We start from the raw sequence: 71,880 nt of genomic DNA on the forward strand, positions 1-71,880 counted from the left end.
TAATACTACACACTAAACAAAGCTAATACTACAGAGTAAACACAACTAATACTACAGAATAAATAGAGCTAATACTACAGAGTAAACACAACTAATACTACAGAATAAATAGAGCTAATACTACAGAGTAAACACAGCTAATACTGCAGAGTAAACAAAGCTAATACTACAGACTAAACAAAGCTAAATACTACAGAGTAAACACAGCGAATAGTACAGAATAAATAGAGCTAATACTACAGAGTAAACACAGCTAACACTACAGAATAAATACAGCTAATACTACAGAGTAAACACAGCTAACACTACAGAATAAATACAGCTAATACTACCGAATAAACACAGCTAATACTACAGAGTAAACAAAGCTAATACTACAGAGTAAACACAGCTAATACTACAGAATAAATACAGCTAATACTACAGAATAAACACAGCTAATACTACAGAAAAAAATACAGCTAATACTACAGAGTAAACACAGCTAATACTACAGAGTAAACACAGCTAATACTACAGAGTAAACACAGCTAATACTACAGAATAAATACAGTTAATACTACAGAGTAAATACAGCTAATACTACAGAGTAAACAGAGCTAATACTACAGAATAAATAGACCTAATACTACAGAGTAAACAAAGCTAATACTACAGAGTAAACACAGCTAACACTACAGAGTAAACAGAGCTAATACTACAGAATAAATAGACCTAATGCTACAGAATAAATACAACTAATATTACAGAATAAATACAGCTAATACTATAGAATAAATACAGGTAATACTACAGAATAAACACAGCTAATACTACAGAGTAAACACAGCTAATACTACAGAATAAATACAGCTAATACTACAGAATAAATAGAGCTAATACTACAGAATAACACAGCTAATACTACAGAGTAAACACAGCTAATACTGCAGAATAAATGCAGCTAATATTACAGAATACCTAGAGCCAATACTACAGAGTAAACAAAGCTAATACTACAAAGTAAACACAGCTAATACTACAGAATAAATACAGCTAATACTACAGAGTAAACACAACAAACAATACAGAATAAACACAACTAATACTACAGAATAAATACAGCTAATACTACAGAATAAATACAGGTAATACTACAGAGTAAACACAGCTAATACTGCAGAGTAAACACAGCTAATACTACAGAGTAAACACAGCTAATACTACAGAATAAATACAGTTAATACTACAGAGTAAACACAGCTAATACTACAGAATAAACACAGCTAATACTACAGAAAAAATACAGCTAATACTACAGAGTAAACACAGCTAATACTACAGAATAAATACAGCTAATACTACAGAGTAAACACAACAAACAATACAGAATAAACACAACTAATACTACAGAATAAATACAGCTAATACTACAGAATAAATACAGGGAATACTACAGAGTAAACACAGCTAATACTGCAGAGTAAACAGAGCCAATACTACATACTAAATAGAGCTAATAATACAGAGCAAACAAAGCTAGTACTACAGAGTAAACACAGCTAACACTACAGAATAAATAGAGCTAATACTACAGACTAAACACAGCTAATACTACAGAATAAATACAACTAATACTACAGAATAAATACAGCTAATACTACAGAATAAATACAGGAAATACTACAGAGTAAACACAGCTAATAGTACAGAATAAATACAGCTAATACTACAGAATAAATACAGCTAATACTACAGAGTAAACAAAGCTAATACTACAGAATAAATAGAGCTAATACTACAGAGTAAACACAGCTAATACTGCAGAGTAAACAAAGCTAATACTACACACTAAACTAAGCTAATACTACAGAGTAAACACAACTAATACTACAGAATAAATAGAGCTAATACTACAGAGTAAACACAACTAATACTACAGAATAAATAGAGCTAATACTACAGAGTAAACACAGCTAATACTGCAGAGTAAACAAAGCTAATACTACAGACTAAACAAAGCTAAATACTACAGAGTAAACACAGCGAATAGTACAGAATAAATAGAGCTAATACTACAGAGTAAACACAGCTAACACTACAGAATAAATACAGCTAATACTACAGAGTAAACACAGCTAACACTACAGAATAAATACAGCTAATACTACCGAATAAACACAGCTAATACTACAGAGTAAACACAGCTAATACTACAGAGTAAACACAGCTAATACTACAGAATAAATACAGCTAATACTACAGAAAAAAATACAGCTAATACTACAGAGTAAACACAGCTAATACTATAGAGTAAACACAGCTAATACTACAGAGTAAACACAGCTAATACTACAGAATAAATACAGTTAATACTACAGAGTAAACACAGCTAATACTACAGAGTAAACAGAGCTAATACTACAGAATAAATAGACCTAATACTACAGAGTAAACAAAGCTAATACTACAGAGTAAACACAGCTAACACTACAGAGTAAACAGAGCTAATACTACAGAATAAATAGACCTAATGCTACAGAATAAATACAACTAATATTACAGAATAAATACAGCTAATACTACAGAATAAATACAGGTAATACTACAGAATAAACACAGCTAATACTACAGAGTAAACACAGCTAATACTACAGAATAAATACAGCTAATACTTCAGAATAAATAGAGCTAATACTACAGAATAACACAGCTAATACTACAGAGTAAACACAACTAATACTACAGAATAAATAGAGCTAATACTACAGAGTAAACACAACTAATACTACAGAATAAATAGAGCTAATACTACAGAGTAAACACAACTAATACTACAGAATAAATAGAGCTAATACTACAGAATAAACACAGCTAATACTGCAGAGTAAACAAAGCTAATACTACAGACTAAACAAAGCTAAATACTACAGAGTAAACACAGCGAATAGTACAGAATAAATAGAGCTAATACTACAGAGTAAACACAGCTAACACTACAGAATAAATACAGCTAATACTACAGAGTAAACACAGCTAACACTACAGAATAAATACAGCTAATACTACCGAATAAACACAGCTAATACTACAGAGTAAACAAAGCTAATACTACAGAGTAAACACAGCTAATACTACAGAATAAATACAGCTAATACTACAGAATAAACACAGCTAATACTACAGAAAAAAATACAGCTAATACTACAGAGTAAACACAGCTAATACTACAGAGTAAACACAGCTAATACTACAGAGTAAACACAGCTAATACTACAGAATAAATACAGTTAATACTACAGAGTAAACACAGCTAATACTACAGAGTAAACAGAGCTAATACTACAGAATAAATAGACCTAATACTACAGAGTAAACAAAGCTAATACTACAGAGTAAACACAGCTAACACTACAGAGTAAACAGAGCTAATACTACAGAATAAATAGACCTAATGCTACAAAATAAATACAACTAATATTACAGAATAAATACAGCTAATACTACAGAATAAATACAGCTAATACTACAGAATAAATACAGCTAATACTACAGAACAAATACAGCTAATACTACAGAATAAATAGAGCTAATACTACAGAATAACACAGCTAATACTACAGAGTAAACACAGCTAATACTGCAGAATAAATGCAGCTAATATTACAGAATACCTAGAGCCAATACTACAGAGTAAACAAAGCTAATACTACAAAGTAAACACAGCTAATACTACAGAATAAATATAGCTAATACTACAGAATACATACAGCTAATAATACAGAATAAACACAGCTAATACTACTGATTGAATACAGCTAATACTACAGAATAAATAGAGCTAATACTACAGAGTAAACAAAGCTAATACTACAGAGTTAACACAACTAGTACTACAGAATAATTACAGCTAATACTACAGAATAAATACAGCTAATAATACAGAGTAAACACAGCTAATACTACAGAATAAACACAGCTAATACTACAGAGTAAACACAGCTAATACTACAGAATAAACACCGCTAATACTACAGAGTAAACACAGCTAATACTGCACAGCTAATACTACAGAGTAAACACAGCTAATACTACAGAATAAATACAGCTAATACTACAGAGTAAACACAACAAACAATACAGAATAAACACAACTAATACTACAGAATAAATACAGCTAATACTACAGAATAAATACAGGTAATACTACAGAGTAAACACAGCTAATACTGAAGAGTAAACAGAGCCAATACTACATACTAAATAGAGCTAATACTACAGAGCAAACAAAGCTAGTACTACAGAGTAAACACAGCTAACACTACAGAATAAATAGAGCTAATACTACAGACTAAACACAGCTAATACTACAGAATAAATACAACTAATACTACAGAATAAATACAGCTAATACTACAGAATAAATACAGGAAATACTACAGAGTAAACACAGCTAATAGTACAGAGTAAACAGAGCTAATACTACAGAATAAATACAGCTAATACTACAGAGTAAACAAAGCTAATACTACAGAATAAATAGAGCTAATACTACAGAGTAAACACAGCTAATACTGCAGAGTAAACAAAGCTAATACTACACACTAAACAAAGCTAATACTACAGAGTAAACACAACTAATACTACAGAATAAATAGAGCTAATACTACAGAGTAAACACAACTAATACTACAGAATAAATAGAGCTAATACTACAGAGTAAACACAGCTAATACTGCAGAGTAAACAAAGCTAATACTACAGACTAAACAAAGCTAAATACTACAGAGTAAACACAGCGAATAGTACAGAATAAATAGAGCTAATACTACAGAGTAAACACAGCTAACACTACAGAATAAATACAGCTAATACTACAGAGTAAACACAGCTAACACTACAGAATAAATACAGCTAATACTACAGAATAAACACAGCTAATACTACAGAGTAAACAAAGCTAATACTACAGAGTAAACACAGCTAATACTACAGAATAAATACAGCTAATACTACAGAATAAACACAGCTAATACTACAGAAAAAAATACAGCTAATACTACAGAGTAAACACAGCTAATACTACAGAGTAAACACAGCTAATACTACAGAGTAAACACAGCTAATACTACAGAATAAATACAGTTAATACTACAGAGTAAACACAGCTAATACTACAGAGTAAACAGAGCTAATACTACAGAATAAATAGACCTAATACTACAGAGTAAACAAAGCTAATACTACAGAGTAAACACAGCTAACACTACAGAGTAAACAGAGCTAATACTACAGAATAAATAGACCTAATGCTACAGAATAAATACAACTAATATTACAGAATAAATACAGCTAATACTATAGAATAAATACAGGTAATACTACAGAATAAACACAGCTAATACTACAGAGTAAACACAGCTAATACTACAGAATAAATACAGCTAATACTACAGAATAAATAGAGCTAATACTACAGAATAACACAGCTAATACTACAGAGTAAACACAGCTAATACTGCAGAATAAATGCAGCTAATATTACAGAATACCTAGAGCCAATACTACAGAGTAAACAAAGCTAATACTACAAAGTAAACACAGCTAATACTACAGAATAAATACAGCTAATACTACAGAGTAAACACAACAAACAATACAGAATAAACACAACTAATACTACAGAATAAATACAGCTAATACTACAGAATAAATACAGGTAATACTACAGAGTAAACACAGCTAATACTGCAGAGTAAACAGAGCCAATACTACATACTAAATAGAGCTAATACTACAGAGCAAACAAAGCTAGTACTACAGAGTAAACACAGCTAACACTACATAATTAATAGAGCTAATACTACAGACTAAACACAGCTAATACTACAGAATAAATACAACTAATACTACAGAATAAATACAGCTAATACTACAGAATGAATACAGGAAATACTACAGAGTAAACACAGCTAATAGTACAGAGTAAACAGAGCTAATACTACAGAATAAATACAGCTAATACTACAGAGTAAACAAAGCTAATACTACAGAATAAATAGAGCTAATACTACAGAGTAAACAGAGCTAATACTACAGAGTTAACACAACTAGTACTACAGAATAATTACAGCTAATACTACAGAATAAATACAGCTAATAATACAGAGTAAACACAGCTAATACTACAGAATAAACACAGCTAATACTACAGAGTAAACACAGCTAATACTACAGAATAAACACAGCTAATACTACAGAGTAAACACAGCTAATACTGCACAGCTAATACTACAGAGAAAACACAGCTAATACTGCAGAATAAATAGAGCTAATACTACAGAATAAACACAGCTAATACTACAGAGTAAACACAGCTAATACTACAGAATAAACACAGCTAATACTACTGATTGAATACAGCTAATACTACAGAATAAATAGAGCTAATACTACAGAGTAAACAAAGCTAATACTACAGAGTAAACAAAACTAGTACTACAGAATAATTACAGCTAATAGTACAGAATAAATACAGCTAATAATACAGAGTAAACACAGCTAATACTACAGAATAAACACAGCTAATACTACAGAGTAAACACAGATAATGCTACAGAGTAAACACAGCTAATACTGCACAGCTAATACTACAGAGTAAACACAGCTAATACTGCAGAATAAATACAGCTAATGCTACAGAATAAATAGAGCTAATACTACAGAGTAAACACAGCTAATACTACAGAATAAACACAGCTAATACTACGGATTAAATACAGCTAATACTACAGAATAAATAGAGCTAATACTACAGAATAAATAGAGCTAATACTACAGAATAAACACAGCTAATACTACAGAGTAAACACAGCTAATACTACAGAACAAATACAGCTAATACTACAGAATAAATAGAGCTAATACTACAGAATAAACACAGCTAATACTACAGAGTAAACACAGCTAATACTGCAGAATAAATGCAGCTAATATTACAGAATACCTAGAGCCAATACTACAGATTAAACACAGCTAATACTACAGAGTAAACACAGCTAATACTACAGAATAAACACCGCTAATACTACAGAGTAAACACAGCTAATACTGCACAGCTAATACTACAGAGTAAACACAGCTAATACTACAGAATAAATACAGCTAATACTACAAAGTAAACACAGCTAATACTACAGAATAAATACAGCTACTTCTACAGAATACATACAGCTAATAATACAGAATAAACACAGCTAATACTACTGATTGAATACAGCTAATACTACAGAATAAATAGAGCTAATACTACAGAGTAAACAAAGCTAATACTACAGAGTAAACACAACTAATACTACAGAATAATTACAGCTAATACTACAGAATAAATACAGCTAATACTGCAGAATAAACACAGCTAATAATACAGAGTAAGCACAGCTAATTATACAGAATAAATACAGCTAATACTACAGAATAAACACAGCTAATACTACAGAGTAAACACAGCTAATACTGCACAGCTAATACTGCAGAGTAAACACAGCTAATACTGCAGAATAAATACAGCTAATACTACAGAATAAATAGGGCTAATACTACAGAGTAAATACAGCTAATACTACAGAATAAATACAGCTAATACTACAGAATAAATACAGCTAATACTACAGAACAAATACAGCTAATAATACAGGATAAACACAGCTAATACTACTGATTAAATACAGCTAATACTACAGAATAAATAGAGCTAATACTACAGAGTAAACAAAGCTAATACTACAGAATAAACACAACTAATACTACAGAATAAATACAGCTAATACTTCAGAATAAATACAGCTAATAATACAGAATAAACACAGCTAATACTACAGAGTAAAAACAGCTAATACTACAGAGTAAACACAGCTAATAATACAGAGTAAGCACAGCTAATTATACAGTATAAATACAGCTAATACTACAGAATAAACACAGCTAATACTACAGAATACATACAGCTAATACTACAGAATAAATACATCTAATACTACAGAATAAATACAGCTAATACTACAGAATAAACACAGCTAATACTACAGAATAAATACAGCTAATACTACAGAATAAAAAAGGTAATACTACATAATAAATACAGCTAATACTACAGAATAAACACAGCTAATACTACAGAATAAGCACAGCTAATACTACAGAAGACACACAGCTAATACTGCAGAGTAATCACAGCTAATACTACAGAATGAATAATACTACATACTACAGAATAAACACAGCTAATACTACAGAATAAACACAGCTAATACTACAGAATAAATACAGCTAATACTACAGAATAAACACAGCTAATACTACAGAATGAATAATACTACATACTACAGAATAAACACAGCTAATACTACAGAATAAACACAGCTAATACTACAGAATAAATACAGCTAATACTACAGAATAAATACAGCTAATAATACAGAATAAACACAGCTAATACTACAGAGTAAACACAGCTAATACTACAGAGTAAACACAGCTAATACTACAGAATAAACACAGCTAATACTACAGAGTAAACACAGTGTCACGATTGGCCCCTCCCAGTCCTGTCCAGCTGTTCATGTTTTGGTTTAGCCCATGTGCATTTGTTTAGGCTTAGCCCCCTCGTTTCATGACTCCGCCCCTGATTGTCTCCACTTGTTTTCCACCTGTCTCTGTTTTCCCTGTATATTTAAGCCGTATGTTTGTCCTTTGTTTTCGCTGGTCTTTGTTTGATCGTCCTGTCTGTTTGATTGTATTGGTCTCTGTTGTTAGCTTTGTTTGTTATATACTGTGTTGTTGGTTCTGTTGGTTCTGTTGCATTCTGCTGTTTGTCTGGCTTTTTTAACCTGGACCGTCTTGACCATGAACCTGGATTTGCCCTTGATAAATCCGCTTATCTCAGCGTATGCGTCCGCCTCCTCACTCCATGTTACACACTAATACTAATATTCTCGCTCCATGTTACTACACACTAATACTACAGAGTAAACACAGCTAATATTACAGAGTAAACAGAGGTAATACTGCAGGGTAAACATGACAAATACTACAGAATAAACACAGCTAATACTACAGAGTAAACACGGCTAATACTATTGAATAATCACAGATAATACTACAGAATAAACACAAATAATACTACAGAATGAAAACAACTAATACTGCACAGTAAACGTATTATATACTACAGAGTAAACACATATAATACTACTGAGTAAACACAACAAATACTGCGAGTAGACACAGCAAATTCTACAGAATAAACACAACTAATACTACAGAATAAACATAGATAATACTACAGAATAAACACTGCTAATACTACAGACTAAGCACAATGAAAATTATAGAATAAACACAGCCAATTTGTTTGTGTGTGTGTGTGTTGTGTAGTGGGTCAGGGCTGAGTGTGTGTGTGTGTGTGTGTGTGTTTGTGTGTGTGTGTGTGTAGTGGGTTAGGCCTGCATATGTGTGTGTGCTCTGTAGTGGGTCAGGGCTGAGTGTGTGTGTGTGTGTGTGTGTGCTGTGTAGTTGGTCAGGGCTGTGTGTGTGTGTTATGTAAGTGAGTTAGGGCTGAGTGTGTGTGTGTGTTTGTGTAGTGGGTCATGGCTGAGTGTGTGTGTGTGCTGTGTAGTGGGTCAGGGCTACATATGTGTGTGTGTGTGTGTGTGTGTGTGTGTGTGTGTGTGTGTGTTTTGTACTGGGTCAAGTCTCTGTGTGTGTGTGTGTGTGTGTGTGTGTGTGTGTATTGTGTAGTGGGTGAGGGCTGTGTGTGTGTGTTGTGTAGTGGGTCAGGGCTGAGTGGGTGTGTGTGTGTGTGTGTTTGCTGTGTAGTGGGTCAGGGCTAAATGTGTGCTGTGTGTTATCTAGTGGGTCAGGGCTGAGTTTGTGTGTGTGTGTGTGTGTGTGTGTGTGTGTGTGTGTGTTGTGTAGTGGGTCAGGGCTGAGTGTGTGTGTGTGTGTGCTGTGTAGTGGGTCATGCCTGCATATGTGTGTGTGCTGTATAGTGGGTCAGAGCTGTGTGTGTGTGTGTGTGTGTGTGTGTGTGTGTGTGTGTGTGTGTGTGTGTGTGTGTGTGTGTATGTTGTGTAGTGGGTCAGGGCTGAGTGTGTGCTGTGCAGTAGGTCAGGGCAGAGTGTGTGTGTGTGTGTGTGTGTGTGTGTGTGTGTGTGTGTGTGTGTGTGTGTGTGTGTGTGTGTGTGTGTGTTGTGTCGTGGGTCAGGGCTGAGTGTGTGTGTGTGTGTGTGTGTACGTTTGTGTGTGTGCATGCTGTGTCATGGATCACTGTTGAATGTGTATGTATGTTTCTCTGACAGTGACCAACTGGTACGGATTTTACACAATGAGAGGAAAAACAGAAATCCTGTATGTGTGTGTAAGTGTGTGTGTGCAGGAATGGAGAGAATGTGCGGGAGGATCCCACAGACTGACTACATGAATAAGTCATTTATATCAGCAAACTTTCCCCAAAGACACACACACACACACACACACACACACACACACACTCATAATGTATGGCCTCGCAAGATGCGGACATCCTGCTGGCAAAAATAAATCACGTGAACCCCCAGTACCCCCGCAACTAGGGGAAAGTAACAGCCACCCTGTGTGTTTCTGTGTGTGTGCGTGTGTTTGTGTGTGTGTGTCTGTGTGTTTGTGTGTCTGTGTGTGTGTCTGTGTGTGTGTGTACAGCAGTATTGTGTTTTGTAGGATATGTCAGCACATTGTGCTTTTAGTCAAATATTGTTTTTCAGTTTTTTCATCTGCAACACACTTATGTTAAATGTGTAAATAGATAATATTATTATGATTAATAACCAATGATTCTTACATTACAGTTTAGATTTTTTTTCATGTTGTACATCTTGTTTTTTTTTTTAATGTGTGAAAAAATTGTTTTCTTGATTTCTTAATTTAAAGTTTGTTTCTATAATGACTGAAGATAATGTAAAGAAGGATCTTCATTTCTCTAGGAAATTCAAGTTTGGAATGTTTTCTTTATGAACTGTAAAAATAAACATTATAATTTCTTAATGAACTACTAAAGAGTTTTATTTTAATACTAAGCTTAATTTAGTTATTCTTAATTTCATAGTTCTTAGTCATAGTGTTTTTAAACTGTAAAACTAATTTGTCAACTGCAAAAGTAAATATTTTACTACTTACACACAATTTAATTAATTTTACTACTTAATGTAAAAGACTTCTTCATTAAATTATTCACTGTAAATTAAAACTTATCAATTCCTATATAAACTGTAAATGTAAAGATTCTGTTTCTTTTTGAACTGTTACTGTAAACATCTTCAGTTTCTTAATCAGCTGTAAAAGTAAAAATGTTATGTCATATAAACTGAAATAGTAAACCATTTACTTTCTTTATGAACTGCAAACATAAACTTGCAGGTTTCTTTACAACCAGGAAAAAATAACTTTAGTTTAAAAAGAATTGGGTCTTCATCAACTGTAAAAGTACATTTCATAATACCTTTGTGAACTGTCAAGGTAAACATGTTACTTTCTTAATGAAAAAAAAAGAATATATTTCTAAGCTATTTATGAACCATAAAAGTGTAACATACACTTTTTAGGTTTGTTCTAAACTGTTTTTCAGAGGTAAACAAATGTGCTGACAATAAGCTCAGAAACCTTAGGCTGAAATGCTTTCAAGGATCCTGACCTGGTTCCATAACACACACTAATCTGATACCACACACACACACACACACACACACACACACACACACACACACACTCCCTTCCTTTGGCCATGGAGAGACTTCCTGACTCCATTGTACTGCAGACGAACACTTGCTAGTCAACACATCCATTGAACAGCACACACACAAACACACACACACACACACACACAAACATATATTATTTAGTCTATGATGGTTGATGATGTCTGTCAGTGCTTTGACACTGACTGATAGACACATAGTGACTAAGAGTGTGTGTGTGTGTGTGTGTGTGTGTGTGTGTGTGTGTGTGTGTGTGTGTGTGTGTGTGTGTGTGTGTGTGTTTGTTATTTGTATGTTCAAACACATTCCAAACAACAATGGACAAAAATAAATATTTTAATTTTTATAAAGTATACAGAAAAAAGTTCTATCTCAACTTAGATACCTAATCTTTTTCATTTGAAGTGTAATGTTTTCTTTTTAAACTGTATTATTATTGTTTAGTTTTTGCTGTTGTTTGTTGTTATCTGATTATTACTTTTTTATTACTTTTACTGTAGTTGTTCTTTTCTTTTATTTGTTTTCTTTTGGTTGTGTTGTGCTGAGGCAGGATCAGTTCTTCTGTTTACTTTAACTGAGTTTATTGGTGACTAAAAGCTAAAATCTGATTGCAGGTCAGTGCTGATGAGGATATATAAACCCTCTTGTATTTCTTGAGTTGCAGGGACATTACATGGACTTTCTTTAAGACTTAACCAGACCTTAACCAAAACTTCTACTAGCCTAACCCTAACTCTTACCTGAGAACATGTCTTTGACTTAAAATATGATTATTTACCCTAATGGGGACCAGAAGCTAGTCCCCACAGTGTGACAGGATAATCTGGTTGTGGTCCCCATAAGGATGAAAGGTTCAATAATGTAAGTTCATAAACAGGTTGTGGTCCCCACAGGATGAAACATCCCCAAAATGTAAGTTTATTAACAGGTTGTGGTCCCCACAAAGACAAATCACTCCCAAAATTTAAATGTATTAACAGGTTGTGGTCCCCACAAGGACATAATGATTCCAAAATGTAAGTTTATTAACAGGATGTTTTCCCCATAAGAAAGAAAGGTCCCCAAAATGTAAGTTTATCAACAGGTTTTGGTCTCCACAAGGAAAAAGGTCCCCAAAATGTAAGTTTATAAATAGGTTTTGGTTCTCACAAGAAAGAAACATCTCCAAAATGTATGTTTATAAACAGGTTACATGAATTGTCTCGCAAAAAGCAGGAAAAGGACATTATTTGATATAGTTTGTGCTGAGACACATGGTGAAAGTACTACCATCCTGACTACTGTTACTATAGTGAAAACAGTGAAAAAAATGTGTTTTGAGTTAAAACATCCTCTACAAAGGACACACTTCTGCACATTTTTATGCACAATTAGTCAACATATCAGAAAATGATAAAACAGAAAATGTGCCATTTGCAACAGTTCTGGCACATTTTCCAATTTATGCATTACTTCTTACCATTATGTTAAACTCAGCAAATAAATAATTGTGCACTAAAACATCCCCAAAATGTAAGGTTATAAACAGGTTATCATCCCTATAAGAAGAATTGTATCCAAAATGTAAGTTTATTAAGAGGTTGTGTTCCACACAAGAAAGAAAAGTCTCCAAAATGTAAGTTTATGGACAAGTTGTTGTCCCTACAAAGAAGAAATGTTCCCAAAATGTAGTTTTAGAAACTGGGCGTTGTCCCTTCAAGGAAGAGATGTCCCCAAAATGTAGGCTTATAAACAGGTTGTGGTCCCCACAAGGAAGAAGTATCCCCAAAATGTTTGTTTATCAATAGGTTTTGGTCTCACAAGCAAGAAAGGTCCCCAAAATGTAAGTTAATAAACAGATTGTGTTTCCCACAAAGAAGTAAAGTCCCAGAAATGTCAACTTATTAACAGTTTATGGTCCCCACAAGGTGGTATGAACCTGGTACATACACATTCACACACACAAACACACACACACACACACGCACACACACACACACACACACACACACACACACACACACACACACACACACACACTGCAGAATGGGACTGTGTGTCTGTGGGAGAGGGTTCTGCGTGTATGAGAGTGTCGAAGGGAGGAATTTGCTCTCTTATGCAGTTCAGCTTTATTCTAAAGCCCCTTAAAGCCCAGCTTACAGTGTTAGCCGCATGAATACACATACAAATCCACACACACACGTACACACACAGAGTACAGTGACTTAGAAAAGCTTTCAGGCTCCTTTCAATTAATTCATTAATGTTTTACCAAATCTGTTTGACACAACCAGTCAAAAATTTGGAAACCTACATTTTTCATAATTTGAAGGACATGCTGATCTAACAGCTTATGATTCGGTGTAAATGATCTCCATTTCTAAGATAAATGTAAACAGTGAAATGTAAGCCTGTGTAAGATATAATGTACAAAACAAACAGGTAAGAAAACTGAAAATGCAGGCGTACAATTATGCAAACGTTTAAATATGCCCAGTTGAAAGTTAAAGTAAGCTAACACATCTACAGAGAACAGGGCATCTTTCTGGAAATTGAAATGAAAATGTATAGTTTAACAGATTAGAACAACTTAAAATATACATAAAACCTTCAAAACACAGTCAAAGTTTTTGGCTTCCATTTTTTCTAATAAACAGTGTTAAAATGTATAGAAGTGTGTCTCTGCATGTGTTAACTTGTTTACACTCAGGAAACCAACAATAACAGTAACATGCAATTTGACCAGGGGCACCCAACCTTTTACATATGACTGTATACATACATACATACACACACACACACGCACACACACACACACACACACACACACACACACACACACACACACACACACACACACACATATATATATATAAGAAATGGTTTGATCACCTCATAATTCTGCATGTGTGTTAGTTTTAGTATGTTAGTTTCATAGTTTTCATGTCTTCATTGTTCTTTGGAAATGTGGGAAAATGTGAAAAAAATGAAAAATTGTGCTATAAAAATTTTACAAAATTTTGTTTTGCTATTGTATAACACCAACAAAAGATAGATTTTTTTTACTTTATCTATTCTGTTTATATATATATATGCACTCAATATTTCTTTCCCCACATTCTCTGTGACCCATGTAAGAATCAGAGTTTACAAAGTGAAACAGATGCAACAAAAGCCACTCTATTGCCATAACAAGGTGCAAGTGGGCATGATGATGAAAGGGAGGAGTCAGAGTGGACCACAAAGAAATAAACAAAAAGCAAAAACGTTCTCTGGTCTGATGAGATTGTAATTCAGCCTGAAATATATCAGAATTATATATATATATATATATATATATATATATATATATATATATATATATATATATATATTGCAATACATACGGTTGTATGCAAAAGTTTGGACACAGTGTCAACTTCAGTGTTTTTGTTGATTTTCTAGGTGTATATAACTTAAAACATCCTCTACAGAGAACAAACTTGTGCATATTTTTATGCACAATTAGTCAACATAGCAGAAAATAATAAAACAGAAAATGTGGCACGTGCAACAGTTCTGGCACATTTTCCAATTTATGCATGCCTTGTTGTCATTATGTTAAACTCAGCAAATACATAGAAATTGTGCACTAAAATTTGCAGGAAAATGTTATATTTGTTTTAAATAGTGAATCTGATGCCTATATGGAAAATTATTTTCAAAACAAAAATTCTAAGTGCTGTCATGTGCATAAGTGCATAAAATGTAATTTGACTAAATGTGTATTTTGAATTTTTGTTTCTGAAATATTTTATATACAGCCACTGGTTTCACTATATAATGTAATTTGTCAAACATAATTTGACCAAGGGTGTTTGAACATTTGCATATTTTTTTTTTTTTTTTCTTTCAGAAATATTTTATATGCAGCCATTAGTTTCACTAAATAATGTAATGTAATTTGACCAAGGGTGTTCAAACCTTTGCTTATGATTCTATATATGCCTGTATTTAAGTACTGGAAGAAACCAAAAATGAAGAAGGAAAAAATGCAAAGAAGGAAATATGCTTATAACTTAAAAATCTTTTAAAATATGTATTTCATTAATATATATTTTATATATAAATATATATAAAATATATAAATATATAAATACATTTTATATATATATATATATATATATATATATATATATATTACAGAAATTGTAATTGTGTGTCAAAAATTACAGAAATTGCAATTGTGTGTCATATGTACTGTGTGTGTGTTTGTGTGTGTGTGTGTGTGTGTGTGTGTGTGTGTGTGTGTGTGTGTGTGTGTGTGTGTTATACACACGCAGCTGCTGCCCAACACTATGTTTGATGTAAATAAACTTTGCAGTGTGTCCCCATGGCAACATGCCGGTGCTCGAGCACAGTGACTGCTTATGAAACAGTGCATATTTACATCCCCTCCCGCCATGCGCCCACACTCGTCTTTCATCCCTCTCTTTCAGATACGCTCTGTTTTCATTCCGATTCAAGCCACCAGCTGCTGCGCAAGTTTACTACAAACACACTGAGAGGTGTAACTGCCTGCCGAGTAACGTGCTCCACAAAGTTCTCATAGGTCATGTAGCTCTCCTGCTCCTGCTGCTACACTCAGCCACACTGTTAGCCTAGCCGCTGGTCATATTATTGTTATTAAGTGCCATCAAGTCTGTTACTACTACTACTGGTGACCACACAGATCTTCCAGCATATCCTGTCCTCTGTTTGGGTCTTCAGGCTTCTGAATGGCCAACTCATGATTCATCTGATTGCCTCCATGCATCTTTCCATCTTCTGCTTCCTCTTTTCCCTTCAACTTCTCCAAGTGTTACGCACTTGTTAAGGAAGTAGTAACTAGTGCAACACTATGACTTTAAACTGTATGGAAAGATTGAGTCTCGTGGGAGCATTTAGATAGTTGAGGAACTTAAAGTGCAGGCATGCAGTGATGATAAAGGAGTGTGTGATCAGACTGCTTGACAGCGTCTCGATTAGTCCAGGTGGATGCTGGAAAGGGTGTAGACTAGTTCATGTGGATGTGTTAAAGGGTCTCAATTGGTGCAGGTGGATGTTGCAATGGGTCTAGATTAGTCAAGATATGTGTTGGAAGGAGTCTAGATCAGTCCAGGTAGATGCTGGAAAGGGTCTAGATTAGTCCAGGTGGGTGTTGGATAGAGTCTATATTAGTTCATGTGAATATTGGAGAGTGTCTATATAAGTCAAAGTATGTGTTGGAAAGGGTCGAGATTAGTCCAAGTGGATGTGTTTTAGGGCCTAGTTTAGTCCAGTTGTATTTTGGAGAGGGACTAGATTGGTGCAGGTGGATGTTGGAGAGAGTCTAGATTAGTTCAGGTGAATGTTTGAGAGGGTCTCGATTAGTGAAAGTGGATGTGTTTTAGGGCCTAGATTAGTCCAGTTGTATTTTGGAGAGGGACTAGATTGGTGCAGGTGGATGTTGGAGAGAGTCCAGATTAGTTCAGGTGAATGTTTGAGAGGGTCTCGATTAGTGAAAGTGGATGTGTTTTAGGGCCTAGATTAGTCCAGTTGTATTTTGGAGAGGGACTAGATTGGTGCAGGTGGATGTTGGAGAGAGTCTAGATTAGTTCAGGTGAATGTTTGAGAGGGTCTCGATTAGTGAAAGTTGATGTGTTTTAGGGCCTAGATTAGTCCAGTTGGATGTTGGAGAGGGACTAGATTGGTGCAGGTGGATGTTGGAGAGAGTCTAGATTAGTTCAGGTGAATGTTGGAGAGGGTCTAGATTAAGTTAAGTGATACTTTTTTAATCCCACAAACGGGGAAATTCCACCTCCGCATTTAACTCATCCGTGAAGTGAAACACCACATACACACTAGTGAATACACACACACTAGGGGCAGTGAGCACAGTTGCCCGGAGCAGTGGGCAGCCCTATCCACGGCGCCCGGGGAGCAACTGGGGGTTAGGTGTCTTGCTCAAGGACACCTCAGTCATGGACTGTCGGCACTGGGGTGTTTGAACCGGCAACCTTCCGGTCACAGGGCCAGATACCTAACCTCCAGCCCAATCCATCAAAATATGTGTTGGAAAGGGTCTAGATTAGTCCAATTGGATGCCTTAAAGGGCTTAGATTAGTCCAGGTGGATGTTGGAGAGGGTCTAGATTAGTCCAGGTGGATGTTAAAAAGGACCTAGATTAGTCTAGGTGGATGTTAAAAAGGACCTAGATTAGTCTAGGTGGATGTTGGAGAGAGTCTAGTTTAGTCCAGGTGGATGATGGAAAGGGTCTAGATTAGTCCAGATGAATGTTGGAGAGGGTATGGATTAGTCCAGATTGATGTTTTAAGGGGTCTAGATTAGTCCAGGTGAATGTTGAAGAGGATCTAAATTAGTCCAGTTGGATGTTGGGAGGCATCAGTGCATTCAGTAATCTGAGCCACTCGAGGACGAAGATGTTGCAGGGTCTTGAGGTGGTGGAACAGATCCTTTGGTACCTTCTGCCGATGGTACCGGAGGATTGTGGTAGGAGGTGTGGATGGTGGGTAAAGACACCCCGATGATCTTCTCAGTTATCCTTACAATCAGCTGAGGGGTCCTGAGATGGAACAGTTCCCAAATCAGCAAATGAGGCAGCTAGTCGTGACGTTCTCTACTGCCCCCTGTACAATGTAGTGAGGAGGGACTTTCTCTCTTCATCCTTCACAGGAAGTGAGGTCCCTGCTGGGTTTTCTTGACAAGGCAGGCGGTGTTGAGGGTCCAAGCGTGGTTGTTGGTGATGTGCACACCAAAGAACTTGTGTGTCTAAAATAAGAGCTTCAGTTTGGTGATCCAGGCTTCGAGTGGGATATTCTTATCTGGCCCAGGTTGTCTCTAAAGTCTTCACCAACACCAAAGTTCAAAGGTAAAATCGTTCTTCACTTTTAATCTAGGTTGACAATCTGTATCTGCTCGCGGCTCCGTGATTGGACAAGGTGAATCATTGATATCATTGATTCATATCTTTTGCCCCACCCCACTGATGAACAGTGATGTCATCAAGAAAAGCAGAACACATTTTGACGGTGCTTCTTGTAGAACCCAATGTTCTAATAATTTCCCAATAATGTTATAAACCCAAATGTTGCTCTTAAACGTAACCATGTTCACAGATTTACTCTCTTAATAAGATGGTTCTACATAGAGCTCTGAACAATCTAAGAACCAAGTGCATGCTTAAGAGGTTCTCTGCATAGAGAAATGGTTCTACGCTTTGATGGAGAATGTGTTCTATAAGACACCAAAAAAGGCTCTTCTATTGTTATTGTTATAAACGTAAAGAACCCTTTTTGATCCTATACAGAATCCTATACAGCACATTCCACCATGCAAAGAACATCTTTTTAAAAAGTGCAGTGATGTTTATAGTTTAAAGGCAGTTGATGCAGATCCTCTTGGCCTCTTGGTGGACTGTCCTCCCACGAAGGGAGTCAAAGGTCACTCTGGATGTTATCTGCTCTCGGATCTGGGCGGCCCTCAGGCTCCCGGCACACACAGTAAACAGAAACAAAGGAGTTGGCATTCCAGCAAAAGACCCCCCCCTCCTCCCCAGTCCCACTGGCCTAAAGTGGACTGAGCTTTAAAGGGGAGTTAAATGGTCGTTCAGAGTGGTTTTGGTGTGAAACGTTCTGTTCTAGATAATCTTACCGAGTCAGAACTGTTCACAGTGGTGGTGATAGGAACCAGACGTTCACCTCTAAAAGCTCCTCACAGAATGTTCCTACAGTAAATGGTTCTGAATTCACTGCCTGATGACTGAGACGCTGTTTTACGATAGTTTGGAGAACTTAAACTCCATTCATGGTGGAGGGGTACATGCAGGGAGCTGTGAGGCAAAATAGTCCCAAAAGAAAACGGATTATTCCAGATTTTCTGCTATTTTCCATCATCAACATTCCATATAAACTCAGAAGACTCGTATAGGTTCTCTGGTGGTTCTGGATGGTAAATAAAATGTCTATATTTGTGTTGTCGTCATGGCGACCCCTGGTTCCCATCACCACCACTGTAAAGAAGGCTGAGGATGGATTTGTTTCCCCTTTAAAGGAATGAGTCTCTATCTCTCTCTCTCTCTCTCTCTCTCTCTCACTCTCTCTCTTTATTCTCATTCTTTCTCACTTCTGTTCTCTCTCTCTCTTTATTCTCTTCTCTCTCTTTATTCTTCCTTTCTCTCTCTCCCTCTCTTTCTCTTTATTCTCCCTCTTTCTCTCTCTCTTCTCTCTCTCTCTCTCTCTCTCTTTATTCTCCCTCTTTCTCCCTCTCTCTTTATTCTCCCTCTTTCTCTCTCTTTATTTTTGCTCTTTTTCTCTTCTCTTCTCTTCTCTCTTTTCATTCTCTCTCTCTCTCTATCTCTCTCTCTATCTCTCTCTCTCACTCTTTCTCTCTCTCTTTATTCTCACTATTTCTCTCTTCTCTTCTCTTCTCTTCTCTTCTCTCTTTTCATTCTCTCTCTCTCTCTCTATCTCTCTCTCTATCTCTCTCTCTCTCACTCTTTCTCTCTCTCTCTTTATTCTCACTATTTCTCTCTTCTCTTCTCTTCTCTCTCTCTTTATTCTCACTCTTTCTCACTTCTGTTCTCTCTCTCTCTTTATTCTCTTCTCTCTCTCTTTATTCTTCCTTTCTCTCTCTCCCTCTCTTTCTCTTTATTCTCCCTTTCTCTCTCTCTTCTCTCTCTCTCTCTCTCTCTTTATTCTCCCTCTTTCTCCCTCTCTCTTTATTCTCCCTCTTTCTCCTTCTCTCTTTATTCTCCCTCTTTCTCTCTCTTTATTTTTGCTCTTTTTCTCTTCTCTTCTCTTCTCTTCTCTTCTCTTCTCTTCTCTTCTCTTCTCTTCTCTTCTCTCTTTTCATTCTCTCTCTCTCTCACTCTCTCTCTCTCTCTTATCCGATTGGCTAGCCCTTTCCCCTGGTCAGCAGCCCCGCCCCCTTCCCTTCTCTCAGCCCACCGCGAGCGCTGATTCTGGGAGTTCTTCGAGAGTAGCGCGCGGGGGGGAGGCTGTTACACGCAGCGCGCGGGATCTGGACAGTTCGGGGTTTATTTTGTTTGTTGTTTGGTAGTTGTTTTTTTTTGCGGTGTGTGGTGTTTGTGTTTCTGCCTCGTGCTGACCGGTCGTCCTCATGGCTCGCGCTGCCCCTGCGGGTCTCGCGCCGCCGCTGCTGCTGCCCGCGCTGCTCGCGCTGCTGGCGCTGGTAGCGGGGCGTGCGCGCGCCTTTGGCGTGGAGGAGGACGCGCGCTGCGAGCCCATCCGCATGGCCATGTGTTTGGATTTGGGCTACAACCAAACGCGCATGCCCAACCTGGTGGGGAACGTGCTGCAGGCGGACGCGGAGCTCCAGCTCCAGACCTTCACACCGTTAATACAGTACGGCTGCTCCAGCCAGCTGAAGGTAGGCGGGGGGGCTGCACGCGCTAACACTCACACTGCGACTCGTTATCATAACAAGTCGGGACGTGGGCTCATCGTTACATCTCATATACATACATACACACATATATACATGTATATGTTCCTATATGTAATAATACAAGGTCCCATATGGAATTAAATATGAATGTAAGTGCCTGTATGTAAAAATATGCTCCATAAGTTTAATGTATAAGTACCTATATGTATTAAAAACATGTCCCGTATGTTACATCCATATGTGCATGGCCTATATGTGCACCATATGTGTATATCCTCTATATATATATATATATATATATATATATATATATATATATATATATATATATATAAATATATAAATATATATATATAAGTATTTATATATATTAATAATATGCCTCATATGCATTATGTATATGTAAGTACCAGTATGTAATAATGCTCCAAATATAAGTTCCTATATGCATTAATAACATGCCCTATGTATGTTATTTACCCATATGTAATAATAAGGAGCCCCATATGTGTTTTATATAAGTACCTATATGTAATAATATAGAGCTCCATATGTGTTTTATATATATGTAAGTACCTATATGTAATAATAAGGTGCCCCTGTGTGGAGAGGAATGGAAGTCAGGTTTATATATAAGTAGTTATATATATTAATAATATGCCCCATATGCATTATGCATGTGTAAGTACCCGTATGTAATAATGATATGCTCCATATATAAGTTCCTATATGCGTTAATAACATGCCCTATATATGTTATATACCCATATGTAATAATAGGGAGCCCCATATGTGTTTTATATAAGTACCTATATGTAATAATATAGAGCTCCATATGTGTTTTATATATATGTAAGTACCTATATGTAATAATAAGGTGCCCCTGTGTGGAGAGGAAGGGAAGTCAGGTTTGCTTTATACGTGCTGTTGTAATGCAGATCGTGAAGAACCAACACGTTTATAGACCTGAACTCCTGTCTAAACTAAGGGAGCAGGCAGTGACTTACAGTTGGCACTTCGCCAGGGGGCCAATACTTAAAAACACTGCGGCGCTGCAGTGATGGGGGGACAAAAGTATGCATGTTTGGGTTACAGTTTCCCTCGGTGGTCAGGAATGACCGCAGTGAAAATCCGACATTTCCTCTGCTCAGCGCGCTGAACAGACACACTGAGGGAGCGTCATTCAGATGTGCTTCCTCGTTTCCACATGAGTGACCTACACTCTGTCCATGTGGAAACGATGAAGTACACACGAATCCGGTCGTTTTATTGCCGTATGTTTTTCAGCGCGTGTTAAACTCTGTAGGTAAAGCGGTTGCTGTGTTGCTGTGCAGCTGTGAGCTCTGCGTCTCCTCGACTGGTGTGATTTTTCCACTTTAATCACAGTTTCTCCAACTGCGAGACATCTGACCAGTCTGCAGCTGTGATTGAGGGCTGCACAGTATATCATTTCTTGATTTGTATCACCATACTGGACATTGCAAAAGGCTGCAATATGCAAATAAGCACTAATAAATGAACACAACAGTGGTAAGTAGCTTTGGTCAGTACAATGCATGTTTTAACCTTGTTACCTCAGGGTGTCATGATCTGTTGCGAGACATAGTGCGAATGCAGTATGTAGCAATCCAACCGACCATTTAGTAATATTGCAACATGTAGCAGTACACTCACCGGCCACTTTATTAGGTTCGATTGCTTGTTAACACAAATAGCTAATCAGCCAATCACACGGCTGCAACTCAACGCATTTAGGCATGTAGAGGTGGTCAAGACAACTTGCTGAAGTGCAGGCCGAGCATCAGAACGGGGAAGAAAGGGGATTTAAGTGACTTTGAACGTGGCGTGGTTGTTGGTGCCAGACGGGCTGGTCTGAGTATTTCAGAAACTGCTGATCTCCTGGGATTCTCACACACAACCATCTCTAGGGTTTACAGAGAACGGTCCGAAAAAGAGGAAATATCCAGTGAGCGGTCAGTTGTGTGGACGAAGATGCCTTGTTGATGTGAGAGGTCAGAGGAGAATGGGCAGACTGGTTCCAGATGATAGAAAGGCAACAGGAACTCAAATAACCAACCAAAATCTCTGAGGAACGTTTCCAACACCTTGTTGAAAGTGTGTCACGAAAAATGAAGGCAGTTCTGAGGGCAAAAGGGGGTCCAGCCTTTTACTAACTTTATTTCCTAATAAAGTGGCCGGAGAATGTATAATCATAATATGCAGCAATATAACTACAATATCTGTCAATACAATTTCAACATTTAACAATTGCAATATATGGGAGTATAATCACAATGAGCAGCAATATAATCAGTTTGAATGCAACATATAGCAAGAGAACTGCAATATGAAACATTATAATTACAATTAAATTAAAATACACAGTTCTATTCCAGTATGCAGCAGCATAATCATAATATCGCTGCTGTTGGGACAAAACTTTGTGTCTACATTTTTCAGTTTTTGACATAATTTCATAATTTTAAAATACCCCTCGCCCTTTACATTGCATGTAAATTTGACGATGAATGGTCTGACAGAAGAAACCCAAAATTACATGGGAAAAAAATTCTGGTTCCATTGACTTTCATGAAAAGTACAGTATGTTTTTTTCCTTCTCCTGTAAAGTTACCATTTTGGAGATATGAGGTTTTCTTTCAACTACAGTTGCATTATGATCGCAATATGGGGTAATTTAATCACAATAAGTACAATAAGCAATATGCACCAAAGTATTCACTATGTGTAGCAATGTAATTGCTGTATATAGCAATATAATCGCAATGTGTTCCAGTATAGTAGTGATATGTAGCAATATAACCACAACCACAGTTGTTACAACCCCGGTCTAGGCTATTATTACCTACATAATTGCAATATGTAGTAATATAATCATATATGTAGCAATATATTTGTAATACATTACAAATATGCACACATATAATTGCAGTATGTAGTAATATAATCATATATGTAGCAATATATTTGCAATATATGGCAATATAATCATGTTATGTAGCAATATATGTTGCCATAATTGGGGTATATAACAAGTGGTAAAATTGCAATATGCATTTATATATTTGCAATATTTGGGAATATAATATCAATATGTAGAAATATAATTGCAGTATGTAGCAATATAAGACCTACTCTCAATCATATTTTTTCATAAATTTTTGATCATACAGTGTTCCAGTTAATACAGCAGAAACAGGAGCAGAAGGGACAGCAGTAATGCTGACCATACTCTTACACACACTACTGTACTGTAATGATTGTTTGGTTCCACGAATGACTGCAGTAAAAACTCACGCGTAATGACCACTCAGAGTAACAATGCAGGAGTGTGATTAGCATTCTTAGCTCTGTGAACTTGATCCAGTAGCGCAGTAAACAAAGTCACTAGTGAAATCAGTAGTGCTGAAAGCCTGTTAACTTTACCAGATGTGATGCAGAGCTGCAGGGAGATTGTACAGGGTGCAGAAGTTGCAGTGTTGTGGAAGTCAGAGCAGAAATCCACTGTGCTACACAGGATGCTTCACTCATGTTGTTGTTACACTTTCCCTTCACTTGTTTACTGTAGACACACTATTAGTCACTCTGTGCTCCGTGTTTCGCCTTTCACTTCGGTCGTTGTTTATATGCAAACCACTAAAGGTAAACAAGGTTATCATCGCTGCGCTTCGTGTTTTTGCCTTGATGTCTTTTTCATTTTGTGTTTGTGCAAATATGGGTCTGTTTATCATGTGTACACAGTGACAGTGTTCTTTGCTACTGCACCCATACAGCTTGTGTATTGTCCATAGAAAAGCACTGACCGATAGAATGGAGCAGCCACATATGGGCCTAAGGTCACTGTGTCCAGAGCCAAGTGTGGTCTAGAGGGGTATAAAGCCCTCCCAGCATTGGGCTGAGGAGCAATGGAACTGTGTTCTCTGGAGTGATGAAGCGCCATCTAGTACCTCTGGGATGAGTTGGAGTTATCCAGAACTGACCATCCAACATGACCTCATTAATGCTCAATCAAATCCTAACAGCCTTCCCGGAAGAGGAGAATAGTATTACAGTACTATTTTTTTCTTCACGTGCTGATGTTGAAGAGTAAAGATGCAGTAAGCAGTGACCCTGACATGTACCACAGAGTGACCTCTGTATTCACTCTCTCTTCAAGCTTTTTCCTGTAAATAGTGACTCATATGCTTTCTCTTTCTCCTCTTTCTCCTCAGTTTTTCCTGTGCGCGGTGTACGCCCCCATGTGTACGGAGAAGGTTCCGGTTACCATCGGGCCGTGCGGCAGCATGTGCCTGGCAGTGAAGAGGAAATGTTTGCCCGTGCTGCAGGAGTTTGGCTTTGTGTGGCCGGAGCTGCTTAACTGCAGCCTTTTCCCTCCCACCAACGACCAGAACCATATGTGCATGGAGGGGCCGGCAGAGGATGATGGCCCTTTCCATGCTGTAAGGACCTTGCACCCTCATGAGGAAGAGTGCATGGCGCTGGGTGGTGGTGGCCCGGAGCAGTTTGCCTGGGCCAAGCGGAGTGGTAGTTGCATCCTGCAGTGTGGATATGATGCCGGGCTGTACCGTCGGCAAGCCAAGTTGTTCACAGATGTGTGGATGGCTGTGTGGGCTGTGCTGTGCTTTGTCTCCACTTCTTTCACGGTGCTGACCTTCCTCCTGGACTCTGCTCGCTTTTCCTACCCGGAGCGGCCCATCATGTTCCTCAGCATGTGCTACAACGTCTACAGCGTGGCCTTCCTGGTGCGGCTGACTGCTGGCCGGGAGCGGATATCCTGTGATTTGGATGAGGCAGCCGTACCTGTTCTTGCGCAAGAGGGTCTGAAGAACACGGGCTGTGCTGTGGTCTTCCTCTTGGCTTATTTTTTCGGCATGGCCAGCTCTATCTGGTGGGTCATTCTCACGCTAACCTGGTTCCTAGCAGCTGGACTCAAGTGGGGTCATGAAGCCATAGAGATGCACAGTTCCTACTTCCACATTGCAGCCTGGGCGATCCCAGCCATCAAGACCATAGTCATCCTGATCATGCGGCTGGTGGATGCGGATGACCTGACTGGACTTTGCTATGTTGGGAACCAAAACCTAGATGCCCTAACAGGTTTCGTGGTTGCACCACTGTTCACCTACCTAGTGATTGGGACACTGTTTATTGCAGCGGGGCTGGTGGCGCTCTTCAAGATACGCTCCAACCTGCAGAAGGATGGGACAAAGACGGACAAGCTGGAGCGGCTGATGGTGAAAATCGGTGTCTTCTCTGTCCTCTACACGGTGCCTGCCACCTGCGTCATTGCCTGCTACTTCTACCAAATCTCCAACTGGGCCGATTTCCACCAGACTGCACGGGACTCCTACATGGCGGCCGAAATGCTGAGGATTTTCATGTCCCTGCTGGTGGGAATCACCTGTGGCATGTGGGTGTGGTCTGCCAAAACTCTGCACACCTGGCAGCGCTGCTCGCTGCGCCTGTTGCACTCTCGCAGGAGTGCCCGTACACACCAGAGCAGCGAGGGTTGGGCCAAACCTGGCAAGGGCAATGAGACTGTGGTTTGAAAGACAGAAAGAGTGAGAGTGGGGGGAAAAGATGAAGGAGGGTAGAAAATTAGGGAAAGCATCCAATAAACAAAACTCAAAGAAAGAGCAAGGAACAAAAACACAAGTGAAGGAAGAGCAGAGCAGGAGAGTAACATTAGAAGGACAGTAGCTCCACCTTGTGGAAACGTATTGCAACCACAGCCCAATCCCCCCTTTCCCTCTCTCTCAGGACAGAAACTCATGTAGCATAATCAGCTCCTCAGTCATTGCTATGCCGAGAAATTTGACCTGATGATTTTTACACTGGACGGTGGAGCTGTAGAAACTCAGCAGTGGTTCTGTGGAGTGGAGTGCAGCGGGCGGCAGTGGGGAGGGTTCTGCTTTAACCAACCCGACCCTTCTGTTGCTTTAACACTGTGGTAATGCAGCAAAGACACCTGGGAAATGTACTTTTTTCAGTCCTCAGCAAACAGCACTGTTTACCTCGCATTGAGACACGGCTGTCTGGTCTTTTTCTTGTCCTGTTTGTTTGTTTTTTTAGTGAGCGTCTGGACTGGCAGCTAGAACCCTGGTGGGTCAGGATTCTAGAACCTTGCCCCTATTACTACTCTTTCACCCTGCCTGGTTTAGTGTTAAAGAACCATGTCTGTTTTAACGTTCCAAAGCCCTGCCTCATTTAATAATCTGGTTCATTGCTTCATTTAGTATTCCAGAATCCTGCTTCAAGAATTCTGGAACCCAGTCCACTTATGAATTCTAGAATCTTGATTTAGGACTAACCTTCTTTCAGTATTCTTTTTGGACCCAGCCTTGAACCCTGGCTGTTTTAGAACTCTACAATACAGCATGATTTAGGATTCTAGAACCTTAAGGTGGTTTAGGGGTCTAGTATCTTACCTTATTTGGCATTCTAAAACATCAGTCTGGTTTAGGATCCATTTTAGGATCCGAGAATTCTACTTGATTTAGGATTCTAGAACCCAACCCCTCTTTTGATATTCTACACTCTTAAAAAGGATGGTTTTCAAGGGTTCCGTAGTGAAGAAATTATCCTATATAAATCACTGAACACTCAAAAAACCCATGGCGAGATGAAAGCTTGACATTGAAACAATAGAAGAAGCCTTGATTTTGGTGCTATATAGAACTCTTTTAAAAGGTTCTATAAAAGAACCATGTATGGCACATTCTCCATCATCTAATGAACCTTTTCATGATGCAAAGAACCTTTTAATCATGTGAAGGGTTCTATGAGTCTGCATGGTTCTACATATAACAGTTTTCTTTACTAAAGAACACTGGAACAACCATCTTTTTCTTTTCTGTATTAGGACTCCTGAACCCTGACCATTATCCAGTTCTAGAATCCTGCTTGATTTAGGTTTATAGAACCATACCTGATTTGGGTGGTTTAGGAGTATAGAATCCTGCCTGGTTCAGTGTTTCAGAGTTCAGTCCTGTTGTTACACACTTACACACAACACACACTGTTTTATTTGTCATGTTTCTGCAAGACAATCGTTGCCGTTGAGAAGTGAATGTATGCAGCGCTGAAGAATTCTATTTTTACATGATTAAAGTGCCTCACACACACACACACTTCCTGAAGTGCTTCTCACACATGCACAAACACACACATCCTGAAGTGCCTCACACACACATACACACAGACACTTCCTGAAGTGCCTCACACACACACACACTTCCTGAAGATCTTCTGGATGAATCTGTACAGTAAAAATGGTGTTTGTAGTTTTTATTGTTGTCATTAATGTATTATAAAATGCTAATTTATCTTTGTAAAAATGTCAAAAAATCTAAAAAACAAGTTTGTTATTTAAGAATGCTTTTGTATCAGATGAAGAGAAATTAAACTTAGATTTTCAACACTGTGTGTGTGTGTGTGTGTGTGTGTGTGTGTGTGTGTGTGTGTGTGTGTGTGTGAGCGTGCGTGTGTGTGTGTGTGTGTGTGTGTGCATATGGGGGCCATTTTTTTCAAATGCAAATACAGTCAGACAAGTCAGAGTACAGATACTATTGAGACCAAGACAAGTCAGAGTACAGATACTATTGAGACCAAGACAAGTCAGAGTACAGATACTATTGAGACCAAGACAAGTCAGAGTACAGATACTATTGAGACCATGACAAGTCAGAGTACAGATACTACTGACACTAAGACAAGTCAGAGTACAGATACTACTGACACTAAGACAAGTCAGAGTACAAATACTACTGACACTAAGACAAGTCAGAGTACAAATACTACTGAGACCAAGACAAATCAGAGGTAAAATACTACTGACACTAAGACAAGTCAGAGGTCAAATACTACTGACACTAAAACAAGTCAGAGGTCAAATACTGCTGACACTAAGACAAGTCAGAGGCAAAATACTACTGAGACCAAGATAATAATTTATAGAAAAAAAGTACACTACAAAGAGAAAGAATAATTCAGATTTACAAAACCGAAATATCCCAAACTGCTGAAAGTGAATGTATAGTGAACAGCATCTCAGCCTGAAGCAGGAATTTCCAATGGCAAATACATTCATTCAGTCCCTGTTTTCTGAGATCATTTCTCTACTGAGCATTCAAGAAGTTTACTGAGTGGTCATATATTTAGGCACTGGGTGAACTCCGCAGAGGGGGTGCTTTCATTTTCAGAAGACTTCTCATCTTCTGAGTATAAATCTACAAAATTAAAATGTAAAACTACAGATTCACTACTAGTACAAAGCAAAACATGAGGGAAAAGCCAAAAGAAGTAAAAGGGGATTCCTTGAGCAAGGTGAAGTGTATAGATGCAGATGACCATGTCCTTACAATGTCAGTGCCACTGCAGTGCTGAGAATGGTTCACCTTCCTAATAATAATAATAATAATAATAATTGGTCAGCAGTGGTCATATGGTGCCCTGTGATGGACTGGCGACCTGTCCAGGGTGTTTAATGTTTAATGTGCTAAATGTCAAGATGTGTCCAAAAGTTTGTAGACAGCAGCATTTTTTCTGAAATGAAGGCAGTTTGTCCTGCAGTGACAACCTCTACTCTTCTGGGTAGGCTTTACACCATACACTCCTTAAAAACAAGGTTCTTTAGAGGTCCTTAAGATAGTGGTTCTATTTAGAACCATGAGTTGTATACAGAAACATTTCATGCTTACATAGTTCTTTGCATGGTGAAATGCTTCTTCAGATTGATGGATGTAGTAAATAGCACCACAAAGCGTTCTTCTATTGTAACAAGCCTGGACCTTTTTGGTGCTACAAAGAACCACTTTCAAAAAGGTTCTATACAGCACCGTATATACAACACTTTCTCCATCAATCTTTGCAACTATTTCACCATAAAAAGAGCCCGTTAAGCATGAAGTGGTTCTATATAGAATGCATGGCCATTCCTTTTACTAATGAACCCATGAACACAGTTCCACTACTCCACAGCCCAATGCTGGGGGGCTTTATACCCCTCTAGCCACCATTTAGGTATTCCCACGGTATTTGAATTACTAAATAAACTAAAAAGGAGCATCCAAAATCAAGGTCAACTAGTCCAAAGTCAAAAGCCATATCACAAAAACAGTAACCCTGAGGGGAGTCCAAAAACCATAGTCCAAAATCCAGAAAAGAAGGTCCAACCAGAAATCATAACAATACTGAGAGGGCAAGGGCAAAAGGCAAAGTCAAAAACAAACAAGGCAATGGTCACACATGGAACAACAGGCAGGAAGGCTCAGGAAGGCTCGGGAAGGCTCGGGAAGGCTTGGAAAACATGGGCAATACTTTGCAAAGACCTTGTGCTAAAGCCCAGGCTTATATACTAATCTAACAAGTCACATGAAGCAAGGAACAGGTGAGGTGAATCAGTACTCAGGTGGGGCTGAACAGCGGAGATTCATGTAAGGGAGATCTGTTGTCATGTGATCAGGTGGGGTGTTGTGGGAAATGGAGTCCAGAAGCTGGGAAGTGATGACAGTGAGACTGGAGGGAAGTGTGACAGTAAATATTAATTTGACAAGTGATACCAAACTTTTAACTTTTAAAAGCCCTAGTGATGAATTCACAGATTGATCTAATCAAGTTTAGTACAGGAACAAGAGAAGCTGAAGGCAGTTTTTCACCTTTTATTGTACACATGTCCATCAACATTTACACTGTTATAAATATAAAATGTCAGATACACTTTAAACACTGCATTCGAATACACAGAATTAAATATTTCCCTTAGAAAGAGAAACCGCGGAAGACCTTGAAACCCTAAACGAGCCCTGAAAGGTGGGCAAATACACAAGAGCTCAACGTTCTTTTACAGGCTTGCTGGAGAACGTACAAGCCAAATAAAGCAGTGTGGATGGGGCAGATGTGGAGAACATCGTGGTCAGGGTGCTGTTTGTCTTACTGTCATTTACAGGAAACGTTCTCAAGAACTTTTCCAGATAGAACCAATGAATTATTCAACCAATTACGGATGGCCAATATGACAATGTTATTACTATTGAGATAGATTCCATCATGATACTCTTTTCTGATACTGAACAGCATGGATCATAGAAAGATCAGTTATATGGAACTTGGAAACAGCAACAACAACAACAATATCCAGTAACTGCATAAACTGCATAGTAACAAGTACCGGACTGCATGTCAGACCATTATAACATTCATTTATTTATCCATTTTATCAATTGTTTAACCCCCCCCCCCCCCCCCCACCCCCCCGATCCTTTTTAAATACTCTAAATGTAGCTCAGCTTTATTGCTGGTACATTTTGTCAGTTCCATGTTGTTTTCAAACCTCAGAAATATTAAATATTGTTTATTGTGATTGTTGGACTTTTGCTATATCACTCACTTCACCATTAAAAAAAAGTGCAACAAAGGGTTCTTTGAGCGATGCCACAGAAGAATGACTTTAAAGAACCATGTTTGAAAAATATTGTGAACAACCTTTCAAGGGTTGAATGGTTGCTTGCTATAGTATCCCAGGTGGTTGCTAAAGTGTTGCTTAGTGTATCTTGGGTGCCTTTTGAGGTGTTACTCTGTGGCTGCTATGATATCTAATGCGATTGTCAGCTAAATCCTAATCGGTTGTTAAGATATCCCAGGTAGTTGCTATGGTGTTTCTAGGTAGATGCAATGGCATCCGAAGTCTGTTGCTCATGGTTGCTAGGTGTCTGCCACAGTACCCCGGGTGGTTGCTAGGCTGTTTGTTAAGTGTTTGCTATGGTATGCCAGATGATCGCTAGTTGGTTATTGGGTGATTGCAATGGTGTCCAAGGTGGTTGCTAGGTGGTTGCTATGATATATCAAGTGGTTGTTAGGATGTTTTGTAATGTGTAATCACTAATCAAGTATGCTTTTTGGTTTCTATGGTATTTTAGGTGGCAGCAAGCATGTTGCTAAGTGCTTGATATGGTATCCCAGGTGGTGCTAGGATGTTGCTAGGTGGTTTCTATGATAATCCAAGTGGCCTTTAGGGTGATGCTAAGTGGTTGGTAGGGTATAATATGGGATTGCAAGGGTGATCCTAGGTGAAGGGGGTTGCTAGGTGGTTGCTTCATTATGCTAGATGGTCTTTAGGGGGTTATTGGGTGGTTGCTATGGTATCTCAGGTGGTTACTAGGATGTTTCATAATGTTTAATCACTAATTAAGTATATTTATTCCCTTTTCCTTTTTTGTGTTGTGGCATGCATGTGCCAGTCCACACGTAAAAGTGCTTTTAAAGGTACCAGTGCTAGCTTGCACATGAATTGTCTAGCATAACTTGAAGAAACATTAGTCAATTTATCTCGCTATTTTTTTGCAAACATTATTTTCAAAATTCACCTAAAAATGATACTATACTAATTTAACAGTTTGTCCAAGAACCTTAACATTATGTGTTCGTTCTCTAAAGAGCCATCGGCTTCATAACGTTGATATAAACATGCCATACACATGTCATGAAAGATAATATTTGGCATCATGTGATGGTCATGTTAGCATTAGCATAACATTCCTCATGTAATCGTAATTATATAGGCCATAATGCTCGATGTTTATGTCACACTATGTCATGACCGTTGGTGGTAATGGTAACATGACACTGTTATATCACTGAACATAATCATAACAACTCATTACAGTACATAGCATCTTATGTCAATGTTATGAAGCAGGGTTTCAAGTGTTACCTCACCATTCACTGAATGGATCTTCTATGGCATCGTGCAAAGATTTTGGCTCCTCTATTTTGAAGAGTACAGAACATCGTTAACATCAAGAGTACATCAGTCCATCATTACAGTACCTCTCTCACTGAGAACTGTTTTTAAAAAGAAATCTATAATCATCAGCCACAAAAACTGGCTAAATGGAGAAAAGATAGCGACAGGCACCCACTTTATAAAAGCGGTCTGTGAAAGTAAAAAAAAGCAAAGAAGTAAAATTATCGTTTCAGTCAGCAGATTCAGCGCCGAGAAAGAAAGTGCGAGATCACTGCAGAGAGTTAAACAAACACTTGTTTTTTTTGTTTTTTTTAAATGACATACTGAACACTGACGGTTTCCCCTGAGAAAAGCAAAAATACAGTCAGTTCTAACGTGCAATGATCTTCAGTTGGTCCCCAAGACTACTTCCAGATTACTGGAACCTCTGCACACCTGAGGAAGCTGGAGATGGTGGGAATCCTTTAAACGTCAGTAAAGTACACAGGTGGAAAATATCAAGTTATAACAACTGTGCAGTGTTTGCAGGTATTTCCCCTGTAGCTGTTTGTTTACATGTATAAATTAAAACAGGCAATTTATTTCCAATGAAGATACTTAGCTAAGTTCATGTTTAATAGCTGCAACAGCTCAGCCCCCAAAATAAGGATGCAACTAGCTCAGAGAGCTAATTTTATTGTTTTACTATTTTTTTTTCATATTTTACTAATTTAGAGTAGCAACTCTAGATCTAAAGCTGTAGCTTATATGTTCTTTTGCCTGTTAGCAAGCTAATTTAGCTAATGGAAGCTAACGTTCAAGGTAAGCTAATGGGTTAGCTTTGGTAGCCAATAAGCCTAGCGAACCCTTGAGCTAAATATTAACTTTAAAGTAACTACTTGAGTAGTTTTTTTTTTCAATAAACAACTTGTTTACTCTTAGTATTTGGATTAATACTTGTACTTGCTTTCACTGTTCAAGTGAATTGCCACTACAGCAGCAGTGCTCTAACTTAAGTAGGAATTTTCACTCTTTCCACCTCTGCTAAGGGCCCACATTCATTACAAGACACCTACTTTCAATATGTAGCCTCCTACTAAAATGAAAAAATAATTCAAGGATAAAAATGATTACAATTTTTACAAAGGAAATCTTGGCTGCCCCAGTCCTTAAAGGGCTTCAGTCTTTCCAGCAGTCCACACAATCCCTGCAGCTTCACTGCATTGGTCCATTGCACGGTACAGACCGCCGACAAGTCCTTTGTATGTCCACTCAGTGAGCCATCTGTGCACACGTACACATGTAACTGCAGAACCGCCCCAATCTCCAGAAGTTCGGGACTCTTCAGGACCTTTAGGATGCTTACAGTTCAAGTCCGGTTTGGCTGGGGTCAGCTGGCCTGGTCCAAAGAAGAGGGGCTAGTTAGAGAAAAACACACACTGCCGGTCAGCACTCTGCTCTCTGAGTATGTGATCGCACCTACAGATTTACATATTAGACCCCTAGAGAGTTGATGGTCACCTGATGTGACGCCAGTTGGCCGCAAGCCTGAATGGATATCTATGGAAGTAAAGTAACTATTTTGTCACTGTCATATGAAAAATCTCCACTTTTTCCAATTTTTATTTGAAAACACCAGCTGCCCTTCACATCGTATGATCATGAAGTCCATGAAGAACAGATCTTAATGTTAGAAGAACAGAATTAATGTTATACAAAATGACTTGGAAAAAAACCTTTTTGTAAACATACATTTAAGCTAGAAAAGTGCATCTCCTGAAGACAAAAAACCTAAACAGTTTCCAGGTGGATGCTACAGTGTTGCCAAACGGTATTTTAGGTGGTAGCTAGGGTGTAGCTAAGTGGTTGATATGGTATCATAGGTGGTTGCTAGGATGTTGCTAGGTGGTTGCTATGATATTCCAAATGGTTTCAAGGGTGGTGTTAAGTAGTTGGTAGGGTATCCCATGGGCTTGCTAGGGTGATCCTAGGTAGATCCTATTCTATCCCAAGTGGTTGCTTGGGGGTTGCTAGGTGATTGCTAGGTGGTAGCTAGGGTATTGCTAAGTGCTTGCTATGGTGTCCCAGGTAGTTGCTATGATATTCCAAGTGGGTTTAAGGGTGATGCTATATGGTTGGTAGGGTATCCTATTGGGCTACTTGGTGATCCAAGGAGGAGGGGGTTGCTTGGGGATTGCTAGGTAGTTGCTAGGCTGTTTGCTATGGTATCCCACGTCGTCAATAGAAGACCTTTGGGTAGTTGCTATGCTATCCCAGGTAGTTGCTAGGGTTGCTCGGTGGTTGCTATGGTATCCCAGGTATTACAAAGGGGTGTTGGGTGTTTGATATGGCATCTCAGGTAGCTGATAGGGGGTTGCTTGGTGTTTGCTATGGCATCCAAGGTGGTCACTAGAAGGTTACAAGGTGTTTGCCGTGGTATCCCAGGTGGTTGCTAGATAGTTACTATACTATAATATGGTGTAATGCATAATTACTAATTAAGTATGTTTATTCCTTATTCCTCCTCTAAAAAGGTTTTATTATGACAGTGACAATTTTTCCTGCAACACCATCCAATGTTAAGGTTATAGCATTAATTCCATGTGCAAGTCATGTAAAAGTTTAACTTCATTAAAAGTTACCAGAGTATCCAATACTTCTTTGAGTTATACTAGAGAACTAGTGTGTTCACCGCAGTGTGTATGTAAAAAGTGGTGATACTTACTTTAACTCTTGATCCTCAACAGTCCGGTGTTCGACTGAGTGAGAGAGAGAGAGATAGAGAGAGAGTTTAAGATTTTTGAACAAATAAATTATAAAATTATGAAATAATTAAAAGCCCTGCAGATTATATAATGTGATGCCTGATGACTGAGACGCTGTTTTATGATAGTTTGGAGAACTTAAACTCCATTCATGGTGAAGGGATACGTAACATGCAGGGCACTGTGAGGCAAAATAGTCCCCAAAGAAAACTGATTATTCCAGATTTTCCGCTATTTTCAATCAACATTCCATATGAACTCAGAAGACTAATGTAGCTTCTCTGGTGGTTCTGGATGGTAAGTAAAATGTCTATATTTGTGTTGTAGTCATGGCGACCTCTGGTTCTTATGATCACCACTGTAAAGACATCTGACCCATTTCACACCATTTCACATATATATTTGTTTGAGTTTTTTAAAGGGTGTATGAGTGTTCAAAAGTGTGTGTGTGTGTGTGTGTGTGTGTGTGTGTGTGTGTGTGTGTGTGTGTGTGTGTGTGTGTGTGTGTGTGTGTGTGTACCTGAGCGCTGTGGTCTTCTGCACGGTCTCCACCTTATCAAAATGCTCAGGAAGATGAAGATGAAAACAAAGAGCATAACACTCGCTATGATCACCTTCACCTTCGTGTGCTCAGGAGAAGACTGTATACCTGGACAAACACACACATGCGCACACACACACACACACACACACACACACACACACTCTTGTTAGCCTCCATCACATACCTCTACACACCACTATACAAAAGTCTTCAGAAAATGATATATAAATCATATTCATGCTGCATTTTGTAGTTCCATCCCCTGCTTGCCCAAGTATCCTGAGCTGTACTAGTAAGAGTCCTTGAGAAAGACACCTAAAACTACCTTCACCTTTCTTTGTAAAATGATCATGTTGTGAGTTACTCTGCCTAATAAATGTGAAATAAAGTGTATAAAGTGTGTATATACCCTTCAGAGTTAATGATGCTTTCACAGATGGGTAGGTTACCCACTAACACCAATCCCCCCCACCCCCCCACCCTCATGATAACAGGCACTGGATTTTGAACTTTACACTGGTAACTATCATGAATGGTCCTTTTCTTCTTTGGCCCGGAGAACACAACGCCCATTATTTCTAGAAGGATCTGAAAGGATGACTAGTCAGAACACAATACATGTTTCCACTGAGCATCAGTCCATTTCAGATGAGCTCGAGCCCAGAGAAGTGGGCAGCGTTTCTGGACATATCACAGTTTTAACTTGAATTTGTGGATGCAGTGATGACTGGTATTTATTAATGGTGTTTCAAAGTACAGTCAAGCCCATGTGGTGAGATCCATCCCTGACAAATGCCTGCAATGCCATGAGTGGGGTCGAAGTTCAGTTGTGGTTTTTAGCTTTGGCCTTTTTTTTTTTTTTGGACCAGATTCTCAGAATCTTTTGATGATATTATTCGGTGTAGAGGGTGAAATACCTAAAATCCTGCAGTCACTCACTGAGGAATGTTATTTTTAAACTGGTGGATTTTTTTGGCTGATGCATTTTTCGGTAAAGAGTCCTCGACCCATCCGTGTTCATAAAGGACTTGGCCTTTCCTGAATGCCCCTTTTATATTCAAGTATGAGTACATCACTTGTTTAAGACATATTTTAACATTTCACACTGTTTCTAGTGTTACCTTTTTGGGAACATGTTGAAGGAATGAGTGTATATTTGCCCAAATATTCTATTATACTGTATTTGCAGCTGGTCTACTTATATTCAAGTTCCAGCTTTAAGCAATGGAGAAGTGAACGGTAGTTGTAAAGACAGCCAGCAGATGGTGTATTTCTGCACTCTCCCTCCCCATACAGAGTGAGTGTGCTGAGCTCATACTTACATATGCTGATCGGAGGGGAGACGACACCTCCTACAGAGCAGCTGACGTTAGTAGGCTGTGTGCAGTTGAGCCTGACGGTTTGGGAGACGTTCCAGACACCGGAGTGTTTGTCAGCTGTGCTCACGCTGCCCCCTTCCTGCAGGAGGAACTCATTACTGCCCTCCGACACCGTCCAGCTCAGGTTGGCCAGAGGGTATCCCCCAAACGACGAGCAGCCCAGCTCATAGCTCAGCGCACCTTCGCCACAGTCACTACACTCCCGCATGGTTACCGTGGGAACACTGTAATCGGCTGGTTGTGGAAAGGGAAACAGCATGAGGGATTGACGCAGATGAGAAAATTTCCAGAGAGCTAGAACTGTTTCACTTCCTCAACACATGAACCCGCACAGTGCTGCGTTATTGTTCTGCTGATGACATAAAGCCATTTTAGCTACAGAGAAATACATAAGGTGATTAATAAAATACGTGTAGTAAAGTCATTTTCACCCCCAAGTCACAAATTTAAAGGCCCTTATCATGGAAGAACACATTTGTCTCACTTTTATTGAGGTAAACAAGTTTCAAAACAGCCCCTATAGTCTTGAATTCACTGCTTTTGTGACATCACAAACACATTTACACACCGCTGCATGCAAAAGTCTTCACACCCCTGGTGAAATGAAAGTTTTAAGAGGATATTTTGTTTATTTGAGTTATGTAACATTTCATATCTCTGCTGCTGGAACAAAACCTCATATCTCCATTTTTGTCGTTTTTCAGTTTTTGGCACAGTTTCAAAATGCTTGTTGCCCTTTACATTGTATGCAAATTTCATGATGAATGGGCCAAAATAAGTGGGCCAGAATGACTTGGAAAAACGTCTGGTTCTATTGACTTACATTAAAAGTAAAGAAGGTTTTTTCCTTCTCCTGTAAAGTTACCATTTAGATTTTGTTCCGACAGCAGCGATATGTTGTGCTTTACTTTTTTCTACATATAAAACTCAAATAGAACCTGTCCACTAAAAATGTGATATTTACATATGCATGGGACTGTATTCAGTCTACAGCAGTTTGGTCCCGCCCACTCAGGGCTCATAGCTCAAAGTTGGATGAACACAGCTTTGGAAAGATGTTCTCTCAGTCTGTATCATCTGAACACCTGTACTGTTAGAGTGGGACGGCAAATGTTTATTAATGGATTGAGTTCTATTATAAGTGTTTTATGAGCCAGTGGGTTTCCTGCTCTGACCTCAGGGTAACATACCGTAATTACTGTCTGTGGTGATGAGCATACCACTGAATATATAAGCCTGCAACAGAATGTACTTTGAGTTTGTGAAGTCACACACAGAGCTCATTTGCATGTATCCTCTTAAAGGCATGGAATTAAAAACAGCCTGTTTAATCCATTTTATGACTGTTTTTGTTCATAACCTTATAAGTGGAGCTCTGGGAGTGGATCTGCTTGCACACTCATTCACTCATATTGTCACCAAACGAATATACAAGAATGAATAAACATGACAGAATATGTGGAGTGAAAGTCTGTATGTGTAACTGTATGTATAGGTGAGAGTTGTACCTGTAATTGTGAGATGAAATATGGTGTCATAGTCTTTGAGGGTGTCTTGGGGCATGAAGAAACACTTGTAGTGTCCCTCGTCAGATGCCTTTAGGTCCCAGAAGTCCAGGCTGCGCTCTGTCCTGTTGACTCTGGTTCTGTTTCTGTACTCATCGAGTAGGTAATCTTTCACCGAATTGGTGTAAAAGCCGTTAACTAGGATCTCGTACAATCCGGAGAGATTCTTCTTCTGAAAGTAAACGCCTTTGACCGGAAGCGAGACGCTAGTGTTGCACTTTAGCCGCACAGCCCTGCCCACTGTGCCCCTCACCTCCTGCACTGCAGAGCCACCTGGACAAAAACACAGACCTTGCATTTGATTCTTTCTTTGAATTGAACAAAATTATTATGCTTGTTGTATGTAAGCTCTGTAAGTGCTATAGTAATGCCTTGAGACACAAGAGTTCAAACCTTCAAAATCAATACAGAACATGATCCAATCAGGACTGTTTTATTCTGTGGTATCTACGTAAATGACACCGTTAAACTTTCCCATCGGTTAGGACTTCAGGAGCTGGACTGAAGACCTTACACATTAGATTATCTCTAGTGTGTCACTCTAGTTCTTGTGGAAGTTCTAGATACATCACTGACTGTGAATACGAGCTGCATTATAAGCTGTGTTCTGGGTAGTTGTTAGTAATAAGAAACAACGGCGGCTCATGTTCATGTGCTTCAGTGTCAGCTTAACATACTATTAGAAATCCCATAGAGGTGCTAGCAGGAAATAGCATTATTGGAGTTTTTTAGACCAAGTTTTGACATTTATGGTTATTATTGTTGTTTACGAGAAGCAATACAAGGCAGCCAATCAGAAAATATATCATTTTAGATATCCAAAAGTTATGGAACTTCATGAGTACAGCTTTTTTAAGACATTCTCTCAGTCAGTCTTTTCCAAACACCTGTACTGTTGGAGTGGAACGCCAGAGTTTCGCTTTATATAGTCAGGTACTTTAAATGTTTAGTAATGGAATTCAGCATCGGCCCATTGACTTCTTATTAAAAGTGACCTATGAGTCAGTGGGTTTCATGATCTTTTATAAGGTTATGGAAACTTTAAATTATTGTAAAAGACACAGGTGCAGCGGATGTAGAAATGGGGTCTTAAAAAGGCTGAAGCAGTCCTTTAAAACCTTTTAACGGCCCGCATCATAAAAAACTGTGCAAATAAAAACAAAACAAAAAATGATCCTCTCATTTACCACAAAATAGATGTGCACTGTAGTGATGTGATGAAATCCATATATAATCCCAAAAATCCATATATAATCCCAAAAAATTGCTCTAAATTTATGACTTTAATAAGTTAACATTTAATGAATGTATATATACTGCACTTGCAATTTCCATAAAATAGTGCAAAAGTTATGAATTTTGAAGCTTATAAACAATGTTAGGCATGTGTAATTCAATGCTTTTGCATTGTCCTGAAGTCTTTATGTTGGTGGCCTCCAAATAAAGTCATTAGCCTTTTGGCTCAGTTACTCAGAGCTAACGTATATACTCAAACATATCAGCACAAGAATGATCAGAAAACTGATCACTGTTACACCCGAGTGTTTATTTATAGTACATTAGGGGTCACACTAGCCCCCCAACCTTCCCAGGTTGTCCAACCCCAGTTTGCTGAGACTCATACAGTTGAAAGATATTAGATGAAATTATTTTATTAGTCTCATTTCCCATTCCACCTTAAATCTTATAGTGGTTACATTGAGACACCTGCTTGGGTGCTAGCATGAAACTGGTGCACTATTTAAAGCCATAAAAAGATGTACAAGAACTGCAAAAACACATCGTATCACAGAGAAGACAAAAGAGAATGAAAAAGCTAATTAAGGAGGATGAGGACATATGCGAGCAGGTGGGCAGTGTTCTTACTTAGCTAGAATTAGCTTGTAGCATGTTGACTGCCATGGTTATATCACAGAACATAGAATATAGTCCTTACATAACCACAAAAGGGTTCAACTTGTCTTGCTTGTAAAGCATGCACCTGCTAGCCATGAGTCCCCAATGAAGACAACACAACTGAGTTCAAATCAGACAGTAGAGTCATATAAAAGTCAGGAAAACTACACAGCAAATCCAAAATTCTTAGCTGTCGAGCATCCTGGGCTGAAGTACATCACAGGAAAAAAATGGACCATTTATATCTAACCTTTGATGAGTTTGTGCCCAGAACTAGATTTTTGGCTTGAGCCCATTTTAGCTATTACAGAAAAAGTGCACTGCAAGTCCAATTTTCAGACCAAAGACAACTTTTAAACACAATTATACAATTTTGTAAAATGTTTTTAACCTTTTGAAATTGTTAGAAATATTTAACCATTAGACATACTCCACTCTCAGTTTTACTCATCTGCCATGTTAAGAAAAATGAATGGGAATTGAAAACGTGGAGTGATAAATAGCTTTTTTGGATAAAACATTGCCTGTTCTTTGTTGAAAATTAAAATATGAAGTACATTTCGTCGTTCTCCACCAAGGTGCAAACAACAAATGATTGCTATCCAAACATTTTATTTTTCCTACATCACTGGAGCTCAGCAGCTGCCCTTCACATTTTCACACGTGTGAAAATTGCTTGGAATAATGTCTTTACATTCACTTTCATCCAAAATTAAGGAATTTACGCTAATGTCTGTCACAAGCTTCAAATGTCTGTATTTAATGTGGAACAACTGATGTGCAACTTAGGACTAACATACTATTATCCCATAGATGTGCTAGCAGATATTAGCATTATTGGAGTTTTTTTTTACCAAGTTTTGACATTTATGGCTTTTATTGATGTGTATAAGAGGCAGTACAGGGCAGCCAATCAGAAAAGAGCTCCTTTACATATGACATACATTTTTTGTCCTCTCCTGTAAAGTTACCATTGTTTTAGTTATTTTATCAAACCTACAGAACTTTCTGATTGACGTTTAGCTGCGAGAGTCGGAAAAAACAAATGGCTTATGTTAAACGATAAACATTCAAAGTTAGTAATAAAGTTTTTCTTATCCATTTTTAAATTGATATGCGCCCTATTTTCAGCTGTTAAACTGTGACTGGAGGGCTGAGAAAACAGGGCGGCACTTAGGATTGCTTGAGTACACGACACTGACTGAACCTGGCTCATTCAGCAGTGAAGTGGAAAGCGTATTCACCGTGATATCAATTCGATTTCCCTTTAATAAAGGCAACTTTATTCATCTTTTTCTGTTTCCTTGTTGCTGCATGCCCGATTTAAATATGCTGACCTGCCTGACGCTCAGAGAGAGTGAGGAGTGCGCTGAAGAGTGAAAGAGTGACGGAGACAGAGACCGAGAAATTGTGCTATTAAATTTGGGGGCGGGGGGGGGGGGGGGGGGGGGGGGCGGATGGGGGCGCTAGGTTAGCAGAGCGTAGCATTCTCTCTGATCTAATAATCTTATTTCCAGAAACCTCAAAAGAAGCTATGAGGAAGTGAAGGCAAGAAACATGAACCCACATGTGCTTTATCATCTCTGAAACCACATTAGTCTCACTGCCTGCACGGGACGGACCCCTTCCCGCACGCAAGGGTAGGAAGATTACCGGTTTTAATGATTAAATCAAAATCAATGCATTTCAAAAACTCTGCTAACCATGTTTGATTACTGTCTTTTTAAAATAGTAAGCATGTTTTTACACAGTTATAATAAACAGTTATAAACCGACCAGTAAACCTATGTTTACAGTTATAATATGACCAGTAAATCGAAGTTTACAGTTATAATCGGAACACAGTTTTAATCTGAAATGTAGACATGTGTTTACACATTTGTTATAATCTGACCAGTAAACCTTTGTTTACCCAGTTATATTCTAACCAGTAAACATATGTTTACACAGTTATAATCTGACCAGTATACGTTTGTTTACCTAGTTATATTCTAACCAGTAAACCCATGTTTACACAGTTATAATCTGAACACAGCTATAATCTGACCAGTAAACCTATATTTACACAGTTATAATCTGACCAGTAAACCTATATTTACACAGTTATAATCTGACCAGTAAACCTATGTTTATGCAGTTATAATCTGAAAAGTAAACACATATTTACACAGTTATAATCTGAACACAGTTATAATCTGAAGAGTAAATAAATGGTTACATAGTTATATTCTGAACATAGTTACAATCTCAAATGTAAACATGTTTACACAGTTATATACAATTATACACAGATAGTCTGAACAGTAAACACATTTACACGGCAAGTATGTTTACATAGTTATAACCAAACAGTGAACACATATTTCCATATTTATAATCTGAACAGTAATCAGTAGAAGTGCTGGGGTAAATTCATATTTATTATTAATTTTTATCAGTTTACTTAAAAGTATGTCATAGATTATGAAAAGTATGTCATAGAAAAGTATGTTATTTTTACTACAGACCCAAAGCAAAAGGTTAGAGGTTAGATGAGGTCACTCACCGCAGGTGGTTGGCCCCAGTGCTAAGACGAGCAGCAGGAGTAACCTGACATTCAAGAAAACGCACAGACAACAGTTTGCATAAGCAAATTTCATTTTATATGTTCAAACATCGCATGACAAACATAAACAATGAGCTCTTACTGTACTTTACATCAAACATACAGTAGCGGTTAAACACTAATTCATAATCTTCAAATAATATAATCAGTTATAATCTGACCAGTAAACCTGTTTACACAGATATAACCTAAACACAGTTGTAATCTTAAGAGTAAACATTATTTACACAGTTATAATCTGACCAGTAAACATGTGTACGTGACTGAGGTTTCCTTGAGCAAGACACCTAACCCCCAACTGCTCCCCGGGCGCTGTGAATAGGGCTGCCCACCGCTCCGGGCAAGTGTGCCCGCTGTCCCCTACTGTGTGTGTGTTCACTAGTGTGTATGTGGTGCTTCACAGCATGGATGGGTCAAATGCGGAGGTGAAATTTCCCCGTTGTGGGATTAATAACGGTCACTTAATCTTAAACACAGTTGTAATCTTAAGAGTAAACATTGTTTACACAGTTATAATCTTAACACAGTTATAATCTGAATAGTAAAATGTTTATACAATTATAATCTGAACACAGTTATAATCTGAATAGTACAATGTTTACACAGTTATAATCTGAACACAGTTATAATCTCACTAGTAAACATGTTTATACAATTATAATCTGAAAACAGTTATAATCTGAATAGTAAACATGTTTACACAGTTTTAATCTGAAGAGTTAACACTTGTTTACACGCTATAATCTGAAATGAGTTTCTAAATAGAAATGGTAAATTCAAATTTCTTTTAAGTATGTTCACTTATTGAACTTCAGAGAGTGAAAAGGTTAATTGCTATGTATGCGCTGTTGATGGGGGGTCTGAACCGTTCAGTCAGACCGTATCAGTCAGAAAGCCGATTTTTCTGACTGGAGTAATTCTGTCTGTGTTAGTTTAATAGTTTTAATGAACTGAAATGTGGAAAATAGCAACGATACAAACTGATGTGTGCAAACTCTTCACTGGTTAGAAAAGCAGATGTAAACACTTCCTCTTTCCTTTTCCAACTCTCCTCCAGCAGCGTCATTTCACTCACTCTGCTCACTTCAGACTCAAAACTGGAGAGAGCAGATTCATGTACTTGGTCAGAGTTTTGCCCCTTAAACTCAAACTTAAACCCTCTCATATCAAAACTCACTGACTGGTTCGGTCACAGTTCATAACTGCGAACACACTTTCACCACAGGGCCCATCTCTAAATTCATTTCATGATGCAAAGAACCCTTTAAGCATGCAGATGGTTCTTTGAGTGTTCATCATTCTACATAGCACCACTGTCTTTACTAAAGAACCCTTGTAGAACCATCTTTTTTAAAGACTGTAGTCCATCAGCCAAGGCGAGTTTGGTGCCTGGTAGTTTTAGCGCTGGAGCTACAATGTAGCTAACAAGTACTGGAAGCTTATGACTATAAATTAGCATAATGCTAATTTTGTATGATGTAGGGGGGGCAGTCATGGGCTGGAGGTTAGAGAACTGTCCATGTAACCGGAAGGTTGCCGGTTCAATCCCCAGAGCCGACAGTCCATAACTGAGGTGTCCTTGAGCAAGACACCCAACCCCCAATTGCTCCCCGGGTGCCGTGGATAAGGCTGCCCACCACTCTGAGCAAGTGTGCTCACTGCCCCCTAGTGTGTGTGTATTCACTAGTGTGTATGTGGCGTTTCACTTCACGGATGGGTTAAATGCAGAGGTGGAATTTCCACAGTTGTGGGATTAAAAAGTATCACTTAACTAAACCATCACATAATCACATCAAACTCTGTGCAGATGTTCAGTGTCTTTAACAGACTTGATGATGTGGTTTCTGACTCTGTAAGACTCACTGTGACTTATAAACATGGGCTAACGTATGTTAGCATAAAGCTAACAACAATAGCAGCCACCTGGAAGAGTGACATTTGTCAGAACCAGAGAGCAGGTACTATTTGGGTGGTGGGTCATTCTCAGCACTGCAGTAACACTGATATAGTGGTGGTGTGTTAATGTGTGTTGCGCTGGTCTGAGTAGATCAGACACAGCAGTGCTGTTGGAGTTTTTAAACACCTCAGTGTCACTGCTGGACTGAGAATAGTCCACCAAGCAAAAATATCCAGCCAACAGCGTCCTGTGGGCAGCGTCCTGTGACCACTGATGAAGGACTAGAGGACGACCAACACAAACTGTGCAGCAGCAGATGAGCTGTCGTCTCTGACTTTACATCTACAAGGTAGACTGACAAGGTAGGAGTGTCTAATAGAGTGGACAGTAAGTGGACACAGTGTTTAAAAACTCCAGCAGCACTGCTGTGTCTGATCCACTCAGACCAGTACAACACACACTAACACACCATCAGTGTTACTGCAGTGCTGAGAATGGCCCACCACCCAAATAGTACCTGCTCTAGTTGTAACTGTAGAACTACCAAGTGGAACTATTTGGCCTATAGCTGTTTAGCTCCACCCACTCAAGCTGAAGTTATAAGGAGTTTTTCAGCCCAGGCTGCACAGCCAATCAGAACAGAGCTTATTTACATATATCAGCCTTAAAGGCACAGTAACAGAGCTTTAAGGGATGATGAGACATCATGAAGAAATGAATTATGGTCCATAAAACCTCACAAATCTTATGAGTGCAGCTCATAATATTTCGACCTGATGGGTTTAAAGCTCTCTGCGTTAGAAGGAAGAAGACGAACAGGGAAAGAGTTCAAACAGAAAGCACATAAACAAGCGCACAGTGCAAGCACTGCTTCCTAAAAGTCCAGGGATCCCCCTGTGGGTGAGCGGGCGAGCGAGCTAGTGAGATATTGTTTGGGAAGTTCAACAGTTCCCATTTTAAGAATTTTACTCTAAAATGTTCGATATTTCATAATTCTTTAATATTCCTGAACCCTGAAACCTGAGAGAGATAGAACAAGAGTGAGAGATACAGAGTGAGTGAAGGCAAGAGAGAAAGAAAGAATGAGGAAGAGAGCCATCAAGACAGAGAGAGAGAAACAGACAGAGGAGAGAAAGAAAGAGACAGTGAGTGAGCGAGAGAGAGAGAGAGAGAGAGAGAGAGAGAGAGAGAGAGAGAGAGAGACGGTACATTAATATATATACACATTCCTTATCACAGCTGTGGTCATTTAAAGGAAATTGCAGCATACACACACACACACACACACACATTGACCCAGCGAGGGGCGTGTGACATCCTACCTTATCATGTCTCTCTCAGTGTGCTGAGCGTGAGACGTGTGAACAGTCCTCAGTGTGTGTTACTCACAGGCAGCGGCTCAGCTCCATCTGAACTGAACCGAAACGGGAAATCAGCTCCAGCACAAAACTAAGTGATGTCACTTCAGGGCGGGGCCGAGATGACCTCATAGGGAATTCCCCACATTCTGCTCACACGCTTACTGTACAAACACACACACACACACAAATGAGGCTGTGTGTGAGAGTGTGTATGTATTCTGTAAATCAGTGAGTTCTTCACTTGTCACAGATTCAACACACAGTTTCACTGCAAACACTCCAACTGCAGCTCAGCGCTCACTCTCACATTTTACTACACTCACCATACACTCACTATACACTCAGCATACACACACTATACGCTCACCACTCACTATACACTCACTATACACCACATGCTCATTATACGTTCACCATACCCTCACCATACACTCACCACTCACTATACACTGACCGTACGCTCATTATATGCTCACCATACACTCACAAAACACTCACTATACACTCACAGAACAGTTTCACTGCAGTTTCACTGTAAAACCCCCAACACCATTATGACATCTCATAGCTCACCAACAATAAACACACAGTGAACTCAACAGACTCTCACAAAACTCCCAATGTATTCACAATAAGCTAACAAGCTAACAACACACCACTTCACCATAAACTCACAGCACACTTTCAAATACTCCAGCATGAAATGACAATAAATTCATAGTAAACTCATACATTTGTAGTACACTAACAACGTACTTAAAAACTCACCTTAAACTCAGTGTACTTACAATACACTCACCATAAACTCACTATATACACAATATACTGACTATATACTTATAATACAAACACAGTGTACTTAAAAACTTACATACACTTGCCATAAACCCACCTCATACTCAAAAAACACCCATAATAAACACAAAATACACTCACCAAACACTCACAACAGACTGAAATAATACACGATACATACAGATAAATTCACCATACACCCACTATACACTTACAATAAATACACTAAAATAAATGAACTCACCATATACTCAAAATACACTCAATGAACTCACCATATACTCATAATACACTCAATAAACTCACCATATACTCATAATTCACTCAATAAACTCACCATATACTCATAATACACTCAATAAACTCACCATATACTCATAATACACTCAATAAACTCACCATATACTCATAATTCACTCAATAAACTCACCATATACTCATAATACACTTAGAATAAAAACATAATAAACTCACCATATACTCAAAATACACTCAATGAACTCACCATATACTCATAATACACTTAGAATAAAAACATAATACACTCACCATATACTCAAAATACACTCAATAAACTCACCATATACTCATAATATACTCAATAAACTCACCATATACTCATAATATACTCAACAAACTCACCATATACTCATAATACACTCAATAAAATCACCATATACTCATAATATACTCAATAAACTCACCATAAAGTCACCATATACTTATAATACATTCAATAAACTCATCATATACTCATTATATTCTCAATCTCATCATAAAGTTAACATATACTTATAATACACTCAATAAACTTACCATAAAGTCACCATATACTTATAATACACTCAATACACTCACCATAAACATCATTAAACTCATAATACACTCAATAAACTCACCATATACTCATAATACACTCAATAAACTCACCATAAAGTCAGCATATTCTCATAATACACTCAATAAACTTACCATAAAGTCACCATATACTTATAATACACTCAATACACTCACCATAAACATCATTAAACTCATAATACACTCAATAAACTCACCATATACTCAAAATACACTCAATAAACTCACCATAAAGTCACCATATACATATAATGCACTCAATAATCTCACCATAAACCCACCATATAATCATCATACCCTCAATAAACTCACTATAAACTCATCATATCCTCATAATACACTCAATAAACTCACCATAAAGTCACCATATACATATAATGCACTCAATAATCTCACCATAAACCCACCATATACTCATAATACACTCAGTAAACTCACCATAAAGTCACCATATACCTACAATGCACTCAATAAACTCACCATAAAGTCACAATACACTTATAATACACTCATTAAGCTCACCATAAACTCAAAATATACTCATAATACACTCAATAAACACATCATATACAACAACAGAGGTAAGCATATGTCTAGGCTTAAACCCTAGTTTAAACCCTGAAAGAAATATTCAGTCCAGGATCAGGCTTAATCCCTGTCTGGGGAACCGATCCTAAATCCTTAAACTCTGTGTCCTAATCTTTATCCTCAAACCGTAATCTCTAAATCCTAAACCTTAAAAGCTTATCTCTGACCATAATCCCTCTAACTCTTGTGAGTGAGCTTTACTACAGTCCAGACTCTTTACCATTACCATTCACATCCTAAACCCTTATCTCTAACCTCTAAACTCTAAATCTTCACCCTAAACCCTAATCTTTAACCCCTAAATCCTAAAACCTTAACCCCTAAACCATAATCTCTAACCCCTAAACCTTAAACTCTAATCTCTAAACCATAAACTCTAAACCTTCACCCCTAAAGCCTAATCTCTAGCCCCTAAACCCTAAACCTTTACTGCTAAACACTAAACCTTCACCCCCAAACCTTAATCTCTAACCCTGTGCATCACTCGTGTCCAGAGCTCCCTTCATTTCAGTTGTGTAGATTATAGTGATCCTACCAGTGACGATGTGATGTTCCCTCAAACGCACAGCAGACGAAATGAAAAGATGGGGAAGCTGAAAAGTGTTAAAACTGTACAAGAGGAACAGAGAGAGAACAAGAGAGAGAGCGAGAGAGAGCAAGAGACAGAGAGAGACGATTGAGGAAACGAAACTAATGCACTATGTACTTAACCTCAATATATATACATATCACAATAAACTCACCTTACCTTTACCATACACTCACAAATCATTCACCATAAACTCTTAATAAACCCACCATGCATTCACCATGAACTATCAATAAACCCCCATACATTCAGAATAACTCTCAATAAACCCCCATACATTCACCACCAACATTCTTTGCCCAATATATCCACTATTCCTCCTCAACACATGTCCAAACCATCTCAACCTGGCCTCTTTGGCTTTACCTCCAAACTGCTCCACCTTCACTGTCCCTCTGATCTGCTCATTTCCAATCTTATCCATCCTTGTCACTCCCAACGAAAATCTCAGCATCTTCATCTCCGCCACCTTCAGCTCAGCCTCCTGTCTTTTAGACAGAGCCACAGTCTCCAAACCAAACATCATAGCAGGACGCACTACTGTCTTGTAAACCTTCCCTTTCACTCTTGCTACTATCCTTCTGTCACACATCAGCCCTGACATCCGTCTCCACCCACTCCATCCTGCCTGCACCCTCTTCCTCACCTGTTTTTTTGCACTGTCCATTGCTCTGGATGGTTGACCCAAGATATTTGAAGTCGTCCACCTTTACGACCTCTACTCCTTGCATCTTCACCTTTCCACCTGCCTCCCTCTCATTCACACACATGTATTCCGTCTTATCTCTACTGACCTTCATTCCTCTCCTCTCCAGTGCAAACCTCCACCTCTCCAGATTCTCTTCCACCTGTTCTCTACTCTCAACAAAAATTACAATGTCATCTGCAAACATCATGGTCCATGGAGCCTCCTGCCTGGCCTCATCTGTCAACCTGTCCATCACCATTGCAAACAAGAAGGGGCTCAAAGCTGATCCCTGATGTAGTCCTACCTTCACCTTGAAACCATTTGTCACTCCAACTGCACACCTCACCACTGTCTCACTATCCTCATACATGTTCTGCACCACCCTAACATACTTTTCAGCTACACCTGACTTCCTCATACAGTACCACAGTTTCTGTCTTGGCACCCTATCATATGCCTTCTCTAGATCAACAAAGACACAATGGAGCTCCTTCTGACCTTCTCTGTACTTCTCTACCAACACTCTCAATGCAAAAATTGCATCTGTGGTGCTCTTTCTGGGCATGAAACCAAACTGCTGCTCACTGATCTGAACCTCTCGCCTTAGCCTTGCTTCAACAACTCTTTCCCATACCTTCATGGTGTGGCTCATCAACTTTATACCTCTGTAGTTACTGCAGCTCTGCACATCACCCTTGTTCTTAAAAATGGGGACCAGTACACTGCTTCTCCACTCATCAGGCATCCTCTCATTCTCCAGGATATTGTTAAACAACCTGGTTAAAAAGTCCACTGCCTTCTCTCCTAAACATCTCCATACCTCCACAGGTATGTCATCTGGACCAACTGCCTTTCCATTCTTCATCCTTTTTAAAGCTGCCCTCACTTCCACCTTACTAATTCTCTGCAGTTCCTGATCCACTATCTCTCCCCCCGTTGTCCTCCTCTCTCTCTCGTTTTCCTCATTCATTAGTTCTTCAAAGTACTCCTTTCATCTACTCAACACTCTCTGTTCACTCACTAGTACATTTCCCTCTATCCTTTATCAGCCTAACCTGCTGTACATCCTTTCAAGCTCTATCTGTCTGTTTAGCCAAACGATACAAGTCCTTTACTCCTCCTTCTTCTGAATACTCTCCTGGACTTCCTCATTCCACCACCAACTTTCCTTTTCTTCTTTCCTCTAACTCACCATACGCTCAATATTAACTCAAAATAAACTCACCATACGCTCAATATAAACTCAAAATAAACTCACCATACGCTCAATATACACTCAAAATAAACTCACCATACGCTCAATATACACTCAAAATAAACTCACCATACGCTCAATATAAACTCAAAATAAACTCACCATACGCTCAATATAAACTCAAAATAAACTCACCATACGCTTAATATAAACTCAAAATAAACTCACCAAACCTTCAATATAAACTCAAAATAAACTCACCAAACCTTCAATATACACTCAAAATAAACTCACCATACGCTCAATATACACTCAAAATAAACTCACCATACGCTCAATATTAACTCAAAATAAACTCACCATACGCTCAATATACACTCAAAATAAACTCACCATACGCTCAATATACACTCAAAATAAACTCACCATACGCTCAATATAAACTCAAAATAAACTCACCATACGCTCCATATACACTCAAAATAAACTCACCATACGCTCAATATAAACTCAAAATAAACTCACCAAACCTTCAATATAAACTCAAAATAAACTCACCATACGCTCAATATAAACTCAAAATAAACTCACCATACGCTCAATATACACTCAAAATAAACTCACCATACGCTCAATATAAACTCAATATAAACTCACCAAACCTTCAATATAAACTCAAAATAAACTCACCATACGCTCAATATAAACTCAAAATAAACTGACCATACGCTCAATATAAACTCAAAATAAACTCACCATACGCTCAATATAAACTCAAAATAAACTCACCATACGCTCAATATAAACTCAAAATAAACTCACCATACGCTCAATATTAACTCAAAATAAACTCACCATACGCTCAATATAAACTCAAAATAAACTCACCATACGCTCAATATAAACTGAAAATAAACTCACCATACGCTCAATATAAACTCAAAATAAACTCACCATACGTTCAATATACATTCAAAATAAACTCACCATACACTCAATATAAACTCAAAATAAACTCACCATACGCTCAATATACACTCAAAATAAACTCACCATACGTTCAATATAAACTCAAAATAAACTAACCATACGTTCAATATACATTCAAAATAAACTCACCATACGCTCAATATAAACTCAAAATAAACCCACCATACGTTCAATATAAACTCAAAATAAACTCACTATACGCTCAATATAAACTCAAAATAAACTCACCATACACTCAATATAAACTCAAAATAAACTCACCATACGCTCAATATAAACTCAAAATAAACTCACTATACGCTCAATATAAACTCAAAATAAACTCACCATACGCTTAATATAAACTCAAAATAAACTCACCATACACTCAATATAAACTCAAAATAAACCCACCATACGTTCAATATAAACTCAAAATAAACTCACTATACGCTCAATATAAACTCAAAATAAACTCACCATACGCTCAATATAAACTCAAAATAAACTCACCAAACCTTCAATATAAACTCAAAATAAACTCACCAAACCTTCAATATACACTCAAAATAAACTCACCATACGCTCAATATACACTCAAAATAAACTCACCATACGCTCAACATTAACTCAAAATAAACTCACCATACGCTCAATATACACTCAAAATAAACTCACCATACGCTCAATATACACTCAAAATAAACTCACCATACGCTCAATATAAACTCAAAATAAACTCACCATACGCTCCATATACACTCAAAATAAACTCATCATACGCTCAATATAAACTCAAAATAAACTCACCAAACCTTCAATATAAACTCAAAATAAACTCACCATACGCTCAATATAAACTCAAAATAAACTCACCATACGCTCAATATACACTCAAAATAAACTCACCATACGCTCAATATAAACTCAATATAAACTCACCAAACCTTCAATATAAACTCAAAATAAACTCACCATATGCTCAATATAAACTCAAAATAAACTCACCATACGCTCAATATAAACTCAAAATAAACTCACCATACGCTCAATATAAACTCAAAATAAACTCACCATACGCTCAATATAAACTCAAAATAAACTCACCATACGCTCAATATTAACTCAAAATAAACTCACCATACGCTCAATATAAACTCAAAATAAACTCACCATACGCTCAATATAAACTGAAAATAAACTCACCATACGTTCAATATACATTCAAAATAAACTCACCATACACTCAATATAAACTCAAAATAAACTCACCATACGCTCAATATACACTCAAAATAAACTCACCATACGTTCAATATAAACTCAAAATAAACTAACCATACGTTCAATATACATTCAAAATAAACTCACCATACGCTCAATATAAACTCAAAATAAACCCACTATACGCTCAATATAAACTCAAAATAAACTCACCATACGCTTAATATAAACTCAAAATAAACTCACCATACGCTCAATATAAACTCAAAATAAACTCACCATACACTCAATATAAACTCAAAATAAACTCACCATACACTCAATATAAACTCAAAAAAAACTCACCATGCGTTCAATATACATTCAAAATAAACCCACCATACGTTCAATATAAACTCAAAATAAACTCACTATACGCTCAATATAAACTCAAAATAAACCCACCATACGCTCAATATAAACTCAAAATAAACTCACCATACGTTCAATATAAACTCAAAATAAACTGACCATACGCTCAATATAAACTCAATATAAACTGACCATACGCTCAATATAAACTCAAAATAAACTCACCATGCGTTCAATATACACTCAAAATAAACCCACCATACGTTCAATATAAACTCAAAATAAACTGACCATACGCTCAATATAAACTCAAAATAAACTCACCATGCGTTCAATATACATTCAAAATAAACCCACCATGCGTTCAATATAAACTCAAAATAAACTCACCATACACTCAATATAAACTCAAAATAAACTCACCATACACTCAATATAAACTCAAAATAAACTGACCATACGCTCAATATAAACTCAAAATAAACTGACCATACGCTCAATATAAACTCAAAATAAACTGACCATACGCTCAATATAAACTCAAAATAAACTCACCATGCGTTCAATATACACTCAAAATAAACCCACCATACGTTCAATATAAACTCAAAATAAACTCACTATACGCTCAATATAAACTCAAAATAAACCCACCATACGCTCAATATACACTCAAAATAAACTCACCATACGCTCAATATAAACTCAAAATAAACCCACCATACGCTCAATATAAACTCAAAATAAACTCACCATACGCTCAATATAAACTCAAAATAAACTCACCATACGCTCAATATAAACTCAAAATAAACTCACCATACGCTCAATATAAACTCAAAATAAACCCACCATACGCTCAATATAAACTCAAAATAAACTCACCATACACTCAATATAAACTCAAAATAAACTCACCATACACTCAATATAAACTCAAAATAAACTCACCATACGCTCAATATTAATTCAAAATAAACTCACCATACGCTCAATATACACTCAAAATAAACTGACCATACGCTCAATATACACTCAAAATTAACTCACCATACGCTCAATATAAACTCAAAATAAACTCACCATACGCTCAATATAAACTCAAAATAAACTCACCATACGCTCAATATAAACTCAAAATAAACTCACCAAACCTTCAATATTAACTCAAAATAAACTCACCAAACCTTCAATATTAACTCAAAATAAACTGACCGTACGCTCAATATACACTCAAAATAAACTGACCATACACTCAATATAAACTCAAAATAAACTCACCATACGATCAATATTAACTCAAAATAAACTCACCATACGCTCAATATAAACTCAAAATAAACTCACCATACGCTCAATATACACTCAAAATAAACTCACCATACGCTCAATATTAACTCAAAATAAATTCACCATACGCTCAATATTAACTCAAAATAAACTCACCATACGCTCAATATAAACTCAAAATTAACTCACCATACGCTCAATATACACTCAAAATAAACTCACCATACACTCAATATAAACTCAAAATAAACTCACCATACGCTCAATATAAACTCAAAATAAACTCACCATACGCTCAATATAAACTCAAAATAAACTCACCATACGCTCAATATACACTCAAAATAAACTCACCATACGCTCAATATAAACTCAAAATTAACTCACCATACGCTCAATATACACTCAAAATAAACTCACCATACACTCAATATTAACTCAAAATAAACTCACCGTACGCTCAATATAAACTCAAAATAAACTCACCAAACCTTCAATATAAACTCAAAATAAACTCACCATACACTCAATATTAACTCAAAATAAACTGACCATGCGCTCAATATAAACTCAAAATAAACCCACCATACACTCAATATAAACTCAAAATAAACTCACCATACACTCAATATACACTCAAAATAAACTCACCATACGCTCAATATACACTCAAAATAAACTCACCATACGCTCAATATAAACTCAAAATTAACTCACCATGCGTTCAATATACACTCAAAATAAACTCACCATACACGCAATATAAACTCAAAATAAACTCACCATACGCTCAATATACACTCAAAATAAACTCACCATACACTCAATATAAACTCAAAATAAACTCACCATACACTCAATATAAACTCAAAATAAACTCACCATGCGTTCAATATACACTCAAAATAAACTCACCATACACTCAAAATAAACTCACCATACGCTCAATATACACTCAAAATAAACTCACCATACACTCAATATACACTCAAAATAAACTCACCATACACTCAATATAAACTCAAAATAAACTCACCATACACTCAATATAAACTCAAAATAAACCCACCATACACTCAATATAAACTCAAAATAAACTCACCATACGCTCAATATAAACTCAAAATAAACTCACCATACTCTCAATATAAACTCAAAATAAACTCACCATACACTCAATATAAACTCAAAATAAACTCACCATACGCTCAATATACACTCAAAATAAACTCACCATACACTCAATATAAACTCAAAATAAACTCACCATACGCTCAATATACACTCAAAATAAACTCACCATACACTCAATATAAACTCAAAATAAACTCACCATACACTCAATATACACTCAAAATAAACTCACCATATGCTCAATATAAACTCAAAATAAACCCACCATACACTCAATATAAACTCAAAAAAACTCACCATACACTCAATATAAACTCAAAATAAACCCACCATACACTCAATATAAACTCAAAATAAACTCACCATACACTCAATATAAACTCAAAATAAACTCACCATACACTCAATATACACTCAAAATAAACTCACCATACGCTCAATATAAACTCAATATAAACCCACCATACGCTCAATATAAACTCAAAATAAACTCACCATACGTTCAATATAAACTCAAAATAAACTCACCATACGCTCAATATAAACTCAAAAAAACTCACCATACACTCAATATAAACTCAAAATAAACCCACCATACACTCAATATAAACTCAAAATAAACTCACCATACACTCAATATACACTCAAAATAAACTCACCATACGCTCAATATAAACTCAAAATAAACTCACCATACGCTCAATATACACTCAAAATAAACTCATTGTACATTCACCATAAACTCTGAATGCCTTCGCAATGATCAGGGCTTAGTATTAAATACTAAAAAGTATTTTACATCTGTGTGATTTTAATTGACACTGATTAATAATAATAACCATAGCAACTACTTACATTTTTGAAATGTTATGAAATGCAACTCAAAGTGGATGAAATAAATGAATAAATTTGGGCTGTAAGCAAAAAGAATGGAACATTTGCAATGCAACATAACGTATGAAATGTAAGACAGCAGAGGTCAAAAGTTACACCAAACTCAGATAACACAATCTGAGCTTAATCTTATAGTTATCTTACTGAACAAACAATTGACACTAATGTTGAGTAAATTAACAGCTTAACCCTCCTGTTATTCTCACATTTGCAGTGTAGATCAAGGCTCTGGTCTTATAACTCCTAACAGAACGAGGCCTACACTGCAGAGCTTTACAGTATTGATGTGCAGTATTGGTTGCTGCTTCTGTGGGAGGGTCTTAAAGTTACTGTACTTCATGTTTCTTCTGTAAAACTATCCAGCATAAACAGACTGACAGTTTAGTGTCATTTGATACAAATGATCTTTATCTGAAATCATCAGATGAACAGGTGATCAAAGGTTTTGTTTGTCCTGATTGTTAGTAATCAGACTCCGAGGGGAATTTCACACAGTGATTTCACTTTTTATACACTGGAAGTTCAGACATAGCTTCTGTTTACTTCAGAAGGGAGAAAGGAAAGGGAAATCAAACCTGCCGCTTTCAGTCAGTCGGTCATCCCAGCAGCGGCAAAGGGTCACTTCTGTTTACAAGCAGCTGTAATCCACAAATTTTTTGATGTTGCAGTGCATGAGATGTGAGTGTAGGTGAAGGAACACATGATCTTTATACATGCACTTAATTATCCAATCATAATCAGACTTCTGCACTCATCTGATTATTAAGTGGTCGTGTAAACACACACTCTGATTTCTCAGATCAAATTAGGGTCTGTAAATCTGATTAAGGAATCAGATAGAGATGCTAGATGGGAGTCAGTAATGGGGTTTCTCAGTGCATGTAAACTCTGACTCTGATTTCATTCGTTTCTCTCAGTCTGAGCATGTGGGGAACCAGTGCACCTTCCTGGAAACAGCAAGCAGCATTTAACACAGTACCTGCAAGACCAACACAGCACTTTTGGAGCGACACTGAAACCGAATACATGCTCAACGACATGAAGGATAAAATATTCTTCATTTTTTAGATGATGTATGTTCATATTTTTAGATAAAGTGGCAGAATGTTTTAGAAAAGCTGCTAAGTTTTTCTGTTTGAGTTTTATGCTACATTTGCGTCTCATCTTATTCTGTAAGTTTATTGGCCAGTTGTAAAGCAGCGATTCGATTACTGTCTGACGCATGTAGAACCGGAGTTTCCCCATTATCTGATAAATCAAGAGCATGAAAACTGATTTTCTGCAGTTATCAGATTATTAAGTGTAAACACACTGAACCGGTTACTGACACAATCTTATTTTCTGCAGTTATCAGATTATTAAGTGTAAACACTCTGAACCAGTTACTGACATAATCTAATTTTCTGCAGTTATCAGATTATTAAGTGTAAACACACTGAACCAGTTACTGACACAATCTTATTTTCTGCAGTTATCAGATTATTAAGTGTAAACACTCTGAACCAGTTACTGACATAATCTAATTTTCTGCAGTTATCAGATTATTAAGTGTAAACACTCTGAACCAGTTACTGACATAATCTAATTTTCTGCAGTTATCAGATTATTAAGTGTAAACACACTGAACCAACTACTGATACAATCTGATTTTCTGCAGTGATCAGATTATTAAGCGTTGTACAACTCATTGTTGTACAAAAATGAGCCAGAGGCTGTGCTGATAGGTGGAGTTTGAGGTGGAGTAGCAAGTGCACAGCTCTCCCTACTGAACAAACTGACAATGAATAAAATATGTAATGAACAAAATGTCTTAGTTTTCTTTGAGACAGTAGGATGACATGACTTTCATGTAAAATAACATATTTAAATGCTGTATCATTTCAGCGTATGACGCGGACTGTGCATCTTTATATGGAATATGGAATAACTGCAGCATTCGTTTATACCACTGTGTATAAAATAAATACGTCCACTTTTGCACTGCAATAAGTATTAGTATTTTTGTTATTTTAGGTATTTATTCTTATAATTAGTTTTGGTTAGCTAACCACAAATCAAGAACTGTTTAGGTTGTTAAAGCTGCAGGATGAAAGATTTGGGATTTGGAGACCTCTCTGGTGGAAATATGTAATTGCACACAATGTGTGGAAGAACATCGTTCAGCATGACTTCAACACCTTCGCCGAGTGGATGAATCTGATGATTGTTAAGAGAATTCAAAGAGAACTCAGTGTAAACTCGGGGAAGGACACGTCTTCTGAGGATGTGAGTGAATTATCTACTATTAGAGTCACATCTTCTTCAGTGTAACGTTGATTTTGAGATCATTTGAGGCCTAAACCCCAAGCCGGACCTCCTTTTTGAGTGTGTGATGTACGATCTGGTGAGAAATGTGTGATGCTAATATGTAAAAACATGCGACATGGCGTGAAAAACTCGACACTTCTGCCTTTTAAATGGCTATTTCAGGCCATACAGGGTGACTCACAGCAGCGCAGTGATCATTTTATGATCAGATTTGACTGTGCGCTACACTGATATGTAACAGGCTACAATAATCAAACAATCAAACCTGAGGTTCCACTTAAGCTCTTACTGTGCAAACATAAATCAATGTCTCTCAGTCTTAATCTTAAAACACCATCATTCTAGCCTAAAAAAACCTGGGCTGTGAGGCTGTTTTGGGTTTCACCGTGGCGTGAAGTCCTCCTGAGTGAATCTCTACTCAGTGAGAACAGTTCTAGTGTAACTGTTTTTCTTGATAAACATCTCTTCTGCAGGAACAATGCCCTTTGCTTATACACAGCTATGAGGTCACGCAACTCCGCCTTTCCAGCTAATATTAACGTTTTAAAGGTCTCTTCTCTGTTCCACTGAGTCTGACTAATGTAGAACTGTATGAACCGTAACCTTATTTAAAGCACTGCTCTTCAAGGCTTCTTCAGTGAAGACAGTATAAACACTCAAAGAACCAGTGGAATGCTCAAATGCTGAAAATGGTTCAATATAGCACAGAAAAGTTCTTATATAGTTACAATGTCAACCTTGTAACAATAGAATAACTCTGTTTCGTGCCGTGTAGAACACATTGTCCACCAATCTGGAGAATTGTTTCACCATGCTAAGAACCAATTAAGCATGCAAAGGGTTCTTTGAGTGTCCATTGTTCTATATAAAACCATTGTCTTTATTAAAGACCCCTTGAAGAACCATCTCTTTTAAAAGTGTATGGTACTCTCTGGGTTCAAAGGCCCTGGCTCATGTCAATATCTGCTAAATACTCACAAATCCCACCACATTTAGAGGAAATTATTACGGTTATAATTATTAAACAATAGTAGAAATGTCATGTTAGTCTTATCATTAATATGACTGAAGCAATGTGGTGCTGAAACTGTGAAAATGTGGGGGCCCTGGGATTATTGATTCTTGGGATAATAGATCTCTCAGACTGGTGATCCCTGGGAACATATATCCCTGGGACAATTGATCCCTGGGAATATTGAATCTTGGGAACATAGATCCCTGGGAAAATGTATCCCAGGGACCAGAGATCCCTCAGAATATTGGTCCCTGGCAAAACAGATACCTCTGAATATTGATCCCTGGGATAATAAATCCTTCAGAATAGTGATCCCTGGGAACATAGATCACTGGAAATATTGATCCTTGGGAACATAGATCCCTGGAAGTATTGAACCTTGGGAACCTAGATCCCTAAGAATATGAATTCCTGGGAATACAGTTTTTTGTAAGGCTGAAATGATGGCGTTGTAAGATTAAGACTGTTACTCTGAATCTGACTAATATACACAATTATGATCCATGGGAACATAGGTCCCTGGAAATACATGGCCCAAGGAACATAGAGCCTGAGAAATATAGGACCTTGGGAAATATATCACTAGGTGATACGGGCTCAGTAACATAGAAATTTGGGAATATTGATATCCTGGGAATATAAGGCTCTGGGAACATAGAATACCAGGAATGTGGCAGTCTGGGAACATAGGCCCCTGGGTAAATAGGATACTGGGATTAGGGCCTACTAACATATAGGAATATGGGAAAAATGATCCCTGAGAACATAGATCCTTGGGAATATTGATCCCTGGGAACATAGATCCCTGGGAATATAGGACCCAGGAACCTATAAACAGGGGGATATAGGACTCTGGGAATATAAAGCATTGGGAACATATGGCCCTGGGAATATAGGACCCTAAGAGTATGGGGCACTAGGTGATAAGGGCCTGATAACATATAGGAATATGCAAAAATGTATAGCTGGGAACAAAGATTCCTGGGAATATTGATCCCTGGGAGCATAGAGCCCTGGGAATATAGAAGCCTGGCAACATAGGGCACTAGGGCATGAGGAACTGGTGCCACATGGAGTATGGGAATATTGAACCCTAGGAACATGGATCCCTGGGAATATAGGACCCAGGAGCTTACAGCCCGAGGAATATAGGACTCTGTGAACATAGGACACAAGGGGATAAGGCCCTGGTAACATTTAAGAATATGGGAAAATTTATCCCTGGGAACAGAGAGCCCTAGGGAAATAGGACCCTGGCAACGTAGGACACTTGGGCATAAGGGCCTGGTAACACATGGGAGTATGGAATATTGTTTGACCCAGGAACATAGAGCCCAGGGAATATAGGACTCTGGGTGTATAGGGCATTGGGAACATTGGGCCATGGGAATATAGGACCCTGGGAACACAGGGCAGTATGGGATAAGAGCCTGGTAACATATAGTAATATGGAAAAATTAATCCCTGGGAACATAGTGTCACATCTGCCGCCTGCCATTCTCCTCCCCACCACAGGAGGTCACCGTCTCCCGAATACTAGGCATTTCTTGATCCTTTGACCTTTTTAGTCTTCTTGTGTAATCTTGTGTATATATACCCTGCATTTGCAGGTGCTCATTGCGAAGTCCATCCATCCATCTTCTAAGCCGCTTCTCCGTCAGGGTCGCGGGGGGGTGCTGGAGCCTATCCCAGCAGTCATCGGGCGGAAGGCAGGATACACCCTGGACAGGTCGCCAGTCCATCGCAGGGTAGACAGACAGACACAGACAGTCACTCACACACTCACACCCAGGGGCAATTTAGCAGGTCCAATTGGCCTGACTGCATGTCTTTGGACTGTGGGAGAAAACCGGAGAACCCGGAGGAAACCCACGCAGAACATGCAAACTCCACACAGAGAAGACCCCGGTCACCCGGCCGGGGAATTGAACCCAGGCCCTCCTCACTGTGAGGCGACAGCGCTACCCACTGCACCACCGTGCTGCATCATTGTGAGGTCTTCTTTGGTTTTTCCACAATTCTGAGCGTGATTTGGTTTTCTGGTGTTTTGACCTTGCCTCTTGGTTTGTTTTTGACTACTCTTTTGGATTTGCCCTCTTTGGATTTGTCTGCTTTCTGTGGCCTGCTTTTTTGGATTTCTGACCCCCTGCTTGTTATTACCTACCTTGCATCAGGAATTAAACTTGCACTTGACTCCTGCCCCTCGTGTAAAGCAGTTTGTGACACATAGATCCCTAGGAATATAGGGCCCTGGGAACATAGGACCCTATGAACACCGGACCATAATAATATAAGACACTGTGAACATAGGTCCCTGGAAATACATAGCCGTTTCCAAAAACACGAACTGAGGAACAAGGCAGCTTCAATCACGTGAAATTTGCTGTCCACAGTTGGAATTTTCATTAATATCCCAGTGTGTGAGTTCATGAATTCTGAGAAACGAGAGATCTGCATTGTTGCCCTGCTCTATCTGTAGACGATATTTGCTGTTTGACAGTGCCCTTGCCCGACTGGCTAAATGCGCTGTGTAGGCTGGACTGAACTTCATAAAGCAGAAATATGCTGACCTTTGTTACCTGTTCTAGCTTAGTCACTTTTTCTGAGATGCACCAAAACAAAATGACGTGACCTTTGTGGCTTTTCTCAGTACAGGCATCATGTCTGCGTTTCAGTGTGTACAGAGAGATGCTAATGTGGTTTCAAATGTTTCCTTATCAGTGCGGACAAGGCCTCTGACCAATGACCTGCAGATGCTCGGGACTGGTTTTCAGCGTAAAGCAGAAGTTACGCTGGCCGAGCTTCTCTGAGTGTTTCCCCCTCCTACACAAGCACAGTCACTCCTCAATCATATCAGGGAGACACAGTTCAGTCATTAATCTCACTGTTAACTCGCTGAGCTCTCACTGTCCAGCAGCTCTCGGCACCAGCGCTGTCCTCTGTGACGAGGCTGCAGGGTCTCACCTCCTCTTCACTCCTGCACTGAAGGGAGATAGAGAAAGATAATCAGTGTATAACTTATAATAACAATACAGCTGCTCTGCAACCAAAACATCATTTCACTCTCGAGCAGCTAATTTAGCCATCGGATATTTTTGAGCAACAAATAGTGAACGTGAGAACTCAAGCTAGTCAAATTGATCTTCGAGCAAAACTAGAAAGAGGATTTGAATTCAACCAACACTTACTGTCCTGCTCTGACTCACAATTAGCTACCAAAAGAGCATTATTCAAGGGTTCATTAGTAAAAAAGGTTCTATCTAGAACCAGAAACACTCAAAGATCCCTTTGCATGATTACAGGATTCTTCTATGATTATAAGCTTGACTTCGTAACAATAGAGGAGGCCTTTTGGTGCTATATAGAACCATCTACAGCACATTCTCTTCAATCTAAAAAAAACCCTTTCCCAATGCAAAGAACACTGTAGTCATGCAAAGGGTTCTTTGAGTGTTTCTGGTTCTATATAGAACAATTTTCTTTCCTAAAGAATCCATGAACAACCATGTGTAATGCAGTGTAGGTGATGCTAGTTAACATTCACGTAATATACACTCTTAAAATAGGTGGTTCTTTAAGGGTTTATTAGTAAAGAAAAAAGGTTCTACATAGAACCAAGAAACTTTGGCATCATAACAGTAGAACCCTTTTTTGGTGCTATATAGAACCATTTTCAAAAAGCTTCTAGATAGAACCATCTGCCACACATTCTCTGTCAATTTGAAGAATGCAAAGGGTTCTTTGAGTGTTTCTTGTTCTATACAGAACAATTTTCTTTCCTATAGAACCCATGAACAACCATGTGTAATGAAGTGTAGGTGATGTTAGCTAACATTCACGTTATCTGCACTCTTAAAAAATGTGGTTCTTTAAGGCTTTATTAGAAAAGAAAAAGGTTCTATGTAGAACCAGTAACACTCAAAGAATCCTTGACATTGTAACAATAGAACCCTTTTTGGTGCTATATAGAACCATTTCCAAAAAGGTTTGTGAAACCATCAATTTGAAGAATGCTGTCACAATGCAAAGAACCTTTCAGTCATGCAGAGGGTTCTTTGAGTGTTCATGGTTCTATACAGAACCATTTTCTTTCCTAAAGAACCCATGAACACCCACCATTTAAACAGTATAGGTAATATTAGCTAACATTAACTTTATCTGTGCTCTATATAGCACCAAAAAGAGTTCTTCTGTTGTGTCAAGCTTGACATCATAACAATAGCAGAAACATTTTGGTGCTATATAGAACCCTTTAGAAAAGGTGTTATGTAGAACCATCTACAGCACATTCTCCATCAGTGTGAAGAACATTTTCATTATGCAAGGAACCTTTTAATTATACAAAGGTTTCTTATGGGTTTCATGGTTCTATATAAAAACCTTTTTCTTTACCACAGAACCCCTGAAGAACCATCATTTTAAAGAGTGTATTGTGCAAATAGCATGCGGATGAGCAGATGGCCACTGGTTGAAATATGAATGGGGACGCTCATAGCACTCAAGGTATGTTTATAAGGAAAGTTTCGTCCTTTAAGAAAAAGAGCCAATCAGTTTGCTGGTAAAAAGCTTGAGTGCAGCAGTTAGAACAAGCCAAGTCATGTTTTTTGTGAGCTATTTAGCCGCACGCTACAAAGTATTTATGAGATTATTGTCAGGTTTCATCAGTGATTTCAAATCTATAAACAGCAATTTGGCAGCAATCACTCCTCACCTTTACATGCAGCCTAATAATCCATTAATAATCTGACTAATAGATCAATCAGAGTAGAATACATTCATGTATACACCTCAATCTGAACAATATAATCCGATTGAGGCCATTTGGAATATTTCTATCCGATTGAATGAGGTGGGTAAACCTCTAAAAAATCCATTAAATAGAAGAATAATAACTGTGTAAACGCCTGAATCCGATTACATTCTAATCAGAAGTCCATTCTGCGCATGCGTGGCACGTCATAGCGAAAGTTTATACCATTCAACACGGCGGAGCAGAAACTGGTCTGCAGAGGAGACGAAGTTCATGCTCTGATCTTTAAAAGGCGGCGGTGGGACGGACGTCCATCTTATGTGTCTCAGAACACGACGTCTTCCTCTCGGCCCTCTTTAATAAGGACATGTGAAGGATTTTTTCCTGAGTCTGACGTCATTTTAAAGTAATTAAAAACACAAGCACTGCTCACTGCTGCTCATCTCACTCTGACTGGACCTCACATGATGTTCGCTGTCATGGTAACATTTACTCTCCACGAATGCGCATCATTTTGCATCGCATTACTTGTAGTGAGCACGTAAACAAAGATTTTCCATCAGACAGTTGAATAGAGTGCATATAAACACCTCAGTCTGAATCTGTAATCCAATTGTATTCAATTGGATTCTTTACATGTAAACACAGCCAGTGTCGAGTATTTTGGTCTCTCCACATTCAGAGAGATGGATATGGATATATATATATATATATATATATATATATACAGTGCATCCGGAAAGTATTCACAGCGCTTCACTTTTTCCACATTTTGTTTTGTTACAGCCTTATTCCAAATTGAATTAAATTAATCTTTTTCCTCTAAATTCTACACAAAATACCCCATTGTGACCATGTGAAAAACGTTTTCTCGAGAGTTTTGAAAATTTATTAAAATTAAAAAACAAAGAAATCATATTTACATAAGTATTCACAGCCTTTGCTTAATACTTTGTAGAACCACCTTTGGCAGCAACTACAGCCTCAAGTCTTTTTGAATATGATGCCACAAGCTTGGCACACCTATCTTTAGGCAGTTTTGCCCATTCTTCTTTGCAGTACCTCTGAAGCTCCATCAGGTTGGATGGGAGACGTCTGTGCACAGCCATTTTCAGATCTCTCCAGAGATGTTCAATCGGATTCAAGTCTGGGCTCTGGCTGGGCCACTCCAGGACATTCACAGAGTGGTCCTGAAGCCACTGCTTTGAGATCTTGGCTGTGTGCTTCGGATCGTTGTCCTGCTGAAAAATGAACCGTCGCCCCAGTCTGAGGTCAAGAGCGCTCTGGAGCAGGTTTTTATCCAGGATGTCTCTGTACATTGCGGCATTCATCTTTCCCTCTATCCTGACTAGTCTGCCAGTTCCTGCTGCTGAGAAACATCCCCATAGCATGATGCTGCCACCACCATGCTTGACTGTAGGGATGGTATTGGCCTCGTGATGAGCAGTGCCTGGTTTCCTCCAAACATGACGCCTGGCATTCACACCAAAGAGTTCAATCTTTGTCTCATCAGACCAGAGAATTTTGTTTCTCATGGTCTGAGAGTCCTTCAGGTGCCTTTTTGCAAATTCCAGACGGGCTGCCTTGTGCCTTTTACTAAGGAGTGGCTTTCGCCTGGCCACTCTGCCATACAGGCCTGATTGGTGGATTGCTGCAGAGATGGTTGTCCTTCTGCAAGGTTCTCCTCTCTCCACGGAGGAACGCTGGAGCTCTGACAGAGTGATCATTGGGTTCTTGGTCACCTCCCTGACCAAGGCCCTTCTCCCCCGATCGCTCAATTTAGACGGCCGGCCAGCTCTAGGAAGAGTCCTGGTGGTTCCGAACTTCTTCCATTTACGAATGATGGAGGCCACTGTGCTCATTGGGACCTTCAACGCAGCAGTAATTTTTCTGTATCCTTCCCCAGATTTGTGCCTCGAGACAATTTTGTCTCGGAGGTCTACAGACAATTCCTTTGACTTCATGCTTGGTGTTTGCGCTCTGACATGCAGTCAACTGTGGGACCTTATATAGACAGGTGTGTGCCTTTCCAAATCATGTCCAATCAACCACAGGTGGACTCCATTTAAGCTGTAGAAACATCTCAAGGATGATCAGTGGAAACAGGATGCACCTGAGCTCAATTTTGAGCTTCATGGCAAAGGCTGTGAATACTTATGTAAATATGATTTCTTTGTTTTTTAATTTTAATACATTTTCAAAACTCTCGAGAAAACTTTTTTCACATGGTCACAATGGGGTATTTTGTGTAGAATTTAGAGGAAAAAGATTAATTTAATTCAATTTGGAATAAGGCTGTAACAAAACAAAATGTGGAAAAAGTGAAGCGCTGTGAATACTTTCCGGATGCACTGTATATATGTATGTATGTATGTATGTATGTGTGTATATATATATATATATATATATATATATATATATATATATATATATATGGAAATGGGTTTCTGAGATGGTGCCGAGTGAACAGCCTTTCCTATAAGGACTTTGTTTACCATGTGTTAATCGTTTGTATGGCTAATCACACTGGTCAGTTGCAGTAAGGGTCACTAGTAAACAGATGAAAATAGAACACAAAGAATTAACCTTTAAATGTGTGAATCATTCTGTAGTTGCGTGTTAGGAACTCGTATTATTAGGAACTCGTGGTTCCAATCCAAACCATGTTTTGTGTCACATATGTTGTTTCCCCAAAATGTCGCAGGATTGTCTGAATTATGAGGTTGCTACGTAGATTTAATGCTAACAATGCTAAAATAAGCTCACACTGCTGCGCATTGTATTAGAAGCAATGGCACTTTTCCACTGCATGGTATGACTCTATTTGACTTGACTTGCTTTTGGTTTCCCGCTACTTTACATTGCAGATCTAGCGCTCTCTCAATGTAGCTGGTCATCACAGTGACGCTTCATGAAACTGCCGTGAAGCTAAGACACAAATTTTGTTTAGAAGATGCCACGAGACAAAAAGCAGGAGAGTTTGGGAAAAACTACATCAGAGTTCAGACGAGGCAATTCTGGCTGCTCCAAGAGGCTACGCTAACCTGGTAGCGAACATTAGCATATGTGTTTAGGGTGTCAGTGATGATTCTGTCTGACCAATCAATGCTCTACGGTTTTCACATCATCTTTTGGTATCAGCTCAACTCGCCAGGCACCTCGACAGAGGAGACACCAAAAATAGTACCGGGTTTGCTTAATGGAGAACCAAAAAAGTCGACACAGAAGGCTACGCTAAGCTGGTAGCTAATGTTAGCATGTGTGTTTAACAATTCTGGACAGTAACTCAGTAAATGTAATTAGTTTCTGTACTTTGGTATTTTTGGTGTATCTGTACTGAAGTTTCTCCGTTCTGGGCGACTTTTTCCTTTCACTCCACTACATTTCAGTCTAATATCCGACTTTTTCCTCCTACATTTTGAGAAATCTGTCGTTCCTTTTGGTTTCTGTGTGTATAAAAACGTAACATGTCAAAACGAAAGAAGCGCAAAGCCAGAGCACCAATCAGGGCCCAGCGGTCACTTTGTTTAGAGCTGGTTTTGACCTGTTGGTCATACCGACCCAGTGCAGCACACGGTTCAACGTCAGCGCAGCAGCGTAAAACTTTGGGAGAGTCTGTTCAACATAAATGATGAACTAACCTAACTTTGTGTAAATAGAGCACAATATAGAAATATGTCCACATATGCAGTCGAGACTGACGCGGCTTTTTTCTGAATTTCTACAAACACCATTTCATTTTATAGTAAATTAGTCTGGGCTGGTTTATGTTTATGAACAGACGCCTACAGATCAACATAGTAAAGGAGCTCATCTGTGATCCTGAGTTTAAAGCCAGTTTTTATTAAACTTAAACTTGGAACTAAGTTGTAAATAAATCTGAAACTGAAACTTTGCTTGTGTGTAAAAAGTGATTTCAGAGCCACTCGGTTCTCCCTGATGGAAACTGTTTACCTTCAGGGTTTTGTGCTTCTGATCATTTTAATAGACGTCAGCGTCACTAATTAATGACGTTCTATTAAAAGACTGGTTTACCAAGAGAGGAAATTGGAGGACTTTCACCTGAAATGAGTTCATGAAGAGAGTCTTGTTATAAAAATGATAACAGGACATCAGAGCCAGAATTACTCTTTTAGTACTTTTACTTTATACTTAAGTACATTTGAAGGCAAATACTTTAATACTTTTACTCAAGTTCTGGTCTAAAAGGAGGAACATCTACTTATTACTGGGGTAATATTTTACCTTGGGTGTCTCTACTTTAACTCAACTACATGGTTTGTGTACTTTGTCCACCACTGGTGACACATAAAATAGTACCAGATTTCAGGTTTGCCTGACAGAGAGGCCAAAAAAAGGCGAATGGAGCCAAGTTGGTTCTTCAGAATGAACTTTTGAAAATGAACCATACGCCACACAATCTCCATCAATATAAAGAACCATTTCACCATACAAAGAACAACACAAATGGTTCTATATAGATCTCATGGTTCCAAATAGAACCATTCCCTTTACTAAAAACCCTTGAAGAAATCGTTTGAAAGAATGTGCTATTAAACCTCAATACAGCAGTGCCCAAAGCCTCTAAGCTACCACACTGGACAGGGTGCGCTGGTTTCCACAGGGTATTTCAGTGAGGTCAGTCTTATGATGTCAGCACGCACTAAAGTTAACTTGCTACCACATTTCAACATCCATATTTGGACGTATTGACAACATCATAGTTCAGAAATTCCAGCAACATTTGCAGGAAAAATTTATATTTGTGAACACTTTATTTCTCCCATAAACAGCTCACACCAAAATTTCTTTATCTGGCTTTGATGCCAATAACAGCATGATGACAAAACTTCAGAGGGCTACATTCACCATAAAGGAAAATTTACAAATGTCTCAGCTCTTTATCACATGAGCCTACCTACAAAGACATCTAAACCAGGGATCATCGCTCAACACTCTAAACATTAGAACTCCATATCACTCAACTCTATATCAGAGTATCTACCCCATTTCCAAAAAAGTTGGGATGATGTTCAAAATGTAAGTAGAAACAGAATGTAATGATGTGCAAATCATTTTGCATGCTCATTTTGAATTTGATGGCAGCAACAAGTGAAATGTTTTCCTGTTCTTTCTTGATACAGGATTTCAGCTACTCATCAATTTTGGGGTCTAATTTGTTGCAATTTTCATTTCATAATGCAACAAATATTTTCTGACAGGTCTGGACTGCAGGCAGGTCAGTTTATCACCCAAACTCGTTTAATACGGAGCCATGCTGCTGTAATAAGTGGTTTTACATTGTCTCGCTGAAATAAGCAAGACCTTCCCTGAAAAAGACGTTGTCTAGATGGCAACGTGTTGCTCCTAAACCTGTATACCTCACTCAGTATTAATGGTGCCTTCACAGATGTGCATTTATGCTCCTCCATACCATCACAGATGAAGCACTGCGATGATAACAAGCCACATGGTCCCTCTCCTCTTTTGCCTGATTAAAGGTGGCAGCATTTCTGGATCCTGCTATTTTTGCATTTTAGAGTTTTAACTTGCATTTGTGGAGGCAGCAGCAAACCTTGTTCACAGAGACTCTCTGGGATGCTATTTTATACCCAGTCATGTTACTGACCTGTTGCCAATTAAGGTAATTAGCTGTGGGATGTTCCATCATGTTTTTTAGCATTATACAACTTTACCTTCTTTACCTTATCTTTTGTCACTCCTGTCCCATGTTTTTAAAATGTGTCGCTGGCAAGAAACTCAAAATCAGCATGTTTTTCAAAAAAATAATAAAATGTCTTTTTAAACATTTGCTTTAATGTTTTTGTACTATTTCAAGTAAATATAGGGTGCAAATGACTTGTACATCACTGCATTCTGTTTTTATTATGGAAATGAATTTGGAAATTGTAACATTTTCTTGTTAAATTGTCAGATAATTTTGCTTATTTTTAGAAACAAGCAAAACTATCTACCAATGTAGTAAGGCCATAAAAAATCATTTAAATGATACAGCAATCCTGCGATGGACTGGCAACCTGTCCGGGGTGTATAAAATGTGTGTGTGTGTGATACAGCAATCCTAAAATGAGAAATATGAAATCTGAGATATATTGACGATGTTTAAGATGATTCACTTGCCAGTATATCATTTTCTCCAGTTCGGAGAAGAACAGGCTTTATAGTAGACTTTAAAGGGTTAATATAACAGTATAGCATGTTTTTCTTATCTGTGTAAACAAAAACTGAGGCTTTGAAGGGCTAATATACAACACGCTCAGTACACAAAAGAGGCCACCGCTAAAAGA

General features: G+C 38.1%; 2 protein-coding genes across 3 annotated transcripts; one reads left to right on the top strand and one right to left on the bottom strand.

Annotated features, from left to right (window-relative positions):
- Positions 1-20,749: 20,749 nt before the first annotated feature.
- Positions 20,750-28,614, top strand: fzd4 (frizzled class receptor 4). The gene is made up of 2 exons (XM_017683967.2): positions 20,750-21,155; positions 25,403-28,614. Exons 1-2 carry the CDS (start codon positions 20,886-20,888, stop codon positions 26,738-26,740), a joined length of 1,608 nt encoding a protein of 535 aa, XP_017539456.1. The 5' UTR covers positions 20,750-20,885; the 3' UTR covers positions 26,741-28,614.
- A 2,838-nt stretch (positions 28,615-31,452) lies between these two features.
- On the bottom strand, positions 31,453-49,732 carry LOC108412086 (butyrophilin subfamily 1 member A1-like). 2 transcript variants are annotated; one of them, XM_017683968.2, is made up of 8 exons: positions 49,702-49,732; positions 46,887-47,086; positions 43,608-43,651; positions 39,110-39,439; positions 37,545-37,835; positions 36,199-36,327; positions 35,639-35,672; positions 31,453-34,312 (listed from the first exon to the last, which is right to left on the bottom strand). In XM_017683968.2, exons 2-8 carry the CDS (start codon positions 46,892-46,894, stop codon positions 34,276-34,278), a joined length of 873 nt encoding a protein of 290 aa, XP_017539457.2. In that variant the 5' UTR covers positions 46,895-47,086; positions 49,702-49,732; the 3' UTR covers positions 31,453-34,275. The 2 variants fall into 2 exon arrangements, with proteins under 2 accessions (XP_017539457.2, XP_017539458.1); XM_017683969.2 differs by having other exon boundaries at positions 31,453-34,331.
- Between the last annotated feature and the right edge of the window lie 22,148 nt (positions 49,733-71,880).

The sequence above is a fragment of the Pygocentrus nattereri genome, chromosome 17, assembly GCF_015220715.1.
Source record: "Pygocentrus nattereri isolate fPygNat1 chromosome 17, fPygNat1.pri, whole genome shotgun sequence".
NCBI classification, from domain to species: domain Eukaryota; kingdom Metazoa; phylum Chordata; class Actinopteri; order Characiformes; family Serrasalmidae; genus Pygocentrus; species Pygocentrus nattereri.

Excerpts from the sequence above, each read along its gene's own strand:
- LOC108412086 (XM_017683968.2), bottom strand. Across the intron at positions 36,328-37,544 it reads CTCCCCTCCGATCAGCATAT|GTATACAGTCTTCTCCTGAG; the intron begins GTAAGTATGAGC and ends GTGTTTGTCCAG. Across the intron at positions 34,313-35,638 it reads GTTGAGGATCAAGAGTTAAA|GCCAGCTGACCCCAGCCAAA; the intron begins GTAAGTATCACC and ends TCTTTGGACCAG.
- fzd4 (XM_017683967.2), top strand. The coding sequence starts at position 20,886 with ATGGCTCGCGCTGCCCCTGCGGGTCTCGCGCCGCCGCTGCTGCTGCCC. Across the intron at positions 21,156-25,402 it reads GCTGCTCCAGCCAGCTGAAG|TTTTTCCTGTGCGCGGTGTA; the intron begins GTAGGCGGGGGG and ends CTTTCTCCTCAG.